The following is a 72,089-nucleotide window of genomic DNA, read 5'->3' on the forward strand; positions in this document are numbered from 1 at the left end:
TCATGTTGCATGGTTTATGAATCTTGTATTTATCCCTAAATTGTATTCATCCAAATGTATGTCAACTAGTTATGTATTTTATTTATAAGAAGACCAACTTTCTATTAGTTTATTTGTATTCGAATACAAATATAAATAATAGACATATTGGAATGAATACGACTTAGAAGAGGAAACAAGATTTTGAAAAGAAAAATAAATACACAGTGAAAAATATATACGATTACAAATGTATTTCTTAAATAGCTACATTTTATTTGACATACATATTGGAATGAATACAAACTAATAAAGGTATGTCAACTGAATTTGACATTTTTTTCTAATTTGTATTTATTCTGAAGGTATGTCAACTAGTTATGTATTTTATTTAAGAATGAGTACACCAAATATTCAATTATTCTTTTCAATTTTATATTTCATTCACTTTTTCATCATACTAATTTTTTGTATTTTATATATTATTATACAAAAATCTAAATAAAAACTAGAATAAATAGAAATACAAATAAAATACATATTGAAATAAATACTTACAGGATTTTTGAAGAAAAAAATAACTATATAGGGAAAAATATATGAAAATACAAATATATCTCTTAAATGACTATATAGATAAATTCCACATACCAATTGGAATGAATACAAACTAATAAAAACTATAATAAATATAAATAGAATATATTGTGGAATGAATATAATTTTAAAAAGGTAAAAATTCTGGAGAAAAAAAACAAAATTTAAATTTTATTTGAAAATGTAAATGATGAGAAAATTAAGGATGTTTGCTTTTTTTTGAAATATCCCCCCCCCCTTAATTTTCTCCTTTTTGTTATTAAATAATTATATTCTTTAAATAAAAATAAATAATAAAACATAAATAAGATACATAACAAACAAAAATGACATTTTTACTAAATATTGAAATTGTTGCTAATGAGTACTCTTAAATGCTAAATTATTGACATTTTGAAAAATTTTCCTTTAAATAACCTAGGCCTTTTCTTCACTCAGCCCGCTTCAACCCCTTTCCCAGAGATCCTGGCCCAATTTTGATTCCTCTGACCCATCCCTTTCCTCTTTTCTCCCCAAATCGGTTAAAAGCAGGAAAATGATAGCAACAAATTGCACTATGTCTTCTCCTTCACGCGCATATGAGCAAAAAGTACAGAAACCGCGTGGGGAGAACGTTATTCCCAATGCTTCATTTCATCCATTAAAGGAAATCAATGATTACCAGAAGACGCGCGTGAGCGACATCACCTTCTACACTTTTCTGCCTCACAGCAGCCTTTCGCCTACCCTCGTTGCCCGCAAATCGTCCTTGCAACTGCGTCTATTCATCCTTGTGGCCATAAGATGGTAACATGTGGAACTCAAGGACGATCGTTTTGATGGATTCCGCTCACGTCTTTTTGGTGCTACTCATTCAAACCCAGTTTTCCCGTCCTTTGGAAAGAGAGTTTCAAATTTTGGGATTTGTTCTCGGAATCATGATCTTGCCCTTTTACCCCAAAATATAGAACCCTTTTTTTACAATTATATTCTCTTTGGTTTTTGTTTTCAGAGGAAGAGGGGAATGAAAAAAAACTGGGAAAACTGTTAGAGATTTGGGTAGTCTTTTATCATGACATCTTTGGATGGGACTTTACGACTTAGTAAAAGAGTGTACAAAAAGGTTCGAGCATAAGCACTTAGCTAGCGTTTTGCCATAGATTTCCAAATATTCTTGGAAAATATTATTTGAGTCAAAATTTGGGTGAAATTTCACAATGTGTTTGGCCATAAAATTTGGGAAATATATTTCACCTTTTTAGAAAAATATGATTTATACACACAAGTTTTAAAAACTATCAAAACTAACTAAAAGTTTGCATTACAAGTCAATTGAATGTTAGTTACAACAATAACAAATAATGTCCATGACACTGAAGCAATGTGGTAATTTGGAGTGAGTGCAATAAGAATTATTGCGTACATCGTGAAGTAGATATACATGACTTTGTTACCTAAAGCCAATTTTTAATAATTTTCATCAACAATCATATCATTATTTAATATTCACTAAATATTTCATCAATATTTTGGTGTTCACGTAAAAAATGATGTAATACAACTCAAGCAAATACTAGAGAGGGTGTTTTTGTAAAAGATAAAAGATTGGGGTAAAATTTTAATTTTTAAAATATTCCAAATAATGATATTTGGCCCAAATACTAGAAAAAACTAGTATTTGGAAATTTGGGATATTTGCCAAAAATATTTGCCAAATAATGACAAATTGTATGGACAAACATTATTTGCCAAATTTTTTCCAAATATTATTTGGAAAATTTATGGCCAAACGGGCCCTTAAAATACGCACTAGATACACTTTCAAAAGGACGGATACAACAGTCTGGCGTTCAAGTTCAACTTGTCGTCCAGAAATTCACGACCTTCGTTTTGGGTGAGAATTTCTCTTGGTGAAGTGGTCGTCTCCACTCTTTCTCATTTCCAGTTCACTTCCCCCAAAGAGGTAATAATCTCTCTTTTTGTCTTTGGTTGTATAACATCGATTTACGCTGATTATTTTCTCTGTATGTTTGTTTGAGTTTGAATTTTGCCTGATGTTTGCTCGCTAAAGTATGGATATGTATATTTAGAATTTGCTTGTTATTTGCTAATTGGTTCTGCATTTTTTTTATGTGTTTTAAGCTGGTTTACTGATCAACTAAATAAGTCTCTATCCATCTTTCGTTGTCTTTTTCCATCATATATTTTATTGATTCTGTCTGGAGCGTTGAGATCTTATTCTTGAAGCATTCAGATTTGGTTTCGTTTGGCTCTTGATATTTTCTTAATCTTATTTCAAATGCTGCATTACACCTATTTTTTTTGTTTTCTCCGTTCCACCCATTTCATTACTTGGAGTTGTAAATATTGTTAAATCCCTTCTTATTAATGTCTGGAAATCATGTAAACTTCTTGCAACCTTCATTGGGATTTTTGTTATTTTTTTGTTTAGTCGGTATTTCTCCTGAGATTTAGAGCTCTTCGCTGATCTTCTTCCCTTTCCTCTGAGTGTCTTTTCCTTCATTTTGCCTATTGATGATGCCTAAGGAGTGAGCTTTTGGTTCCAGTCTATATGTGTTTTTTTAGTTGCTTAAAGTATAAGAAGTTTTTCTTTAGTGATAGAATATGTGCCTTCACTTAACAAGTAATGGACCAGGTCCCTTTCTACACTCCAGAAAAATACCAGAAAGTTAAATGTAGTAAAATCAACACAATGATTTTACGTGGAAACCTCCTTGCTTAAGGGAGTAAAACCACGACCTGTCTCATGGGATTTTCAATCGTTTTCACTAATCTTCAAAAGCAAAAGTAAAACACGGTTACACCAAACGTAAGAAAGAGTTATCAATCTTACCGTTAAGCAATAGTCCTCTATTGCTTAACAAGCCTAAGTAGAAAACAATCTACCCACTAAGCTATCCCACCTGAACAACCTAGACTTTTAATACAACACACCAAATCCTTTATAGATTCAGGAATGGTTTACAGTTTAAGAACAAGAGAATGTATTCCTAAACAACTAGACGAAAAGCTCCATATATTGCTGTTGTTCTTGGAATAATTCTGCCTTTATTTTGTAGAGCCTTTGCAAGAGTTCTTGAAAAGTTTTTATCAAGTTGCAAAAACTGACTCACAAATGTTTAGGAAAGTGCCTTTTATATGGGCAAGTCACTTTTCCTAAACTTCTTTGCCATTGGCTGGAAAGGTCACACTTTTCTGACGCCATCGGGAAGTGTGCACCTACTTTCTGTACCGTCTCCAGCTGGCAGTCGACTTCCTCGTCATCATGAGAGCCCGGTACCTCTACTAGGTCCCTGAGTTTTTTTCAACTACAATACTCAAGCAAGAACCCTACAACGGACAATTAAGAAACTTGTACCTTTACAAGGTCCCCAGGTTTGTCAAATCATCAAAACTACAAATAACATTTTCCCCCTTTTTGATGATGAAAAATGCTGAAACCATTATTTAATATCCTTTCAACTGTGTTCCCCCTTTTTATATTCCCCCTCACTACATTCCCCCTCACTGTTTGTTCCCCCTCACTAAAATATCATTTAGCTACACACAGTTTTACTTCCCCCTTTTGGCATCATAAAAAAGAAACGCAGTAAACCAGTGATGTGAGCATAAACACTGAACAAGAGCAAAGCTTAAAAAGCAATCAAACAGTAGAGGAAGAGCATTCACAAAAGAACATAGGAAGAACAGCAAAGGAATAATGTAACCAACATGACCTTATAATATAGCTACATTAAAAACAAACTAAAAATCCATTAACACGATGATTACTCACACAAAAATAAATGACACAGGGAAGGATTGATTGACAGTTTAGGAAGAGGGGGGAGTTTTGGATAGGGACTGGATAACAAGAGTGAGTCGTGCATTGGCAGCATCATTATCCTTGATGGCCTTCTCTTCCAGGGCAGTTATCTTCGCCTTCAACTCATTATTCTCTTTCTCCAAAGTTTGTACAACTGAAGAACCAGGTCCCTCACTCTGTGCAGTAAGCAGCTCTGCTTTGAGTATAGCAATTTCAGCTTCTTTACTACTCAACCGCACAATGAGTTCTTCAATTTCATGTTTAAGCTGATCCAGGTCCTCAAGAAGTTGAGCCATCTTGCTTTTTGGTAAGCCTCTACCTTCAATACATTCACATTCAAATAAGGTATGCTCAGAGATAATTTGTTTAACTGTCCCCACCTTTCCAACACCAAGAGGAATCTGAAAGTGCTTGAATACTTCAGTGAGAAAGTATCCATACCCCATTCCATGTACTCCTTTCCTCTCAATAACTGTTTTGTGAATGTGCTCAATCATTAGACTAGGAAGGCTCAGAGCCTCAAAGTTGCACAGCATCTCCATTACGTACAAGTCAGCAACAGTAGCAAGTGTCCTCTTTTCTGTGCGAGGAAGGAACACTTTGTTGACGAACTCGAAGACCAGCTGATACTCACTCTTCATAATTTTCTTATAGATCCCAGCAACCTTAGTTGCGGGAGTCTTAGAAATCATAGAGACAAATTCTGAAGAGCAAGTTTTGCTCAGCACGGACCGGGTCCCCTCTGTAGGCACTCTGAGGATTCTGCCCAACACCACCTCATCCAAAGAAATAGCAATATTGTTCACACGCGTGAGGAGACTCCCATCTTCCATGAATTGAACATTGTAATAGAATTCACAAACCTCTTCTTCATGGAGGATGGGGCATTTCTTGTTGAACAGGTGCAGCCAAGATTGGATCTCCACTATGTCATGCAGAGAATCCATGCCAGGAAGAGTGATAATCTCCATATCAAACACTCTTCCAGCGAGAACTGCTTGTTTCCTCAGACTGTCAACTACTTCCTGCAAGTTTACATTCTTGACTTTCCTGGCTTGAGGACCAGGTCCCTGTGTCCGCTTTCTCTTTTTCTCAAATCTCTTCCCTTTTGACTGTGACTTTTCAACCTTCCTTGTAACCCTTTACCTTTTCTTTTCTGACTTCTTCTTGTTATTTTTCTTTTCAACCTCTTCTCTTGACAAATCAACCAATTTCTCTTCAGGTATTCGAAAATTTGATACCTTGAAGGTTCGTGCACTTCTGACTGCAGCAACAGAGTGTGCACTTGCCTTCAAGGCATCTACCATCAATTTTTGTGTAGCAGACCTTGTATTAGGTCGTCTTGTAGGAGCCTCCTCCACGACCTTTTCCATCCCTTTTCGACTCTCAACCTTCCATTTTAATGGTTCTTCCTCACTTGCAGATTCAGATGAAGAGGAAGAAGAGTACCGCGCTAAGTCGGAGGTTTTATCAAAAATGGGTTGAGAAGGCCTTACCTCTTCTCTTTCCAGTGCATCAGTGTGTTCTACTCTGGCTTCTTCTCGCATCATTGCCAGACTTTCAATCACGAGTTCCTCACTCGCTGCCAGTATATTAGACTCGGAAGCCCTATGTTTTGGTAGATCTCCTTCAAACATGTTGTCAGGCAACATGTCTTCAAATGGACCAGGTCCAGTGGGCACTACAAAAGTGCTTAGATCTATGGAGAAGAAAGGGTTATCAGGAGTATTTTGTGGAGGACTGGGTGGGGGAGGAAGTCTAGCTTGAGCAGTTGTTGGAGAATAGAATGCAAGGGGCTCAATTTCACTAAGGGCATCCAACATTTGCTTAGAAGAAGATGAAGAGGAAGACATGTTTGTTATCAGGAGTGTTTGCTTACCAGGTACCATGATAGAGTTTAACTTCATTCCTTAATTGTTCTAGACTCTTCTTTTGCTGAGCAGGTCCCTACTGAGAGTATACCTATTTAAAGATACAAAAAGAGATCTTGTTCAGATATCTAAAAAATTCACACAAAGGATACCTGCATTGCAATTTTATCCATCAAGGGAGTTCCACTGTTGGAGGCTAAAAGCATCACTTGGAGATCAACATCCCCAACTTTAACTGATTCCTCTCAAATTGATCCTTGCTGAGAGCCTTGGTGAAAATGTCTGCAATCTGTTCCTCCGTTGGACAATATGCGAGCACAATATTTCCCTTCTCAACATTATCTCTCAAAAAATGATGTCTAACATCAATGTGCTTTGTTCTCTTATGAAGAACTGGGTTCTTTCCCATACTCACAGCACTAGTGTTGTCACACATGAGAGGAATTGCTTTGATGTGAATTCCAAAATCCCCCAGTGTTGCCTGATCCACAACAATTGAGAACAGCATGCTGCAACAGCTACATATTCAGCTTCAGCTGTTGAAAGAGCCACAGAGTTCTGCTTCTTGGTGCCCCAAGAGATAAGTGATGATCCAAGGAAATGAGCCATTCCAGAGGTGCTCTTCCTGTCAACTTGATAACCTGCAAAATCAGCATCTGCAAAATCAACTAGATCAAAAGTATCACCTGCAGGATAAAAGAGAACCAGGTCCCCTGTTTTCTTCAAGTATCTAAGAATACGTTTTGCAACCTTCAGGTGTGAATCACGAGGACATGCTTGAAACCAGGCACACATTCCAACCCTATACACAATATCAGGCCTGCTAGCAGTCAGATATAACAAAGAGTCAATGATTCCTCTGTACAATGTTTAATTTACAAGGGGATCAGATTCTTCTACTATCATCTTGGAATTTGTTCTCATAGGAGTATCAATAGGCTTAGAATCAAACATATTGAATTTCTTCAGCAGCTCTTTGATGTACTTCTCCTGGCATATTGAAATCCCATTTGATGATTGCTTGATTTGCAGACCCAGGAAGAATGTCAACTCACCCATCATGCTCATTTCAAACTCCCTTCCCATTAGTGATGAGAATTCTTCACAGAAGTGTTCTTCTTCATCAAGAATGTCATCATTTTTGGGGAGTTTGATGTACTCTAACTTAAATTCAGAGTAGTACCAGGTACCTCATTACACATTCCAACCTCATCAGCCTCTTCAGGTAGACTATGATTTTGATCATCAAAGTTATCTTTCAACTGTTATTCTGCATCAGCTTCACTTCCTTCAATTTATTTTTTCTTGAATTGAACAGCTTGAACACATCATCTTCATCATTTGATCCATTGGCTTTTAAGTTTCCATCTTTATCAAAAACTACATGAATGTTTTCTTCAATGCCCTGAGTTCTATTGTTGGATTTAACACTCCTTCATCACTTCTAGGATCAAATTTTCCCAGATCATCCTTTCCATTGTTCAACACAAAACATCTACACCCAAAATATACCCCTTCTTTCCATCACCAAAAGAGACACCCCCTTCCTGAAGTGTCTTGCCAGTCATATGTTTAGAGCATCCATTGTCCATATACCAACATTGACTGTTGCTCCTCTCACTCACTTGCAACAAGAATTACTTGTTAAGCTTGGGAACCCATTTCAATTTGAGTTCCCAGAAAGCAGATAAGGGAGTGATCAGATTGTATCTAGTCCAATAGGGCAGTTTTTGAATCTTTCTAACAAAGGACTTTGGAGTAGAAACTGATTTTTTATTTGAAAATCTATCAGTTGAAACATGTTTTGGAGGACCAGGTCTCTTATTTGATAATTTTTGCCTTACAGCATAGTTAGAGAGCCTTTCATGAGAATTTTTCCAGCTAGCACACTCTCCCTTTAAATGCCCATTTTTACCACAGTGAAGACAAAGCAGATTGTTAGACACAAATACATACTTACTGTGAGGATTAAATGGAGGAATGATATTCAAACTTCCTAGTCCTTTCTTATTGAAATTACTCTGGTTTGTTGCACTTGACAACAACTTAGAGGATTTTGTCCACTTAAGAGATTTTTCAAGTTCTTCCTTAAGTTTGACAATATCCTTTTCTAATATGTTGCTTTTCTCCAAAGACAGTCCCAGACATTTCTCAGAGTTTTTCAATTTTTCTTCAATTTCAACTCTTAAACCATTTGACATTCCATTCAGCTTTTCAGCTTCTTCAGTTATCTGATTCAACTGATTCTTAAGTTCAGAATTATCAGACTCTAGAGACACCATTCTTGACATTTTCTATTCAAGTTTAACTTTGTTTCCAGTTAAACTGTCAAGTTCAACATTCATGGTGTCTCTTTCAGATGTTAACTCTATCACAGAATCAAGCATGACTTTTGCCAAAGTTCTCAATTTTTTAAGAGAATATTTATCCAAGTCATTTTTCATATCTAGAAGAGTTACCTGATTGTCCTCTTCTTCAATTTCTGTGTGAGCCATGAGAGCAAACATTTCATTGAAGACAGTTTCCTCCTCATGCACAGCAACCATGGGCACATCTTTTGGCTCATCAGGGTCTTCTGAATCACTTGAAGAATCTCCCCATGCAACAAGAGCCTTTTTGACAACCATATCAGCAGCAACTTTTCGATCTCTGTTGCCAAGTACCAGGTCCCTTCTATTCTCGCTGTCGCTTCTTGGTTTTTGATAATCCTTGCTTTCATTCTTGAGCAAAGGACACTCTGTGATGAAGTGTCCAGCTTTTCCACACTTGTAGAAAGTGTCACCTTGAGCAGCATTTCGAGTATCATTTGTTCCTCTTTTATAAACTTTGTTTTTCCTCACAACTTTTTGAAATCTGCTGATGAGATATGTCATATCATCATCACTGGAATCTTCATCTGATTTATACTTCAGCATCAATGACTTGTCCTTCTTAGCTTCCTTCTTTGATAAATCGTAATTCTGATTCATCTCATGTGTCTTCAGATTACCAATCAAAGCATCCATAGTCAGCACCTTCAAATCCTTGTCTTCTGTAATGGCATCAACCTTGCTCTCTCATGTCTTTGGAAGAATTCGAAGCACTTTTCTGACTTGTTTGGTTATGCTTATAGGTTCACCCAGACTTCGCAGCTCATTTGTAATGGAAGAAAACTTGGTGAACATGTCATGTATTGTTTCTCCTTCCTTCATTTCAAAGTTCTCATATCGTGAGGTAAGCATGTCAATCTTAGATTCTTTGACTTGTTCAGTTCCTTCATGTGCAGTCTTCAAGCAGTCCCAAATTTCCTTAGCAGACTCACAGGCTGACACTCTGTTATACTCCTCAGGTCCTATCCCACAGACAAGAAGAGTTTTAGCTTTGAAACCGTTTTCAATCTTTTTCCTGTCAGCTTCGTCATATTTCTGGCTAGGCTTTGGAACTGTAATGGTCTTCTCTCCATCCTTTTCTTCCATCATCGGAACAAATGGTCCATCTAGTACAATATCCCATAACTCGCTATCTTCAGCCATGAGGTAGTCATGCATTCGAACTTCCCACCAACTGTAAAAATGTCCATTGAAACGAGGAGGTCTGTGTGATGACTGACCTTCTTCGAGGGTAAGTGGAGCTGCCATTCTAAAGCAAATATCACTTTCTTGGTGTTAACCAAATAGAAAGTGCCTGCTCTTATACCACTTGATAGAATATGTGCCTTCACTTAACAAGTAATGGAACAGGTCCCTTTCTACACTCCAGAAAAATACCAAAAAGTTAAATGCAGTAAAATCAACACAATGATTTTACGTGGAAACCTCCTTGCTTAAGGGAGTAAAACCACGACCTGTCTCATACGATTTTCAATCGTTTTCACTAATCTTCAAAAGCAAAAGTAAAACACGATTACACCAAACGTAAGAAAGAGTTATCAATCTTACCGTTAAGCAATAGTCCTCTATTGCTTAACAAGCCTAAGTAGAAAACAATCTACCCACTAAGCTATCCCACCTGGACAACCTAGACTTTTAACACAACACACCAAATCCTTTATAGATTCAGGAATGGTTTACAGTTTAAGAACAAGAGAATGTATTCCTAAACAACTAGACGAAAAGCTCCAGATATTGCTGTTGTTCTTGGAATAATTCTGCCTTTACTTTGTAGAGCCTTGCAAGAGTTCTTGAAAAAATTTTATCAAGTTGCAAAAACTGACTCACAAATGTTTAGGAAAGTGCCTTTTATATGGGCAAGTCACTTTCCTAAACTTCTTTGCCATTGGCTGGAAAGGTCACACTTTTCTGACACCATCGGGAAGTGTGCACCTACTTTCTGTACCGTCTCCAGCTGGCAGTCGACTTGCTCATCATCATGAGAGCCTGGTACCTCTACTAGGTCCCTGAGTTTGTTTCATATACAATACTCAAGCAAGAACCCTGCAACTGACAATTAAGAAACTCGTACCTTTACAAGGTCCCCAGGTTTGTCAAATCATCAAAACTATAAATAACATTTAGGCTGGTGGTTGTTTCATATTTTTGAATGTTAAAGAAATTTTTTTGTAAACTTTGGCCTTTCGTCATGTGAATATTGGGTGGGTTGCTCGTGACTGCCATTTTTTTTCTCGTCTTGGTGTCTTCCTAGCTATCATAAATCTGTGACAATGTTTAGTGTTGGATGTCGCATCTTTCATTCTTTCACCTCAAGTTGAAGGAATGCGACAAGACATCAATATTTCGACATCAGTTAGTAGTTCATATTTCTTGCCTTAAATCTGTTGTTGATTGTTTTGTTTATAGTTTTTGCTAATTTTGCACTTCCCTTAGGTCTGAGTTTCAACTGTCATTAGTAGGCTTTGGTTTGATTTTTCTTGCATACACTCGCTTATGTTTTGAAGTGGGTTGACAAATGGGTAACCACCTCCCCCCTTAAACAACAAGTTGTGCTCGCGTTACTAGATTCAGAATTGATTTAATACGTTGTTTTACTTGCGAAGCACCTTCATTGATGTATATATTGTTTGTTCTTGAGACAATCTCTGCCCTTTTCTGTATTTTTTTTCTCTTATTAATTTGTTTTTAAAGGAGTTGGTCCATCCTCACAGCATGATTGTGTGGCAGTTTTAGATTTCCATGGTGTTGTTTATCACATGAGACGTCCAATGTGGCTATTGCTCTACTTTGAAGTCTTGTTATTTAATAATCATTCGCACGTAACATGAGCTTGTTTCTCCAATCCCTGTGCTTATTCTCCTTTTCAGGTTCACTTTCATTATATGCGCATATACCCAAAAATTTCATGTGTCAAGATTGCCACTAGTCTAATGTAAGAGATTGTCATCTTTTTATCTCGTGTTAGTTTCTTTTAGATATGTGTATATGAGTGTCTCATCCTGCATACTTATTTAGAATTGTATGCATTTCAAAATGATAAATTTGATTAGTTAAGCATGAAATCTTTATCTTGACACGGTTTGACTTTTCTTATATTCCCTATTCAGCAGTTTTGGAATGTATCGGTGGTTCCTTTGTTAGCATCACGATTTTTAGATATGGCCTCTACTGATTTGTTTTGTTGTGTCTTTCAATTTTAGTCTGTTCTCCTCGTAATTTGCTTATAAAAATTTGTCCTGTTAGGCTTTGTTTATTAATATAAAGTTCAAAATTTCATTAGAATAAGTATATTAGCCGACTCTACTTCGTCCCTTGAATTTGACCTATTTTATTTTAACACTCTTAAGAATGGATGGGTTATGTGCTAATTATGTTTTGTTTTGGCTGAAAGTCATTGCGATTAGTCCAATCACTGTGTAGCATGACATTGACTTTCATTGATGAAGTCTTGTTCTTTATAATTAAAGGTTTTCTGTGATCTACTTCCCTTTTGACTATTATTAAAAAAAAAATGTGTCATATTGTTTCTCTATTTTCTTATGAACTTTTACGGGTAGTACTTATGTTCTTCTCTCTATCTTGCATGTAAATAGACCCGAGTTTATCATGAACTCTACTCCTTCGCATTCCAAGGGATTCATAAAGACTCACACTTTATCCTACCTACTAGTTAGTCGGTCACTAAATATCAATAGACAGACCAATAAGTCGGAGAGATTGGGCAGAAGAGTTCAATTTTATTTTAAAAATATTGTATATTTTTAATTTTGGGGCCTAAGCCCCTTTATCATGTTGTTTTATTATTTTCTTGATTAGTTTAGGAAAGGTACAATCAAACGGACCAAATGTCCAAAAATGGATCCCAATACCGGTCCAAGCAAACAAAAATCGGTATGGATCCAACTCTCTCGTTCTCTCCCTCTTTTACTTTATTACTTATGTGTTTTGTGATTACTTGTTGTTAGTCCCGGGTTTAAAAAAATCAAATTCCCGCAAAACATCGTAATTTAAAATTGTATTAAATCTAAATGGATTTTAAAAGGATATTAGATTATGCAACTTAAATCTCACTAAGAAGTAAGTTTATAACTTCACTTTTCGAATAACTCCAAAAAATTCTTTATCTCAAAATAAGTTAGTTTATAACTTCACTTTTCGAATAACTCTAAAAATTTCTTTATCTCAAAATAAGTTAAGTCATTTTATCCAAACAAGTTAGTTGTTGGATAATCACGTGTTAGTAAATATTTTAAGTGCCGTAATATCCCTCCTAAAATATAAAGAACTCGAACCCCTCTTTTTAATGTTTTCAAATCAATTTTTTGTTTAGGTCATTTGAAAGCTAAGTTTTCTTGATTTTTCTTTTAAAATTAAGTGGCGACTCTAAAAAATGTCAAAAAATAATATAAAATAATACTTTGCAGAAAACCTTAAGACTGAAATGGCAACTCCGTTGGGGAATTAGAGGGTTCTAACGCTGAAACAAACTTACTTGGCTATGTGTGAATAACTTGTTTACTTGCTTTCTTTGTTTTATTGTTAATAATTGTTGCATTTTCATTACATTTTTCCGCAAAATGGCAAATCGTTGCATTAGGAAAAAGGAAGTTATGTGGCTTACCACGACTTTCTTCGGAAACACACAAGTTTTCATTTCATAGTAACAAAACAATAGTTGGCTTGCGGTTATCCAAAGTTGATTGTTAGCTTCAACCCGTAGTCTGTCGGACTCAAGTAACCTTCACTTTCGAAACAATTCTAATCAATCTAAGATAGAGCGAAACCAAATTCGTATCGGAGCATTAGGATAAGAAGGCTTAGTTTAGTACCCAAGGCGAATTAAGTTCATTACCTGTAATCCTTCCAGTAGTATTGGTCATTTACTCTACTTCCCTCCAGATTTCAACTGCCAAAATCATGTACAAGGTCTTTGACCTCATGATATATAATTTTGCTTGACATTTGAATGATGTACATGTGGAACCAAATACGGGATCGGTAAGCTTAACTGAGCTTTGTTTTGTAGATATGAATCACTTTCCAAGATTCGATATGGTCGTAGAAGCACCACCTCTACTCAAAATCTGGTTTAACGACCTTGACGGAGATCATAGAAGATCACTCAATAAGTATGTGGGCACCCTAACCGAGTTAATCAACATAAAGGGTTGGCCTTAGCAGATCGAAGTCCTCACAGGTTATTTGGACAACGACAAAAATGGTTCCAATTCAGAACTGTAGAAATCAACCCGACAATCGAGGAACTACAGGACTACATTGACACAGTTGGTAGAGGACAAGAAGGAAAAGTGAATCTAGAGTAGCATTCAGAGATCTCTACGTCAGGATTGGATACATGAGCTTTTATGAAAATTTACCTACAGAGACTGGAATGAGATCAAACCTTTAGTATTTGCCGTTGCATTTTTGGGAACAGTGATCTTTCCACACGGCCCAAGCTTGAGTATCAACACTTGAGTGATAAGCTTGCACATACATTGTTCAAAGGGTTTAAGAATCAAGGACAAGTGAAATATTATCACATCCCTTCGTTCATACTGTCTGACATGTATCAAGCCCTAAGAAAGTCCAAAGAAGGACATCGCTATTTCCAAGGGTGCAATCTGCTCCTTCAATAGTGGATGTTGAGTCACATAGCAAAATGGCATGGGACTCAGGAATCGCATACCCTGGATAATAAGAACACTCTTAGAGATTTGAATGATATGTTGATTTGGGAAAATCTTGAGAATTGAAGGACTAGAGAAAGATGGGCTCAGATTTTTTCCAAAATAAGAGAAGAAGATCTCCAATGGATGATCAATCGCATCATTTCTATCATGTAGGCCGCAGACAACTCATACTTCCATTACTAGGTATTCAGGGAATCTGTCCTTACGCACCATTTTGAGTCTTACGACATTTTAGGAGGAGGAAAACCTCTCCTTGAGAGGCGTACTGCGGCGCCTATGTGTATGATATTGGAGATGACAAACTGGATGACACTATGGAAATGCTAAGGGAATTGGAAGGAGACAAATGAATAAATAAAGACACTACTAACCCATATTGCTATTATGCTGGGTATGACGAAACTTATAAAGCTTGGCTGTAAAAGAACATACGAAGTATCTCATCTCCTGTCCTGAACATTTATCGCAGCGTGGGAAACAAAGAGTCGAAAGTTGTGATTGAGTTAAGAGAAGTAAAAGGGGAAGCCCAAGAAATGTACGCCATTTTTGTGGAATATTAAGATGCTCTTGAGAAGACAACTCAGGAATTGGAAAGACTTAGACGCTGTTTCGATGATTTTGACTCACGGGTCAAAGAGAAGATAGAAGGGATGCAATACAAGGATTAGGAGGAAAAAGGACACCTGAGTGAGGGTTGATACTATGATGCATGTTTCAGCAGTACAAGATTCAGGAGAACAGCAGAGGAGCATGGCCATCAGGGACGGCATAGCGGATTTTGCCCATGTGTGGTTTTTTCTATATGTATTTCTGTTATTTTCAGCCCCTGCATGGACTTCCCTTCATTGCATTTCCATAAATTTAAATGGCCCTTATTTGGGGCTGTCCTTTTTCATTTTGTTCCTTTATCACCCCCTTTGAAGATTAATTATTCATTTGTGAAATTTGTTTGGGGGTTGATTAACTGGTTTAATTCCATACGTACATCGTTCAAATTAGCTAGGCCTACCCTTGTCACAAAAGGGTCTCTTGTATGTTTAGGACGCGATATATGTGATTTTTACTATTCATATAATATGTTACTTTGAATGAGGACATTGCAAAGTCACTCTCTGTCAGAAATTTCCAGAAATATACAATAGTCACTATTAAAATATGTCCGATCAAATTTTTTTTAGTCTTGAGTTTCTCAACCAAAAGAGAAATGCTATCACCAAATCCTAAAACACTACTCTACCATCTCAGGACAGCTATAGACAAAGAAAAGAGTATCCAGATTAAACCAGCTGAAGAAGACATGATCGACATACGGAAGTAGCGTAGAAAGCGCCTATGTGACTTACTATTTCCTCCGGAGACCCTCGAGATGGAGAACATTGGAGAAAGTTATGAGAAAGCTCTTGTCTGCAAACCTTCTCTCGAAGGGCGGGACAAGAAAATTACTCTCAAAGCATATCCACAAGAACGCCGAACAAGGATGGAAGCCATCTCGTGTGACCTCATTTTTGTGAATTATCGGGCCAGGTGTATGTTGAATCCCATTGAAAGAGCACCTTCCCAAGTGGGATCAGGGGATCTCCACAATACTTGTGAGTTTCATCCAAACCAGAAAGGGCACACGATAGAGGAGTGCATATAGTTTAAGAATGATGTCCGTCCTGTGCTCGATATGGACATTACTCCGAATAGTTGTGGTGACGGCGTCATCATTCCATGTGATGAACCATAGCTCGACATACCAGTTACTGAGAGGAATATATTCTATCGTAGCTCATAAGGCCTTTCAAGAATACAATGTTGGATGTCTATTCAGAAATTGTTCGAAACGGACTCTTCACCCCTTTCTACAAGGACGTGCATGTGTTGTATTCCCTTTGGTTTGATGTTCGAAAATGTTGCCCCTATCACAATATCGCAGACCACAACATTGAAATGTGTCTTTCATTCTTCCACGACGTGCAACATTTCATCAGCATAGGCAAGATTCAAGTCGAGTTTGTTCCCCGTGGTTAAATCTATAACAACAAGGAGAACAACTGAATGGGGCCACCATTGATCTTTTGAAAGCTTTGTTATTTTCAATTTCCTTGTAATCGTAATGAATGAACGAATGAAAAACAAGTACTTTCTCTACCCAAACTACGTAGGGCCTGAATTCTTCTTGTGAGATACGTAGGCAGCCTTTCAAGGCCCGACCCCTATCCTTTAAAATTTTCATTTTCCCCCTTTTATGCTACAAGGAAATGTGAGGCTCAAATTAACAGACGACGGAGAGATGCAACAAGAAGACCTTAGCTCAATGTGATTTTATTTTTATGAGATATAGTCAAACTAAAACAAGCAAATTCCTACTTGTTTAAAAGATAATTTTCCTTTACTCGTGGGTTAGATGTCCTCAAACAAAGTAATTTTGTGTATTTATCTGCTCTCAATGAGATATCCTGCATTTTGTATTCTGAACTTAGACTCTCCAATTTGCCTTTAAGTTATTTTTCTCCTCAGATACTTTGAAACTGGTCTGTGTTGATTAAACTGGCTGATCATCAATACTTTACTAGATTCAAAGTTCCTGCAGATTCCTTCCCCGATCGAAATTCAGACAAGGGAAAAGTGGTAATGGGAGACAACAACGAAGAAATCAGTCTTACTAATGTTGTGGTGGTTCAAACCACCATAGCGGATCAAAATGAACTGATTATGCAGTTGATGCAACAAATCGCTAAGATGAGAGTGGATATATAACATGATCTGCCTCCACCAGGCTTTACTGCCAACGCTGCTGCTGATGGGAGACCTCTTCTCTACCTACCCTCGTCAAACATGGATCTCGCTCAAAATCTACCGTCTACTCCTGCTCAAAATCCCTCCGTCATTGATTTGATTACACAAAATCCTCAGTATGCCTCCGCATCCTACAAAACTCCACCACCTTCTTAAACTCCCATTTTCAAATACCACCTCCTCCTAAAAATACCCACCACCAAATTGCTCCACTACCGCAAAAACAGAATCTAAGCCAAAACAAAAAAACATTCCACCCCCAAACTCTTCAGGACCACCAAAACCAAAATAATAATCCCCAAACCTATCCGCAAAACAACCAAACTACCCAAAATTCCCAAAGCCCTTTCGTAGCTCCACCCCTACAAAAATGAATAACATTCCAGATCCCCGTCCCAACTGAGCATGATATGCACGATTTTGAGTTAGACCATTACATGGAGCAGGAAAGAGTGTGGAGGGAAAAGGAAGAGGCGAAGGTGGATATAAAGGAAGCGAACCAAAAATCAATGAAGGAGTTCCAATGCATCCCCGACGTTTCTGGTCTGAACTTTGAGGATTTGTGCATTCATCCGAATCTGTATCTCTCGGAAGGGTTCAAGATTCCAAAATTTGATACTTTCAAAGGATTAGGGAATCCTATGGCCCATTTGAGAGTCTACTGCGACCAGCTTGTCAGGGTTGGTAGAGATGAAACTTTATTGATGCAGCTCTTTAGTCGAAGTCTACGTAGGGGGGTCTAGAATGGTTCACTTCGCATCAGACCAGACAATGGCCCAGTTGGAAGGCCCTTGCCATAGAGTTTATCGATCGATTTTCTTAAACGTGGAAATCGTTCCCGATCGCTACTCCCTGGAAAAGATGAAAGAAAAGTCCATTGAAAGATACTGAGAGTTTGCATACAGGTGGAGAAAAGAATCGGCTAGAGTAAAGCCTTCTATGTCTGAGAAAGAGATAGTCGAAGTATTCTTGCGGGTTTAAGACCTCAAATACTATGACACAATCATACTGCTCGTTTGAGCAAAATTTGCTGAGATAGTCAAAGTTGACGAGACTATCCAGGATGGGCAGAAAACCAAGAAGATTGCACGTGTTGCTGCGTCACCCGGATTATCGGGTTTGTTGAAGAAGAAAAGAGAAGAAGTTTCTGCTGTCTCTTACGTGGGGAGGAACACCCCCAGAAGATCATCATCCTACCAAGGTTGTCGTCGACTTTCCCAGAATTCTTGCTAGGCTTGCTACACGCAATCTTGTTATTCGAATACTCCTCTCGTTACCACCTCCCGTAACTAAAATGCTACCTTCACATACAAAAATTCCCCCTAAAAATTGCCAAATTTCATCTCCCATTTATCAAAATTCTCCGCAACTTTACCAAATTCCATTCCCCACTTACCTAAGCGTTGCTCCTAACTGTGCCAATGTGCAGTTAAATTAGAGAGAACCCTCACCTATATATCAATTCCAAGCTCCAGTATACCAAAATGACCTCACGAACTACCAAGCTCCATAACCAAATTACCAAACTAATCCTTATCCAATAAACCAAACTCCCCGTCTAAATACCTAAAATTATCAACTGATCCCTCCTTCCCAACAAGGTAGCTATGATCCCCCTCAACCCATATTCGACAAGAATCCCCCATAAAGTTTACCGCGCTCGCTGAAAGCCGAACAAAGTTGTACGAGTGACAGGTTGCAGCTGGATACATTCACCCAGTGGGCCCCAAGCCGGTGGATAGTAGTTCCAAATTCTACAGACCCGATCAAAGGTTTGAGTATCACTTCAACAGCGTTGGACATGATACTGAGGACTATATCAACCTCAAACACAAGATTCAAGATTTGATAGACTAGAAAGTGGTTTGTCTCAAACGGTTGCACCCAATGTCAATATAATCGTTTGCTGAATCATGGATACATTAATATCAACATGATAGATACGGATTATGACTGGTGTGTGACTAAGGTCCTAACTCCGATTTTCCATGATGATTTAGAAAGGGATGTCGCCTCATTGAGCGTTAAAGAGAAAAAAGAGACCGTGATCCTGACATCCACGAAGGTAGTTGCCTTGGTGCCATTCGAAGCTCCTGCTAGGCCGAAGTTAGTGATTGAAACCACTGCCAATCAGGGTATGACCCAATCTAGGAGGAATTACACTCCCGAAGATTTGGCTTTTGGAGGACAGAAGAAGGATCAAGGGAAAAGGCCGATAAGTGAGGGAGAAGCGGAGGAATTCTGGAAAAAGATGCAGCCAAAGGCTACTCGATTGTTAAGTATTTGGAGAAAACCTCGGCCGAGAATTTTGTGTGGGCCCTGCAAATGAGCTCCCAATTGCATATGCATGCCTTGATGAAGGCCCTGGATGACACGTATTTTACCGTGGACACAAGCAGCGATAATGTAGCGTCTATGATCAACCAAATTATCTGTGAGCATCAGATTAGTTTTTGTTAAGAGTTGCCCTTTGAATGAAGGTCGCAAAATAATGAGTTACATAGCACTGTCATATGCCGCGAAAGGGTCATAAACTGTGTCTTGGTATATGATGGGTCTAGTCTCAACATTTGCCCACTATCGACTCTAAGGCAGTTAAAGTTTGATTTGGGGATGTTGGTACAAAACCAATTCAATGTAAGAGCCTTTGACGGAGAACAAAAACACACGTTGGGAGCGGTGAATCTGGTCATCCAAATGAGTCAGGTAGAATTCAATGCACAGTTGCAGGTCTTGGACATTAACAATAGCTATAACCTTCTTCTGGGAAGACCTTTCATCCATATGGATGGATCTATGCCTTCTACACTTCACCAGATCATGAAACTCATTTGGAAGGACGAAGAACACGTTATTTAAGGTGAAGGGAGTCACTCCACAGGCAGAAACCCATTATTGATGAACTCTCGCTAGGTACTGATTTCTGTATAGTAGAGCTAGTAAATTCCACAGGTGATGATTTGGCCCCACAACCTCCTATGCCTGCCGTGTACAAGATGATCGCCACTGTGATTTTGTAGAATGGGTACCAATCGGTTTTCATAGTGGGAAGGAATTCCCAAGGGATTATTGAGCTTATTTCAGTCCTCGTCAAAGGAGCGAGATATGATTTTGGGTACATCCCTATAGATGATGAGATAAAGATGAAGAAGAGCAGTGGTCAAACAATGGCTAAGCTGATCCCACATTTGTATGAATCATGTCCAGTCTGAGAGTACGCCGATCGTGATGGACTCGGGAAAGGAATATGTGTCCTTTATGAGGAGATCGATGCTGTCATAGAAGAAGATATCGAGCTAGTTGGTACCCGTGATGCTGATACTGGAGAATAGCTGCGTAATTGGACTGCCACGCCAATTTTGATTCCACGATCATCTTGGTATAATATTTTTGTCTATTCAAATTTTGGAAATTAGTGGCGGTCCGGAAGAGGCCCGAGACCCACTATTTTGTATTTTCTTGATATCTTAAGTTTTAAAATTCCCCCGTGATATTTAAAAGGGCTACATGTCCCATTTTCATGTCCAAAGTTTGCATTGTTTTTCAATTGAATTAAAGTCTCTTTAATTGATAATTTGTTTATTTACTAATTTGCTATATTTTACTTTCCTAACTTTGTATGTTTATGGTTTCGGTAATATTAATATTAAGCCTGTCAATGTCATGTCACGAGCTAAATGAATAAATTAGGACAGGTGATGATGAGGCTGAAGAATACTAAGAAGAAAATGAGGTACCGGAATATGTTTATGAGGAATATCGGTAGTTCGAAAATTAGCATAAGCCAAGTTTGGAAGAAACTAAAACTATGAATCTAGGAGATCAAGAGTGTGTCCAAGAGGTCAAAACCAATGTACATTTGAATGAAGCTCAAATAAAGGATCTGATTCATTTGCTGACTGAATACGTTGCTGTGTTCGACTGGGAGGTTAGCGATATGCTAGGGCTGAGTACTAATGTGGTGTCTCAAAAGTTGCTGATCAATCCGAGATTCAGTCCAGAGAAGTAGAAGGCTCGAAAATTCAAGCCTAAGTTAAGTTTAGAGATTAAAGAAGAGAATAACCAAACATATCGAGTCTCGATTAGTGGAAGTGACACAATACCTGACTTGGTTGGCCAATGTTGTTGTGATTGCCAAAAAAGATGAAAAGATCAGAATTTGTATCGATTATAGATAATTCTACAGCCATCCCAAAGGATAATATTCAGTTGCCAAACATTCACATTTTGATCGATAACCGTGCTAAACACGAAATGCAGTCCTTCATGGATTGTTACGCATGTTATCACAAGATTCTGATAGATGAGAAAGATGCAGAAAAAACAACATTCATCACGCCTTGGAGCATATATCACAAGGTGATGTCATTTGGTCTAAAAATGTTGGCTCTACTTATATGAGGGTCATGATGACCATATTTCATTATATGGTTCATCAGGAGATAGATGTGTAAGTAGATGATGTCATAATCAAGTCCAGTGAGATTCAAGACCACTTGATGCATTTAAAGAAGTTCTTCGACTATCTTCATTGTTACAACTTGAAGTTGAATCCCGCTAAATGTGTGTTTGGGGTGTCAGCCGGCAAGTTGTTGGGATCTATAGTTAGCAGAAGAGGTATTGAGCTCGACCTTTCCAAGATTAAGACAATTCTAGAGTAACCTCCTCCGAAGACTAAGAACGAGGTGATGAGTTTCTTAGGAAGGTTGAACTACATCAGTCTATTCATAGCTCAATCAACTGTGGTGTGTGAGTCTATCTTCAAGCTTGTTAAAAAGGACGCTTTGACAAAGTGGATTAAAGAGTATTAGACCACTTTTGATGATATCAAGAACTATTTGTCCAATCTAACGATATTGGTTCCTCCGTGAGAAGGGAGTCCATTGTTGCTCTATTTGTCTGTCTCAGATAACACATTTGGATGTGTGCTTGGGCAGCTTGACGAAAGAAAGATTGAGCGAGCAATTTATTATATAAGCAAGAAGTGTCACGTCATATGAGTCTCGTTATACTCTTTTTGAAAGAATGTGTTGTGCTCTGACTTAGACAACATACCTTATTTCCAGAATAGACCCATTGAAGTACATTTTCAAGAAAGAGATGTTGGCGGAAAGTTAGGTAAGTGGCAAATACTTTTGAGTGAATTTTATTTTTTGTACGTGACCTAGAAAGTGATAAAAGTGCAAAGCTTAGCTGATCATCTTGCAGAAAATTAAGTGTATGAACTGCTAAAGACTTATTTTCACGATGAAGAAGTATCGTTTGTGGGTGAAGATATTTCAGAAATATATCCTAACTGGAGATTATTCTGTGATGGAGAGGCGAATCACTAAGGAAAGGGTATTTGAGCGGTCTTAGTGTCAGAGTTCGGTCCGCACTATCTTATGGCAACTAAGCTCCAGTTTAATTGCACGAACAACAAGGCTGAATATGAAGCTTGTATCCTCGGTCTGAAAATTGTCATTGACATCAATGTCCACGAGCTGTTGGTTATTGGAGATTCAGACTTATCAATTCATCAGGTTCAAAGAGAATGGACATGAAGAACCCGAACATTACGCCATATGTGTAGTACATACAAATGTTGTGCAAAATTTTTTGCAAGATTGAGTTTAGACATACTCCTAGAACACAGAATGAGTTGGTTGATGCTTTTTCCACCATCGCCTCAATGATTAAACATCTAGACACTTATTATATTGATCCTCTAGATATAAAGCTAAAAGAACATCTGGTCAATTGTTCACATGTTGAAGCAGAACCAGACAATTTGCCATGGTATTTTGATGTAAAGAAGTATTTCGAGTTCGAGATTTATATGAAAGATGCCACATCCAACCAAAAGAATTCGATACGCCATATGTCCCTCAACTATTTTCTAAGTGGAGAAATCCTTTATAGGAGAACTCCAGATTTAGGTCTTCTCAGATATATCGATGTTGTTGAAGCTGCGAAGGTTATTGAATAGATACTTGTTGGAGTTTGCGGTACGTACATTAATGGACTCACTTTATCAAGGAATAACCTTCGAGCTGGTTATTTTTGGATGACTATGGAGCATGATTGTTGCAAGTTTGTGTAGAGATGTAATAAATGTCAAGTGCACGGTGAGTGGATCGGAGTGCCTCCTCATAAACTCAATGTCATGAGTTCACCTTGGCCCTTGGTAGCTTGGGCATGGATGTCACCGGTTCAATAGACCATTCGCCTCCAATGGAAACAAATTTATTTTGGTTGCTATTGATTATTTCACCAAGTAAGTGGAAATACCTTCTTACAAGTCGGTGTCCAAGAAAGTTGTAGCTGATTTGGTTCACAATAATCTGATATGCAGGTTTGGAGTACCAGAATCCATCATTACGGATAATGGTGCAAATCTCAACAGTCACTTGATGAGAGATATATGTGAGCAATTTAAGATAACTCACTGAAACTCAACCGCTTATATTCCTCAAATGAATGGAGTTGTGGAGGCTGCCAATAAGAATATCAAGAAGATCCTGCGGAAAATGATTGACAATCACTGAGGGTGGCATAATATTTTTCCATATGCTTGTTGGGTTATCGAACGACTGTCAGAATGTCGATTGTGGCCACTCCATACTTGCTAGTGTATGGAACATAAGCAATCATACCTGTTGAAGTTGAGATACCGTCCTTAAGAATCATCCAAGAATCTGAATTAAGTAACGTTGAATGGGTCAGCAAGCGGATTTATCAATTAGCATTGATTGATGAGAAGAAAATGCTTGTTGTTTGTCATGGTCAACTATATCAACAGAGAATGATTCGCGCTTTTAACAAGAGAGTAAGAGCAGCATCTTTGAAATCGGTCAGTTGGTCCTTAAGCACATTTTTCCTCATCAGGATGAATATAAAGGAAAATTTTCACCGAATTGGAAAGGACCTTATATGGTTAGCAAAGATTTACCAGGAGGTTCTCTGGTATTCTCGAAGATGGATGGCACCACTTGGTCGATACCTATCAACTCAGACACTTTCAAGAGATATTAGACGTGAAGCTTCAGTTTGTATTTCTGTTATTTCCTTGTAATTGTCTTATTTTCATGTAATTGCTTTGATTAAAATTTTATACCTCTTGTAATGAACTATATCTAACCTGAATTCTCAAGAATGAGATATGTAGGCGGCCTTTGTCGGCCTCGATCACCCCATTTATTCCTTTTTAATATTTCTTTGTATTTGAACTACGTTCGACCTAAATTCTCAAGAATGAGATACATAGGCGGCCTATTTCGACCTCGGTCGATTTCCTTGCAAAATTTCTTATTGAAGTTAATCTCTGAGGGTGAACTATGTTTAACCTCATTAGTGCCTCAACGGGATACATAGGTGCCACAAAGGTTCGATCATATTTCCCGTAAGATTTGTACACCTTTTCTCGAGAAGAATATTTCTCCTCAGCAAGCCAAGACTGAAGTCACTTTAAAGTTTGCAACTGGACAAAATTTTTTAAAGGATCTCAAAATCCCGTGATTTACTCACTTGCACTCAAAGATAAGCCGAGAATATTAACTGGGACAAAAATTTTGAGGATGACCTCAAAATTTCAACATGGTTTATCGACAGTCTATAGTGATTTTGAATACTCCCCAGCAAATAATCGGAAAGACCTCCAAGCATCAAACTCAAAGAAGTTCGTTAAGCCTGATGTGAGATGATACTTGACAGTAACTTTTTTTAAAAAAATACTACTTTTTGAAAATTTACTTTTGCTTAAAATTTTATCCTGTGGTGTTTCATTTGTTGTGGCATAAAATATTTTCCTTCTCTATCAAGGATCGGGGATCATAAAAATAAACCGGAGATAGCAGGACAAGGAGAAGACAACTAAAGAATTGACACAGATCAGTTCATTTTAAAACTAACGATTTTTTTGTGAACGCATGTTTATAGTTTTTCTCTGAAATCACCATATTTATTCGATCGGTTGAATGTGGAGAAGTTAAGGGGGCAAAAAGTTCTCCCCAAATTTATGATTTTTCTATGGATGCAGGAATTATTTTATGTTGCACATATCGAAGACTTGGGAATGTTACATTATTGTTATATTAAATTATCAACAACTTGAAGTCTATAATGAAGATATAATTGTGTTCAAAGATGAATCAAGTGAAAATCTCAAGAAAGATAGTCTACGGTTTTTCGTCAATGCCTTCATCTACATCATATTATAATATATGATATTATTACCGCCCGGAGGGGTCATTTTATTTCTATTTTCGATTGAGACGACACATTACCTAAAGGGTCATTTTACTGTTATTGTCAATTGAGACGATATGATTATCTAGAAGGCACCTGGAAGATGACTATGTTGCTCGATTAAAGCACTATCTTCATTTGATACCAAGGGTGGAATCAAGAGAACATATTCATGTATCGCGAAAGATCAGGCATCACGAGTTAATATTCATGTATTGCGGAAAATCATGCATCCCGAGATAATATTCACACATAGCGGGAAGATATTCATGCCCCGTAAAAAATCAGGTATCGCGGGAACATATTCATATTTTGTAGAAAATCATGCATTGCGAGTTAATATTCATGCATCATGGAAGATCATGCATCACGAGTTAATATTCACGCATCGTGATAAAATATTCATGCCCCGCAAAAAATTAAGCATCGGGGGAAGATATTCATGCCCCATAGAAAATCATGCATCGCAGAAAGTCATGCTGCGTGAGTTTATATTCATGCTTTACAAGAAGTCACCCATCAGGGGAAGATATTCATGCCTCGCGAAAAGTCATGCATCACGAGTTAACATTCATGCATCGTGAGTTTATATTCATGCCCCGCAAGAAATCACGCATAACGGAAGATATTCATGACCCGCAGAAAATCATGCATCGTCAAACGTCATGCATCACGATTTAATATTCATGCATCGCGCAAAGTCATACATCGTGAGAAAATATTCATGCATCGCGAGAAGAAATTCATGCATCTCGGAACATTCATGCATTGCGGGAAACAAATCATGCAATGTGGAGAAGAACTCATACATTGCATTAGAAAATAGGTGCATCATTGAAAAGTCATGCATTGCCAAAGAGAAATCATGCACTGCCAGAGAAGGAAATTATGCATCTCTAGAGAAATATTTATCATTCAACATCAACTGCAACTTTTATTTGGCAAGAGAGAATGCCAAGAAAATCACCGAAGACGACATCAAGAGAACTATCAACGATTCATCATCTTTTATTTATTTGACATCAAATGAAGATTATATTGAAGATTATATTCCAAACATAAGACATAAGTTTTATTTACTTTACATCAAACCGATGAAGTTTGACATCAAGTGCTGAAGGAGAGCAATTAAGTGTCAGCACGGTAAAAGACACTTTCTCCCATTTGAATTGCATTTATTATGACAAGTTTTATCTCAATCTTTGTTGAGAGCATCCAGAAGGATGAACTCTCCAAAAACATGCCACATGTGCGGACAACATCAAAAAAATACAGCACAACGTGGAACTTTTTCTTCGTAGCGAACTGGGATATAGTTCGTAGAGGAGTATAAAACTCTTGCAACGCGAGCAGAGGAGTGATTTCCATCACATCAAACCACACCCTTACCAGAAGGCATGTGGATTTTTCATTAGTTTCCCCGATTTAAGTTTTGCATCCAGAAATTTTGGTATTTGCCGGAAGTAAGTTTTCAATCCGAGTGACAATGCACCAAGAGCTTGGAATTATGTCAGTGTAAATTCTTAAATATGTATTTGAAGAGCTCCTTATTCATGGCTAAAGAGTTTTCAAGCTTCTTTTTCATACTCACTTTAATGTCTAAGAGGTTTCAAGCCTCCTCATCATACTCGATTTCATTTGTCATTTGTCCAGAACTAAAGTTTATCTAGCATAATAGATTTCCTTTTCAATTGATTGAGTCAAACTACAAATAGCTTGATTCTTGAGGATTAAGGATATGTAGGCGGTCTCAATATTGAAAATTCGGCTATATTCCAACATTTTCCCTTTAAATCCTATTCCAGAGCATTTTGGTCCCTTCATAATCCAGTAAAAATGGTATCGAGATTACTTGAATTCTTTCAATTTGTGTGTCAAATCAACCATATCGAACTACAGATGACCTGGATTCTCATATAGCCTGAGATATGAGGGAAACCCATTTTTCGGGGGTTCGACGATAATTCCTAAAGTCCGTAACAAATCATTTTCCTAAAGATGAATCTGTTGTCAGTCAAAATTTGCTTGGTCAATTTCAATTTCCTTGGATTTCTTGCATCGATCCAAATAAAACAAGGGACAGTTGTTAACACCCAATTTTGACCCTCCCCGATGATAATTAATTTTTGAGCTTCCTCGATCTCAAACAGTCTAAAATAATCATTTTTTATAAAATTTTGTGGACATAAAAGCTTGCAAATTTTTTTAAATAATTTTGGTCATTTTTGTATTTTATATATATATATATATATATATATATACACTTATTATTTTTATAAATGTTTCAAAAAGCATTTCAAAAGATTTAATTTTTAGCAAGTATTTTGGCTAAATTAGCTTGGTTTTATTTATGGTTATAATTTTTGAACTATCGTTTTACAAGTAAGTTTATTGTTTTATCTTGTTAAAAATCAAGAAGCTCGTTAATCGATTGTTTTAGTCCTTCTTATTTAATTTTAGACAAACCTGCAAGTTTGAGCTTCAATTTGGTTAATGATTTGGTATTTTATAATCCATTTGGGCCTTACCCAATAACTCAATCTAGACCTTTTTGAATCCATTTAAAAGGGACCAAAATTGGGCATGTTTCTATTACTTCAAATGACTCAGGCCTTTTCTTCACTCAGCCCGCTCCAACACCTTTCCAAGTGACCCCACCCAATTTTGATTTCTCCGACCCAGCCCTTCCCCCTTTTCTCCCAAAATTGGTTCAAAGCAGGAAAACGACAACAACAAATTGCACTATGTCTTCTCCTTAACGCCCAAACTGACAACAAAAAGTACGGAAACCGTGTGGGGAAAATTCTATTGCCAACGCTCCGTTTCATCTGTTGAAGGAAAACAATGACTCCTAGAAGACACGCGCGTGAGCGACATTGGCGCGATGGAGTATTTGTCCTCCGTCTCCTTCTCCCTTTCTCTGCCTCACAACAGCCTTTCGCCTACCCTCGCTGCCCGCAAATTGTCCTTGCAACTGCGTCTATTCGTCCTTGTGGCCATAAGTTGGTGACATGTGGAACTCAAAGACGATAGTTTTGATTGAGTCCGCTCACGTCTTCTTCATCTTTTGAGTTTTTGGCTGAAATTTTTTTATTATCGTATAAACCGAGCTGTCCCTTCCTTTGGGAAGAGAGATTCAAATTTTGGAATTTATTTTTGGAATCCTATTTTTTATATTTATATTCTCTTCGGTTTCCGTTTTCAGAGTGGGAGGGGAACAAAAAAAAGATGGGAAAGTTGTTTGGATTTTGGGTAGTCTTTTATAATGAGATCTTCAGCTGGGACTTTAAGACATAGTAAAAGAGTGTACAAAAAGTTTCGAGCATAAGCACTTAAAATACGAACTAGACACACTTTGAAAAGAACGGATGCAATAGTTTAGCGTTCAAGTTCAACTTGCCGTCCAGAATTTCTTGACCTTCGTTTTTGGTGAGAGTTTCTCTTGGTGAAGTGGTCGTCTCCACTCTTTCTCGTTTCCAGTTCACTGCCCCAAAGAGGTAATAATCTATTTTTTGCATTGTCTGTATAACTTTGATCTATGCTGGCTCTTTTCTGTATACGTTTGTTTGAGTTGGAATTTTTCCTAATGTTTGCTCGCTGAAGTATGGATATGTATATTTAGAAATTTTCTTGTTATTTGCTCGTCGGTTCTGCATATATTTTGTTTATATTTATGTGTTTTAAGCCTGTTTACGAATCAGCTAAATAATTTTCTTTCCAGCCTTCTTTGTCTTTTTTCATCATATCTTTTAGTCATTCTGTCTGGAGCATTGTTATCTCATTCTTGAACCATTCATATTTGGTTTTGTTTGGATCATGATATTTTCTTAATCTTATTTCAAATGCTGCATTACACCTATTTTTTTATCTTCTCCTTTCCCCCCATGTCATTACTTGGAGTTGTAATATTGTTAAAATCTCTTCTTATTCATGTCTGGAAATCATGTAAACTTCTTGCAACCTTCGTTGGGATTTTTACTCTTGGCGTAGTCCTCTGTTGAAATTGTAGAATTAACATCCAAAAAGCGTGCATACTTAGTAACTCTATCAACTATCATTCAAATTGAGTCATATTGTCTGTGAGTACGAGGTAAACTTGTAATGAAGTCCATGTTGATAATTTTCCACTTCAACATAGGAATGTTGATCTCTTGTGTTATACCTCCTGATTTCTGATGTTCTGCCTTTATTTGCTAAAATTAGGACACTTTGGTACAAAAGCGATAGAGGGAGTATACGAACGGACAGAGAGAGTATATTTTTTTCTCTTCCTTAGTTCTTGTCGAAACTTTATTTCATTCCAAATGAATTTCTAGATTTTATAATTCTCCTATAATTTTTGGACATTTATTAAAAAAATGCACTATCTATTGTCGTGATTAAATCAAATGTTGAGGCACATGCGTTCACTAAATTAGAGACAAGTGGAATTGGGACTATATATATCCTTTTCTCGCACTAATGATAAAGCATTCATTTTTTCTTCTATACAAGAGGTCATTGAGATAAGATTTGTTGTAATGCTGAAGTAAGATTTTGTTCAATCACATATTTCAAACTATGATGGTCAGCTTGAATCACAAAATGCTTGAATTGAAGGTACGACCTCAATTTGTCCACAACATTTAACAAGGACATGTATTCCTTTTCATAGATAGATTTTCACCTGTGCTTAGGTGCTAGTGCTTTACATAAATAAGCTATTGGTCTTCCTTCCTGCATAAGGACAACACAAATGACATTATAACGAGAATTAGTCTCTACAATAAAATCCTTGGTAAAATCTGGTAAAACCAATATTGGTGTTGAGAACATAGCACACTTGAAAGTTGCAAATGCTAAATCAGCTTCATCATTCCATTTGCAAGCATCCCATTTGAGTAGATCACTGAGAGGCCTGTAAATCGTACCACAACAAGCTACATACTTCCTGTAATACCATCTCAAATCCATGAACCCTCTAAGGTCCTTCAAGGACTTAGGAGTAGGCTAGTCCACCATTGCCTAGATTTTAGCGTATGTCACTCCTTTACCAGTAATAACATGACCTAGATACTAAACCTTAGGTTGTCCAAAAGAACATTTAGATCTTTTAACGTACAAAGAGTTGTCCCTTAAGGTATCAAAACCAGAAACTAAGTACTCAACATGCTCTTCTAACGATACACTGTAAATAGGTATATCATCAAAAATTATTGGGACAAATATTCTGAACAAGGGTTGAAAAGTCTTAATCAATAAAGCCTAAAATGATGCAGGACCATTGGTTAACCCAAACAACATTATCTTAAATTCATAGTGACCAATATGATTCCTAAAGACAGTTTTATGGATATCATCGACCTTCATCCTAATCTTATGATTTCAAGCTCTAAGGTCCACTTTAGAGAAGATCACACAACAATGAAATTCATCTTGTAGATCATCTACTATAGGTATAGGACATTTTTCCTTTATAGTGATTTCATTTGGTCTCCTATAGTCTACTAAGAATCTCTAGGAACCATCCTTCTTCTTGACTAAAAGTGTTGACATTAAAAGAGAGATTAACTAGGTTGGACAATTCCCTATTAAGCATTTCAGTAACTTTTTTCTCCAAGTCATTCATTTGGTAATAGTTGTATTAATAAGGTTTCAAGCACATTGGTACCACGTCTAGATTCAAAAAGATGCCATGATCAAATGCCCTGGTAGGAGGCAGTGATTTTGGCTCCTCAAACACTCCTAAATACCTGTCTAGAACGTCATTAATAGTCTTATAAACCACTTCGTGATTACTTTGGACCTTTGTTCTTAACGTAAACAAATAAGCAATAAGAGCATTACCCTCTTTAAAATTTTGTTCATGGAACCACTATGTGTCATGTTTAACCTACCCTCTTCAGTTATGCCTTTCAAGATCAGTTTATTGCCCTTCTTGCCAATAGCGACACATTTTTTCTCTATAATCAAACTTGGTTGCATTGTACTTTTCATCTAGAAATTTCCCAAAACAAGGTCACATTATTCTAGAGGGATGATGATCCTCTTGGAAGGACCCTTCTTGAATTTTCCACTTACACCCTTGGCAATGAGATGTGAACATTGCATAGTTACCAGTTAATATGACTCTTACTGGTGCACAATAACTAGATTTATCTGATGACTATGTCTTGATCAATGAAACTGTGAGTGCTTCATAAATCAATCAACAGGGTGAGGATCCTATTCTTCACACTACCAATCACCAGTATAGTATTAACCCCGTGAATGCTCCTTGATAATGCATTCAAATAGACTGCTTCTTGCACTTCATGTTTGTCACGACCCAAATCCGGGCCGCGACTGGCACCCACACTTACCCTCCTATGTGAGCGAACCAACCAATCTAACCTTAACATTTCAATGTAATAACAACAGAAAGTAATGCGGAAGACTTAACTCATTAATAAAGAAAACCAATTCAATAACTATCAATATTCAACATCTATTATTCCCAAAATCTGGAAGTCATCATCACAAGAACATCTACTTTAAACTACTAATTCTAAGAGTTTCTAAAAAGCTAAAAATACATAAGAAGCTAGTCCATGCCGGAAGCGTTAGCTCACCCTGAAGATCCGGTGTGACGAAGACTGGCTTGAGTTACTGTTGAGTCGAAGATGACGGCACGTTTGCTGCGCTCCACAAATAATCAAGAAGAAAAACATAAAAGTAGGGGTCAGTATAAAACACGGGTACTGAGTAGATATCATCGGCCAACTCAAAATAGGGAACAGTACATATCAATATTATCGTAAATCAACTATAAAACTCAACATGTAGCAACAACAAGTATTATAATCATCAATAAGTACCATCAAGTTCACACATGAGGACTCAAGCCTCAATACCATACTCATTTGGGAATCATGTTCATTAGATTGAGTATATTAACATCTTTCAAGATTCATTATCTTTATTCCTCTTGTGTCGGTACGTGACACTCCGCTCCCTCAATATTCATTAATCCTCTTGTGTCGGTACGTGACACTCCGATCCCCTAAATCTATGTGTCGGTTCGTGACACCCGATCCCTTATCTCTATGTGTCGGTTCGTGACACCCGATCCACTAAATCTACGTGTCGGTTCGTGACACCCGATCCCTTAAATCTATATGTCGGTTCGTGACACCCGATCCCCTAAATCTATGTGTCGGTTCGTGACACCCGATCCCTTAAATCTATGTGTCGGTTCGTGACACCCGATCCCCTAAATCTACGTGTCGGTTCGTGACACCCGATCCCTTAAATCTATGTGTCGGTTCGTGACACCCGATCCCCTAAATCTATGTGTCGGTTCGTGACACCCGATCCCTTAAATCTATGTGTCGGTTCGTGACACCCGATCCCCTAAATCTACGTGTCGGTTCGTGACACCCGATCCCTTAAATCTATGTGTCGGTTCGTGACACCCGATCCCTTAAATCTACATGTCGGTTCGTGACACCCGATCCACTAATATCATTCTGTAAATCATCAAGCCTTCTCTATTCCAAGGCATCATCAATCCCATTACTTTAATTCATCAAGCCTTCTTCTTTACCAAGGCATCATCATTATTATTGTATATTAAAGTTTCTTTTCAAGATTTGGGATTCAATATTTTCATCATGCTTATCTTATCACAATCACATAATCATATTCATGCAAACATACCATTAAGCATATAGTAGGGTTTACAATACTACCAATACATATCATTCACTATTAAGAATTTACTTATGAAAGCATGAAAACCATAACCTACCTCCACCGAAGAGTTGAATCAAGCAAGAATTTTCCCAAAGCTTTGTTTCTCCCTTCTCGTTCGATTCTCTCTCTCTCTTCTTGTTCTTTCTATTTTCTTATTCAAATCCTCTTTCTTTTACCCTAATTATCATATAATTAAGTGTAAAAGATGGCAATAATACCCCACTAATTAACCCAAAGTTACCTCTTTTATCCCTCAAGAATTTGAGTTATTAATATAAACCCACGAAATCCATAATTAAGGCAAGAATAGTCAAAAACGTCCCTTAAAACTTAACCAGAAATCCGTCTCCAACTGGGATTATGCAAACTTTGACGGGCCGTCGCGCCTTCGACGGTCCGTCCTGCAGGTCGTCGCAGAGCTCAGAGACCCAAATTTCCACCAAGGGTCTGTGACGGTCCGTCACACCTGTGACGGTCCGTCTTGCCATTCCGTCACAAAGTTCAGAGAGTCGATTTTCAGTACCCAGTTTAAGATTTTCTAAGTGTTTTGAAACGAGACCCTGCGACAGTCCGTCGTGCCCATGACGTTCCGTCGTGGGGTCCGTCGCTTCTGCCAGTTTTTCCAGAATTGAAGTCTGTTGCTCAAAACGACTAAACGGGTCGTTACATTAGATACCAATTTACCCATCGTTCATCCCCGAATGATCAAAAGAAGGAAAACAAGGGCGAAAAGGAGTACCTGAATCTGTAAACAGATTTTGGTATTTTTCTCGCATATCCGCCTCCTTCTCCCAAGTGGCTTCTTCAATGGGTCGATTCTTCCATTGCACCTTGATGGATGCAATCTCTCTTGACCTTAACTTGCGAACTTCTCTATCTAAGATAGCGATAGGCTCCTCCTCATAAGACAAGTCCTCATCAAGCAAGACTGAATCCCAACGGATAATGTAGTTTACATCCCCATGGTATCTTTTCAACATCGACACATGGAATACCGGATGTACTCCGGACAGCCCTGGAGGCAAGGCTTACTCATAAGCCACCTCTCCTACTCTCTTAAGTACTTCAAATGGTCCAATGTACCTTGGACTTAGTTTACCCCTTTTACCAAACCGCATCACCCCTTTCATTGGTGAAACTTTCAACAATACTTGTTCACCCTCCATGAACTCTAAGTCTCTAACCTTTCGATCTGCATATTCTTTTTGTCTACTTTGCGCTGCTAGAAGCTTTTCTTGAATAGGCCTCACTTTTTCCATCGAATCCCTCAAGAGATCAGTACCCCAAGGTCTGACCTCGAACGCATCAAACCAACCAATGGGAGACCTACATCTCCTACCATACAATGCTTCAAATGGGGCCATATCAATGCTTGAGTGATAGCTATTATTGTATGAAAACTCCTCTAAGGGTATGAAGCTATCCCAATGACCACCAAACTCTATCACACATGCACGAAGCATATCTTCCAACACTTGAATCGTTCGCTCAGACTGACCATCGGTCTGGGGATGGAACGCAGTACTAAGGTCCAACCTAGTACCCAATTCTGCATGCAATGTTTTCCAAAGCTTAGAAGTAAACTGCGTACCTCTATCTTATATGATGGGTAGTGGAACCCCATGCAATCGCACTACTTCCGAGATGTAAAGTTTGGCTAACTTTTCTGCATTGTAAGTCACCTTGACCGGAATGAAATGAGCAGATTTAGTTAACCTATCAACAATCACCCAAATGGAGTCATACTTACCCATTGTCTTCGGAAGACCAACCACAAAATCCATTGCAATTCTTTCCCACTTCCATTCCGGAATGGGTATTCTCTGAAGTGTTCATCCGGGCCTTTGGTGTTCATACTTTACTTGTTGACAGTTTGGACATTTGGCAATAAAATCCACAATGTCACGCTTCATTCTACTCCACCAAAAGTGTTGCTTTAGGTCACGGTACATCTTGATTGCACCCGGATGTATCGAATACTTTGAACTATGAGCCTCTGTCAGAATAGTGTTAATCAAATCATCAACTCGGGGTACACATACCCTTCCCTTGATTCTCAAAACACCTTCCTCATCGATTTGTGCTTCCTTAGCCTCTCCTTTCAACACTTTATCTCGGATCCGGATCAATTTTTCATCATTAAACTGTTCTCCCTTAATCTTGTCAAGAAAGGAAGATCTTGCCTCCACAGAAGCCAACAATCCTCCCCTCTCATTTACTTCTAATAGTCATTAGCTAGAGTTTGACCTCTCTAGCCAGTGGGCGTCTAGAAGCTTGCAAGTGAGCTAGACTTCCCATGCTTCCCGCCTTTCTACGTAAAGCATCCGCTACAACATTCGCCTTCCCCGGATGATACAAAATAGTGATATCGTAGTCCTTTAGTAACTCCATCCATCTCCTCTGTCTTAAGTTCAAATCTTTCTGAGTAAAGACATACTGAAGGCTACGATGATCCGTGTAGACCTCACACTTAACCCCATATAAATAGTGTCTCCATTGCTTTAATGCAAACACTACCGCAGCCAATTCCAAATCGTGAGTTGGATAGTTACGTTCATGCACTTTTAATTGCCTCGAAGCATAACCAATCACATTTTTCTCTTGCATTAGCACTGCACCCAAACCAGAATAGGATGCATCACAATAAACAATGAAGTTCTTACCCTCTATGGGCAAGGTGAGAATGGGTGTGGTAGTCAACAAAGTCTTGAGCTTCTGAAAGCTTTCCTCACATTCGTCCGACCATACAAATGGAACATTCTGCTTAGTCATGTTCGTCAATTGGGAAGCAATAGAAGAGAATCCCTTGACAAATCGGCGGTAGTAGCTAGCTAACCCAACAAAGCTCCTTATTTCTGACACATTAGTAGGTCTTACCCAATTCTTCACTGTCTCAATCTTAGAAGGATCCACCATCACTCCATCCTTAGAAACCACGTGCCCCAAGAAGGACACTGCATCTAGCCAAAACTCACACTTACAGAACTTGGCATAAAGCTTTTTCTCCCTTAACATTTCCAATACCATTCTTAAATGCTCTTCATGTTCCTTCTTGCTCTTTGAGTATACCAATATATCATCGATAAATACGATCACGAAGAGGTCCAAATATGGCTTAAAAATCCCGTTCATCAAGCTCATGAACGCAACAGGGGCATTCGTAAGACCAAAGGACATCACTACAAATTCGTAATGCCCATACCTCGTTCGAAAAGCAGTCTTTGGCACATCCGTTGCCCGTATTTTCAATTGATGATAACCGGATCTCAAGTCAATCTTAGAGAAGACACAAGCACCTTGTAACTGATCAAACAAGTCATCAATGCGGGGAAGAGGATACTTGTTCTTTATGGTTACCTTGTTTAGTTGTCTGTAGTCTATACACATCCGAAAACTCCCATCCTTCTTCTTTACAAACAAAACCGGAGCACCCCAAGGAGATGCACTTGGTCTAATAAAGCCTTTGTTCAATAACTCTTGACGTTGTGCCTTTAACTCTCTTAACTCCGCGGGAGCCATTCTATAAGGGGGTATAGAAATGGGGCGAGTGCCAGGTTCGAGATCAATACAGAAGTCAATATCCCTATACGGTGGTATACCGGGAAGATCTGCAGGGAACACATCAAGAAACTCACAAACTACTGAAACCGACTCAATCGAAGGTACTTGGGTAGTGTCATCCTTGAGATGTGCCAAGAAAGCTAAACACCCTTTACTAACCATTTTCTTAGCACGAAGAAAGGAGATGATACGTACCGGATTGGAAGTGTAGTCACCCTCCCACACTAACGGGTCTGTCCCAGGCTTGGCTAACGTCACCATTTTAGCATTACAATCCAAGATTGCAAATTGCGGAGAAAGCCAAGTCATACCCAGAATCACATCAAAATCATCCATTTCCAAGATAACCAAATCTACATAGGTGTTGCTCCCCACAAAGTTCACCAAACAAGACCTATACACCTTTTCAACTACCACAGACTCACCCACCGGAGTAGAAACACGAATAGGCATATCAAGTAATTCACAATGTAAATTTAGACCATTAGCAAATGAGGAAGATACGTAAGAAAATGTGGATCCAGGATCAAACAATACAGAAGCCATGCAATCACAAACCAGAAGATTACCTGTGATGACAGCATCAGATGCCTCCGCCTCAGACCGCCCAGGGAAAGCGTAACAATGGGCCCTATCATTCGTCTGTCCGTTGCCCTTACCATGTTGTGATGTAATGGCCCCAGTTTGCCCAGTACCTCTGCCGTTTTGGTGACCACCATTACCTAGACCACCACGTCCTCCAGAATAACGGCCTCTACCATGACCACCTCTACCTTTAGCTATTGGGGGTCTATAACTTGGTCTGGGACAATTTCTCCTAATATGTCCAATCTCCCCACATCCATAGCACTCTCTGGGTTCATGCATAGGTCTCTCAGAGAAGTGTTGACCGGTCGGAGGTGGACCCCCAACTACAGTTTGTAGTGAAGACTGAATGGGTCGAACTGCGTAACTTCCCGAACCCTGTCCTTTAGTGTAAGAACCATTAAACTCACCTCCCTTTCGAAACCTTTTTGATGTCGATGTTGTGGTGAAGTCGTCTGGCTTCACTCCTTCCACTTCTATCACAAAGTCTACCACTTCTTGGAAGGATTTTGCCGTTGCCGCTATCTGTAAGGCCGAAATCCGCAATTCTGACCTCAACCCCTTCACAAACCGGCGAATCCGCTCTTGAGGACTGAAACAGAGTTGAGTGGCATATCTGGATAGTGCACGAAACTTAGCCTCATAAGCATTAACTGACATCCTACCTTGCTCTAGGCTCAAGAACTCATCCCTTTTCCTATCCCTCAAAGTCCGGGGGATATACTTCTCCATAAACAAACTAGAGAATGAGGCCCAAGTCATAGGTGGTGCCTCTATTGGGTGACACTCGATATGTGACCGCCACCATATTTTGGCGTTCCCTTGAAACAGATAAGTCACAAACTCCACACCAAATCGTTCTACTATACCCATCTTGTGTAGTAGCTCGTGACAGTCAACCAGAAAACCATAAGCATCCTCCGATTCAGCACCCTTGAAGACCGGAGGTTTCAATTTCAAGAACTTACTGAAAAGTTCATGCTGATCATTTGTCATTATAGGCCCAGTAGTCAAACGTGGAAATGTGCCCATTTCCAATGGAACATCCATGCGGGGAGCCATAGTAGTCGCATGTTGTACTTCTGAAACCGGAGGTGTTGGCGTAGAAAACACTGGAGGTGCCTGACCTTGATCAGATAACCCGCTACGATAAGCCAGAACCTGATTGATCATCTCTGGGATAGGTTGGGGTGGCATTTCCTCATTTTGCACTTGTTCAGTTTCCCCATCCTCCCCTTCTCTTATTACTTCCTCAGTCGGTGGAGGAGTCACTGCCCTAGTATCAGATGGGCTAGGTGTTCGTCCTCTTCCTCTAGAGGACATCCTCCCACGACCTCTACCACGGCCCCTCGCCGCTGTTCTTCCTCGAGCCACAGCCCCATTGGCTGGCTCAGTTATTTTTTGTCTGGCCGGTGTTGGTGTTGACGTAGTCGTCGCTCTAGTTCTAACCATCTGCGAAGGAGAGTGAAGATGGTCAGATACCAATTCGTATCGCCTAGATACCAATTGGACTCAAGTAGTAGCACGAAAGAAAGAATGAAAGAGTGAAAGTTTCCTAAAGTCTTATAGCCTCTCAAGGAAAAGTAAAGGTGTCCCCCTACCGTTCCTTAAGACTCTACTAGACCTGTTCTTGTGTGATGAGACCAACGAACCTAATGCTCTGATACCAAGTTTGTCACGACCCAAATCTGGGCCACGACTGGCACCCACACTTACCCTCCTATGTGAGCGAACCAACCAATCTAACCTTAACATTTCAATGTAATAACAATAGAAAGTAATGCGGAAGACTTAACTCATTAATAAAGAAAACCAATTCAATAACTATCAATATTCAACATCTATTATTCCCAAAATCTGGAAGTAATCATCACAAGAACATCTACTTTAAACTACTAATTCTAAGAGTTTCTAAAAAGCTAAAAATACATAAGAAGCTAGTCCATGCCGGAAGTTCAAGGCATCAAGACGCGAAGGAGAAGATCCAGTCCAAGCTAGAAGCGTTAGCTCACCCTGAAGATCCAGTGTGACGAAGACTGGCTTGAGTTACTGTTGAGTCGAAGATGACGGCACGTTTGCTGCGCTCCACAAATAATCAAGAAGAAAAACATAAAAGTAGGGGTCAGTACAAAACACGGGTACTGAGTAGATATCATCGGCCAACTCAAAATAGGGAACAGTACATATCAATATTATCGTAAATCAACTATAAAACTCAACATGTAGCAACAACAAGTATTATAATCATCAATAAGTACCATCAAGTTCACACATGAGGACTCAAGCCTCAATACCATATTCATTTGGGAATCATGTTCATTAGATTGAGTATATTAACATCTTTCAAGATTCATTATCTTTATTCCTCTTGTGTCGGTACGTGACACTCCGCTCCCTCAATATTCATTAATCCTCTTGTGTCGGTACGTGACACTCCGATCCCCTAAATTTATGTGTCGGTTCGTGACACCCGATCCCTTAAATCTATGTGTCGGTTCGTGACACCCGATCCACTAAATCTACGTGTTGGTTCGTGACACCCGATCCCTTAAATCTATGTGTCGGTTCGTGACACCCGATCCCCTAAATCTATGTGTCGGTTCGTGACACCCGATCCCTTAAATCTATGTGTCGGTTCGTGACACCCGATCCCCTAAATCTACGTGTCGGTTTGTGACACCCAATCCCTTAAATCTATGTGTCAGTTCGTGACACCCGATCTCCTAAATCTATGTGTCGGTTCGTGACACCCGATCTCGTAAATCTATGTGTCGGTTCGTGACACCCTATCCCCTAAATCTACGTGTCGGTTCGTGACACCCGATCCCTTAAATCTATGTGTCGGTTCGTGACACCCGATCCCCTAAATCTACGTGTCGGTTCGTGACACCCGATCCACTAATATCATTCTGTAAATCATCAAGCCTTCTCTATTCCAAGGCATCATCAATCCCATTACTTTAATTCATCAAGCCTTCTTCTTTACCAAGGCATCATCATTAATAATGTATATTAAAGTTTCTTTTCAAGATTTGGGATTCAATATTTTCATCATGCTTATCTTATCACAATCACATAATCATATTCATGCAAACATACCATTAAGCATATAGTAGGGTTTACAATACTACCAATACATATCATTCACTATTAAGAGTTTACTTATGAAAGCATGAAAACCATAACCTACCTCCACCGAAGAGTTGAATCAAGCAAGAATTTTCCCAAAGCTTTGTTTCTCCCTTCTCGTTCGATTCTCTCTCTCTCTCTTCTTGTTCTTTCTATTTTCTTATTCAAATCCTCTTTCTTTTACCCTAATTATCATATAATTAAGTGTAAAAGATGGCAATAATACCCCACTAATTAACCCAAAGTTACCTATTTTATCCCTCAAGAATTTGAGTTATTAATATAAACCCACGAAATCCATAATTAAGGCAATAATAGTCAAAAACGTCCCTTAAAACTTAACCAGAAATCCGACTCCAACTGGGATTATGCAAACTGTGACGGGCCGTCGCGCCTGCGACGGTCCGTCCTGCAGGTCGTCGCAGAGTTCAGAGACCCAAATTTCCACCAAGGGTCTGTGACGGTCCGTCATGCCATTCCGTCACAATGTTCAGAGAGTCGATTTTCAGTACCCAATTTTTGATTTTCTAAGTGTTTTGAAACGAGACCCTGCGACGGTCTGTCGTGCCCATGACGTTCCGTCGTGGGGTCCGTCGCTTCTGCCAGTTTTTCCAGAATTGAAGTCTGTTGCTCAAAACGACTAAATGGGTCGTTACAATGTTGTCTCTCCGCTTCAATACGTAGGTCCATATAGGTTTGGTCCTCCACCTCCAAAGATACTCCTTCAGTAGTCTCCACTTCTCCCGTTAAGCAATTCAATTGCTTTAGTCGACACTAATGTCCTACAGTGTACTTGTCTCCACAACAAAAACATATATTATTGCTTTTCTTGAACTCATAAACTTCAGGAATATGTTTAAAAGCATTAGGTCTACATGCTGAGTTTCCTAAGGCCTTTTAAACAGAATTGTGGCTCATAGAATTAGCTGCTTAGTAGTAACCTTGTTTCTACGTTGAACTACTTCAATTGCCTTCTCTTGCATTCAAGCTTTCCCAATTACCCAGTTATGGATAGTTGGTTTGAAAATCTTTAGAGCGAACCTTATTTCCTTCTTTAAAGCTCCTAGGAAGCTTGAAAGGAAGCGTGCATAATTGAGGTGTGGATTCCTTAAGCATGCACCATTGAGATGTGGATTCCTTACAAAAAATTGTTTGAACCAGCCTGTTAAATTGTTAAATAGTAACATCCAGCAACTCATCTTCAAGCCTATGTATTAATCAACTCTTCCTCTAAATCCACTGAATTAACCAACCCTCTACTCAATACTAGAGAGTCATACCAAGTGTCTACTAACCCATTCAAATACAAGGAATCTGCTTCTTTTTCATGTCACAAATATTGACTCAAGCAAGTAAGAACAAATAAAAATCATTGAGTTTGAAAAGCTCTTCGCGAGGTAGCTTTTTCCTAACTAATATTTTATTCATATTTTTTACAATTTTGTGTGATAAAAACATTATTTAGAGTCATTACCTTGTCAAATGTCCTTTTCAGAAGGACCTTTTCATAATTTCAATTTGATTGTTGTAGTACTACCCATGAACAAAGTTTCATATGGTTCAATAAAGGCAATATAGTCTAAATGTGACTTTTACAAAAACATAATAAATGACTATTCACCAATATTTATGTCTATGCAAATACTTTTATTATAATAGACATATTTTTTCATGAAAAATCACAAGATTTTAAGTGATACTTTTTTAAACAAAAGAACACAATTTTTTTGAACAAGTATATATATAATTTTGATGTTTCATACTAGTCACACTATATACTACTAATAGTGAAACTCAACAACCACAATACCAAATATACTCCAAGAATTTTGTGGGTATAACATAATATAAAAGTACTACTGAATTTCATATTTTTTTGCTCCAAAGTTAAATTAAACACCAAGTCTAATCATAGGCAAAGAACCCCCACATTTTAAATGTGATCTCAAAAATATTTTTCAAGTATTTGTAAATAGTTTTTCGACATACTTTCCTAGACTTCCAAAATGTCATTGACAATATGAAACCTCTTTTGGAAATATTATTATACAAAAGAATTATACTCCTTCAATTCTTTTTGACAATATTTACACAATGTCAAAATTCATTCCATAGAGGCATAAAATCACAAACTCGAAGTCAGTAGTATTTTTTTCTCTATCACAAATAGACATAGCACTTAGTATTCTAAATACTAACAATAAGGACAAAAAAATTATACAAATTATTTCTATATAACATTGAAGTATCTAGAAAATCAAAAGTACAACACTGACTTATTGTGTGAACTTTTCATATTCTTCAAACCAATTGCATAGTCCAATTTATCCAGAGTAGAAAACCACAAAAAAATTTAGTCTACAAAAATCAGACACACTAACATTTCAAATGAAGTTCAAAACTACAAAAGTCTGTTTTTTCCTTCTCCAAACATAATAAAATATATTCTAAGACCATCACACAGAAATATTTTTCTTTTCAAATAGTCTTCCAACTATAACATTTTAACATACTATTTATCAAACAAAAATATGTATATCTCATTCTGCAAACTAGTAAATTTTAAAGGCAACATCAGCTGCCAAATAATCATTTAAAAAATATACAATTTGCAGAACTTTTTCAGAATACATACATGATAAATACCAAAAAAATTAACCATTAGAAACTATTTTCCTCCTTAGATAAACAATAAGAAGGTTACCAGGTGTAATCTTTAATCATAATACCACCAATTTTTTCTGATACATTCTCACTTCGGCCTTGCTAAACAAAGCAACAAATTATGGAGAGTAATGCATTTATCTTCTATTTTCATGATCAAATTTTCTTAATCACTTGAATACAAGAAATACTAACAGTGTGATAATTTCCTTAATTGTTATTCATCTTTTATTTCTAATAGACTTAAAACAAAACTTTGAAGAAATTGGTAAGACAAAAAAGTTTAAGAACATTTACAAAACTAGAAAATTAAAACTAGTAGAGAAATTAGAATCAGAAACGGATTAGAAAAAATATATGAAATATTTTTCTTAAAGAAGAATTGTTGTTAATCTGTGTTTAAAGAATCTTACTGATTCCAACAAACTTTGCAGAAACACGAAGTTATCAAAGTTTTGATGAACCAGTGAAGAACAGAAGAACATAATTTAATTCACAAATCTAAAATTTGTAGCACATACCAGAATTTTTAAAAATAGAAAAAAGATCAAGCCCACTGAATGCATAGTGTCTCCTTAAGGAAATTATTCCTCTCTATTATGCTAGGTTTGACTTGGAAAATGTCCTCCAGAATAGAATGATCTCAATTACCAGTGTATTGATACCCAAAACACTGGTATCAACGATCCTCTCAACGGCAGTAAAGTACACTTAGAATACAATATTTAGTAGTAGAATAAGAAGTACATAAATTATATTTTTAAAATAAGAGGAAATCCCTCAATTTATGGAAAACAAAGGGTAGTGCGAAAAGATTGTTTATTGTTCCTTACTGAAAAGGTCACAAACCTTTGGAAAAGTCATAATCTTTCGAAAAGGTCATCACCTTTTATAAAAGTCATAACTTTCCAGAAAAGTCACAACTTTTCATAAAAGTCACAAGTTTTCATAAAAGTCACAACTTCTCCTAAAAGTCGTAATCGTTCATAAAAGTCACAACTCTTCATTAAAGTCGCAACTCTTCATTTTCCATTCACACCTTTTAAAACTCAACAATTAATGGCTCGTGATTTTAGCCGTTAATTTCCAACTCAGTTATTATTGAATAATTTGACTTCAATTCCCACTACGGCATTTCCTTTGTTGGCCTAATTAATTCTACTAGGTCGAGTAGGAACATTAAAATACTTTTTCATAAATCATGCATAACTATTGATCATATTCATAACTTCATAAACTTTCTTTAAAAAGAATCATAGTAAAATCATGAATAATGCATAAGTTCATATGAACTTGATTGAGAAACTATGTAATTTAATCTAAACATGCATAGGATGATTGAAATTGAACAGTTAACTCAAAATAAAATGAGACCCAATGAATTTGAATGAACTCCAATCAAAATTAGGTGACTTTGAATTGGAATAACTTAGATCTTTGGGGATCCAATCGACAAATTAAAATTTATTGGTGAATTCCCATGTAACTTGATAAGCAAATCCTAAATGCAATGGAGAAAAAAAAGAGACTTGAAGCTTTAAACTCTTAACGTTCTTCCTTTTGCTTAAGAGAATTGGAGAGGATCAACTGAATAAGAATTGAAAATTTGAGAGGATGAAAGGGTTTTCGGTAGATGTAGAAGTTGAAAGGTAGTAGTAGGTCTTAAAATTAACGTCAAAATGATATAGTATAGGTATAAATCTATCGGAAAAGACACAAATACCTTACCAGATAGATTGTAGAACATTCTACTAGCCGTACCAGTCTACCAAAAGTCAATTTACTAGGATAAAAAATTGGCCAGCTTTCTGTAAAACCCTTCTACTAACCATCAAACGTTCTACGGTTCGTAGAACCCATTTGTAGTCCCCCGCTTGAATTCAAAGTTTCACTTAGTCTGTTTCAACTCTACGAAACCATCCTAAGACCCATCCAAAACTCATCGCAACTTCTAAGACTCACCTTCTATGGCATGTAGACCCTTGTACAGTCTATAGTTGGAACTCATCGATAATTGTACAGTAACGAAAAACTAAATTTTCCCTTCTTCATCCAACTTTCAAATTTCTAAGTTGTTCCACTTCATTGACGGAATTCTCATCTGATCTCGTTTACTCAATATATTGACTGAAGTCACGTTTTTTACTTATCTTGATATATAAAACTTGCATAAAAAGCCTTGGGAGTCAAGCCAACCATACTAATGGCCTAAAATGACTCTTCTAGAGCTGATGTAATTGGTAGAATTGTATTCTCAGTTCATCTTCTTGAATTTTAGATAACTAATGACCATTGAAGGTTCACAATCTCCAAAAAAAACTAAAATTCACATAAAACCAACGAACCACTTGGTGATGGAACTGTTAGTCCCAACGACGTTGTAGAAGCACTCCTGATGAAGAATTAGAGGCATATGGAGGTTCATTACAAAAGTTTTTCCCCATGATAGTCTTGCGCTTATTAATGGTTGTAATGTATCTAGTCGTTGCAATAACATTACCGTAAAAATTTATCCCCCGAACTTCTTCTCCTTTGGTTTGTAAAAATCTAATTTTATGACACTATGATTAAAGAACTCTACGTCTTTCCAAACTAATATCATTTCAAAACTATATGTATCCATAAAATATTGAATATAATTTATAAAAATGTTATCTTTAGTCAAACACAGATAATTTCTCAAACTTGCAAGCATCATATATCTCTTTTCTAACATAATATATGTTACCTAGTTTTAGGATAATTAGAATTGTAAGTATTTGCTAGGTTGTTTTGATTGGTCATTTAGCTTCTACTTTTTGAATTTTTTTAATCAAATAATCTGCATATTATTTTATCAAGTGTGCTATTTAAAGCCATATGCTTAATGAAAACACCGAGAGACATTTTAATCAATACTTTTTTGCTTTCCATTTTTTTCAAAAACTCCGACAATAGTATCAAGGGCTTTTTGATCATACGGAATCTTGAAATTCTTCCAAAGAACTATCATGTTACTTTTTAACCAGCATTGGCTATTTTTATATCCTTTTAACCTGTCAGGGCTACTTATTTTAACCTGTTAGGGATACTATTTTCATTATGTGCTTTTTTAAATGCACAAGCTTTTCTAAAAAAAAATAACCAAAAATAATACCAAGCATTGTCTCTTTTTGAACACCTCAAAAAATTTTATAAGTGAAAACTAGCATATATAGTCTATGAAAATGAAATGATATTGTAAAGCCTATGTTATTTGGGAAGGTGAAATGGAAGATGTAGCCTTAAACCCTCTCCCTGAAAATCCCACTATAACTCTAATTAAATCTAATTTTAATAAATAAAAAAAATAATTCAATGCCAATACTGTAATTCAAAATTTCGGTCATGGATATCATTGTTTGTGAGACAACAAAAGAAGCTAGGGAATTTTTTTAAAAAAATATCAAGGAAGTGATCGAGTAAGAAAAATGTAAATTCTATATTTGAAAAGGGATTTTGAATCTCTTAAGATGCAAGAGAATAAAAGTGTTGTTAAGTATTGTAACAAGATTCCTTTGATTGTTACTAAAATCAGATTGCTTGGCGAGGATTTTAAAGACGATATAATAGTATAAAAAATTCTTGTGACAATTTTAGAGTGATTCAAGTCTAAAATTTTGTCTTCAAAGAGTCTAAATATCTCTCTACTATATATGTCGATGATCTAATTAGTGTTCTTAGAGCACAAGATCAAAGAAGAGCCATTATGCAAGAAAATGTTGTTGAGGTGCTTCTTATGCACAACAAAAGGAAAAATGTAATTGTCCTCTTTGCAAATACTGCAAAAGGAAAACACACTTAGAATGTTTCTATTGGTGGAGCCCTGATGCAATATGTGAAAATTGCAGACAAGCGGACCATTTTACAAAAGTGTGCAAACTTAAGGACAATCTTCGAGGACAAGTTGTAGAAGCATTAATCAAGGAGAAACATTTTTTTAAAAATTGTTGTATCTAAAGTAGAGGACGAGCGCTAAGTTTGCTTTTAGTTACTTCGGTCATTTTTTATCGTAATAAGTAACCAACTTTTAGGATGAACTTAAAATTTAGATATTTGTTAAGTTCTTTTAATTGTTGAGATTATTTAGCCTTTGTTTAATTTTTGTTATGCCAACTTTTAGCCGATGGTGTTATCAATTCACTATTTGATATCTATTTTGCTTGATAAAAGTATTGAGAAATCTTTCAATAAATACTTTTTACTACCAAACATTTTAAACACACCAATATCAACAAACTGACTATAATTAGTATTACAGAACATAGAGAATTCCTCAGTTCAACTAGAGACAAACAATTTGATAGTGTTTCAGTACCATGTGGAGTTGGAAGGGTCTTCACCTCGTCTTCACCATTGATGTTAGACTTAATAAATGATTCACATAGAGGTTCTAAAACCATTCCCACATTTCTCCACTTCCTATAACCTACAGGAGTATAAAAATCCAATTCTTATACTTTTGGATGTCCCTAGAACTTTCTTAATTCTGATCTCAATAATTTAAATAGTCCATAGGCTTCACTAGAAGATAATGAATAAGCAACAGACTGGATTATTTGCTCCCATTGGGTAATTAACCTTGACACGCCCAAATTCCACACGAGTACTACCGCAGTAATTCCAATAATGGTAACTATATGTTACGACTCGCAAGTATACCCTAGAAGTAAGGGCAACCCTTAGGTCAGAACAAGACGCACTTGACCTTTTGAAGGTCTAGTACAAGCCTCTTAGCTATCATTCAATACATAAGACATGAAAAGTAGACATTATATAGGAACATACAAGAATTAAGGACTCCACATAGGTGCCCTTCTCCAAGTGGACTTGCAAGTTACACTAAGTGCAATATGAAAAGTAGCATCCCATACTACCACTTTCACTTAGTGCTCCTTGAGGATTCCATTGGATTAGGTACACCACATTCATCATTCATAATTTCATCATACTAGACATAACCTTAACATTCTTTCTTAACGTTAGACATGAACTCACATTACTTCATTTTAATTACATAAAGACTCATTCATTCGTTGCATATAAAGACACACCATGACTTCCCTTTCAAGTGCCTACTAGTGCAATGGAATAAATAGCATCCCATACCGCCATCATCCCTAAGTAGTACACTCTTTAGAAGACTTAGTTCATTACATTCTTTTGTGGTGACATCTTTAACATACATAGACCATGAGTGCTGGACTTGGAATCTCGATATTAACCCCTATCGGATGAGGGATCTCCACTTGCCTAGGGTAGGGTCATTCTTTTAGCCTTTACATGGAATCTCCAATAGTTATTCCTATAGGGGCCATAATTAAGGGATAAGGAGATTGATTTTAAGTAACTCACGAGGAGTACTCATCTCAAGAGGTACATTGGGTACAACATCTCTACTTACAACGTATACCCACCCCTTCTTCAAATCCTCTCGGTGCTAAGCATAAATCCCCAACGGAGTCTTAAACATTCATTACTATAGGTCAAAGAATACTTGTTGGATACCACATCTCTACTCACAATGGGTATCCATCTTTCAACCTATCTTAGGAAACTCTTGGGAGGTAGTGAGGTTTCTACCAAACACTTCATCTCAACTCGCAATGAGTGATATTCATCACAAAAAAACAACATACACCTAAATCTATCAGCAATCATACCCAACCTACAAATTATTGGGAGCTAGTTACAGGGACATGCCGGGTAACAACCATAGTTTTCGGACTAAATAATTTGAAACCTTACGGGGTCTCTTGGGAAAGGGACCAAGAGAGATGAGACCCCATACCTTTTTGATGTTCAAACCTTGAACTTTCTGCCTAAACCTTCTCCAAAATTTCTTCAAAGTCCAAAAGTTTCAACACTAACTCGACGGAAAAACTCCTCTCTTTGCCTAACTTTTTTGGTTATGTTTTGAATAAGTTTTTAACGTAAAAGTTTTTCAAGTGTGAAGAATTTTTAGTTGGTGATCATATCTTGTGTTTTCGGCAGTGATAACGTGAAAGAGAAGAGAGATACTGACGTGAGAGATAGAGATAGAGTTAAACGTGAAAGAGAGTTAAAAGAGGTGAAGTAGTTTAGACTTAGTCAACTAGGACTCTTTCAAATAATATTTAAAAAAATCTGATTTCAATTTTATTTTAAATCATCAAATAAATATTAATTAATTCAATTAATTACGAATTTACATAAAAACAATTTTGATCATTACTTTCACCTAGGTTCGAACCCGAGTGGAACAAGACTTCACTCAAAAAGCCTTTTGTTGGACCTCTCACCCAAAATTGCCCCTCAAACTTATTATTTAATTATTAATTACAAATTTAGGGTAATTATGATACTACCCTTAGCTAGGAAAAAGACCATTTTACCCCTAGACCCTTCAAACTTAAGATTTCCTTTTTTTGAATCCGGTAAAGACTCATTTAGGTAAATCATCATATTCGGAGCTCTACTTGGATGGAACAAAACTTTCCTAGATCAAATAAATCCCCAAGTTAGTTGGCTTGGCTGTCGCAAGGGTTCAGAAGTCTTTATCAACGCGCATCAATCCGTGTGAACACGGTCTAATCGTAGGCATTTTAGACACATTAAGCATATTTAGCATAGCCATTTTAGGGTTGTTATATTATATCCTCCTCAGGAACATTCTTCCCCGAATGACACTACTAACTTTCTAGCGTAATGCCAGTCAAATCATAATGCAAATACTATTCACAAATAAGCAATAGCAACAAAGAATGGAGAGATGAGGAAACTTAGACTTAACAGTAGGAAGTCTAACCTCAAGAGCTGAATAGATCAGTGTAGCGGGATATCATATCGGCCTCGGCCTCGGCCTCCCACATTGCACCCTCAACAAGGTGATTCCTCCACAATACCTTCACTGTGGCAATCTCCTTATTCCTCAGATTCTTGACCTGTCTGTCTAAAATCTCAACAGGTACCTTCACATAGGACAAATTTTCATCAAACCCCAAACTTTAAACAAGTAAAATCAATGATGGACCACCTAGGCACTTCTTTAACATAGAGACATGAAAGATTGGATGAACAGAAGCTAGCTCCGCAGGCAGCCCAAACTCATAGGCCACCTCACCCACACGTTGTAGGATCTCGTATGGCCCAACATACCTTGGACTTAACTTCCCATCCTGCCAAACCTCATCACCCCCTTCATAGGTGATATATTCAAATAGACCTGGACACCAACACCAAACTTTAAGGGTCATTTTTTGTTGTCTGCATATGACTACTGCCGACTGTAAGCAGTAGCCAACTTGTCCCTAATCACTATAACCTTCTCTAAGGCCCCATGAATGATATCTAGACCCAAAATGAATGACTCTCCAATCTCTAACTACCTAACTAGAGACCTACACCTTCTACCACACAACGCCTCAAATGGTACCATCCCAATGCTTGAGTGATAGTTTTTATTATACAAGAACTCTATCAAAGGCAGATAGTTATCCCAACTACCCCTGAAGTCAATCAGACACACCCTCAACATGTCCTCCAATGTGTGAATGGTGCGCTCTGCCTGCCCATCAGTCAGAGGATGAAAGGCAGTACTAAGCTTCACCTGCGTGCCTAAGCTCTTCTTTAAGGATCTCTAAAAATGTGAAGTGAATTGAGCTCCTTTATGTGAAATGATAGACAAAGGAATCGCATTCCATCTCACAATCTTATCAATGTAGAGTCTCACATAATACTCGACTCTGTAAGTAGACTTCAGGGATAAAGTTGGCAGACATAGTCATCTTTTCCACAATAACCCATCTGGAGTCATGTTGTCTCCTAGTCTTCGAAAGACCAACCACGAATACCATATTAATGGACTCCCACTTCCACTTCAGAACCTCGATCATCTGAGTAAAACCTCTAGGATTAAGATATTCTGCCTTAACATGTTTACAATTAGGATATTTTGCCACATATTCTACAATGTTCTTCTACATGCCATCCCACCAAAAGATTTTCTTAAGATCATGATACATATAAATTGAACCTGGATGTATGGAATATCTGGAACCATGGGCCTGTGCAATGATCCTGGTCCGCAAATCATCCACATATGGTAAACACAGCCTGTCGTGGTACCTAAGTATGTTGTCATCTCCCAAAGCAAAAGACTCATTCATCTTAACCAACGCTGAGTCCTTCAGCTGAATCAACATAGGATCAAGATGTTGACCCTCCTTGACTTTAACTACTAAGGATGTTTAAGAACTAAGATGAACTGAAACACCCCCACAAGTAGAGTAAACTAACCGCACACCCAGTCTATGTATATCTTTCACCAACTCCTTGCTTTCATCCTCAATGTGGGTTGTACTTCCCATGCTCATCCTACTCAAAGCATCAACTACAATATTAGCCTTACCTGGATGGTAGTGGAGATTGATGTTATAGTCCTACAATATCTCCAACCATCTCCACTGACATAGATTCAAGTCCCTCTGTGTGAACACGTACTGGAGACTTTTGTGTTCTGTGAACACATCCATATGCACTCCATACAAGTAGTGCATCTACAATTTTTGTGCAAATACCATAAGTGCCAACTCCAGGTAAATGAGTGGGATAATTATTTTCATGGACCTTGAGCTGTTTGGACACATAATCAATCACCCTACCACCCTGCATAAGAACACAACCAAACTAACCCTAGATGCATCATATTACACAGTGTAATTCTCACCATACTTAGGGAAAGTAAGCACCAGGGCTGAAGTGAGTCTATCCTTGAGCTCCTGAAAACTTTTATCACAAGCCTTCTTCCTTTCCAACTTGGCTTTCTTCTTAGTCAAAGCTGTCAGTGAGGCGGCAATGGAAGAAAAACCCTCCATGAATCTGCGATAATAACCAACCAATCCCAAGAATCTACGAATATCTGTGGGAGTAAGAGGTTTTATCCAGTTCTTAACATCTTCTGTCTCTCTAGGATTTACCTCTACACCATTGTCGGACATAACATGACCTAGTAAGGTCGCTAATCTAATCCAGATTCACACTAGCTGAATTTGGCGTAAAACTGATGTTGTCTAAGTACCTGCAAGGTAAGTCTCAAATGTTTTTCATGTTCTTCCTTGGTCTTAGAGTATATGAGAATGTCATCAATGAATACTATGACGAAAGAGTCAAGGTATTCACGGAAGACCTTGTTCATAAGATCCATAAATGTAGCAGGTGCATTCATGAGACCAAATGATATAACTAAGAACTCATAGTGACCATAATGGATACGAAAGGTTGTCTTTGGAATATCTTTGTCCCTAACCCTAAAATGATGGTACCCTGAACGAATATCAATCTTTGAGAAGAATCTAGACCTTTGAATGAACTTAACTCCCCTTGGTGGGAGAGTCCCTTATTAAACATAGGATTATCCTTGATTTCAGTACTACCTTTCCTTGAAAAAATTTTCTCAGCATGCCTTGAACTATTCACCGCATAGATGATGAGTCATTGAAGGAATACTTTTACCGGGGACCAAATGATAATAATAAAGCAGTATTGGATACTATAGCAGGTGGTTCTTATGGGGAGTGTCCTTATGTCGAGATTGCCGAAAAGTTAGAGAAAATCTTCTGGAATAATAAAGCTTAGAGTACTAGGAAGTCAAATACTGGAAGAAATACCTTCACAGTGCAATCCACACACAACCCAGCCACACATGAGATTCGTGAAGAGATGGCTCAGATGAAAACTGAGCTTGGGTTGGTATTAAAACATGTCACTGGGGTGCAGAAAAGATAAATGCAGTTAACTACTTGTCTAAATCACCACCGCCAAATGATGAATTTTATTATGAAGAGGATTCCTAAGCGGTAAATGAGCAAACACGGGGTTTTAGACCGAGTGCCCAAGGCTCAAATCAGGAGAATTGGCGGCAAGGTCAAGGAAACCAGGGTCGGATCTATGGTAAATATAACCGTGAGGGTCATTATGTCTGAGATGGAAATTACAACCTCGACAACAACTTCAACAGGGGTAACTATGATAACAGAAATGATAGTAATGGGCCCTATATTCCTCCTCAAAATTGTGAAGTTACTCCTAGTGATGGTAGAGTTAGTATGGCGCGAGTTGAGGATATGTTGCACAAAATGGTGAGGAGGTTCGATGCTAGATATGAGCACATTAAAGAGTTATGGAGTAATTTAGCGGCTATTGGTCAGAAAGTCGATACACATGCAATATCGATTGAGCATCTTGAGTTTCAAATGGCCCAATTATCTGCGTCTGTGAACACACGACAACCGAGCACTCTTCCTAGCAACACTGTCCAAAATCAGAAAAATGATGGACATTGTATGGCAATAACTACTCGGGTTAGTAAGCAAACCATTGAGCCACCTATGCCATTTAATGAGGAGAAGGTGATAAAAGATAATGATAAAGTGGTAGAGGTTAGTGATGAAGTAAAAGATAACACTGGAAAAGATGTTAAAGTGCTACAATATCTCTAGTACAAAATAGAGATGATCTGGGTGTGTTCACTACTCCTTGTACAGTCGAGTTATTATATTTTACGAAAGCATTATGTGATCTGGGGGCACGCATAAATCTCATGCCCCTCTCGATTTATAAGAATTTGGGTTTGGGTGATCCAAAGCCCATTGCGATGCGGCTACTGATGGCCGATCAAATAGTAAAAAAGCCCATAAGGATAATCCACGATGTGCTAGTAAAAGTGGAGTCGTTCATATTTCTGAAAGATTTTGTTATTCATGGTTGTGAAGTCGATTTTGGAGTTCCTATTATTCTTGGGAGGCAATTCCTTGCTATGGGTATAGCCTTAGTTGATATGGAAAATGGGCAGATGAAATTTCGGTTGAACAATGAAGAAGTGACCTTAAACATTTGTAGATCCATGAGGCAGAGTTGTGAGCTCCAATTGGTATCTTCTATATCGTACAAAGAAAATATCAAGAAGTACCATGGCCTAAAAATTGAAAAAGCAGTGTTTGTGGTTGGGGATTTGGTGCGTTTACACAATTCTAGGTTGCGATTCTTTCTGGGCAAGTTAAAGTGTAACTGGACTATCCCTTACTTGATTACCCAACTATTCTCTCATCGAGCAGTTGAGTTGGAAACCAAGGAGGGTGTGAGGTTCAAGGTGAATGGACAAAGAATAAAAATCTTCGGGCATGCTGAATCGGCAAATGAAGTGATTGAGGCATACCATCTTGATGAAGTCTGAGTAATCAAGTGTCTTCAGTCGTGTCGCGATGTTAAATAAGGTGCTGGTTTGGTGGAAACCCAATACGTATAGTTTTCTTTCTAGTAATGGTATCATTTTCTACTAATGGGTTTAAAATTTGTGGGTAGCACATAACCAGGAAATTCTGTAGAAAATCACTCCGCAATATTCACTGACTGATACATCAATGGACCGTTACGCTTGCGACGGACTGTCGCATGAATTCGTTATGCCAGGTACGTTTTTCATTTATTTTTAAAATTAAGGAACCCACGACAGAACCCATGAGGGACAGTCGCATACACGATGGACCGTCGTCGGGGACTCGTTGCGTCATTAACTAGTAACCCGAACCGACCCGGAGGGAAAATTTTAAAAATTGTCAACATTTACAAACCCCACCCTTTCATTTCAACCATTTTTTCCCATCTTTCTCTCATTCCTCCCTTTATAACTTACTACCTTTCTCACCATTTTCTCTATTAAGTAATCCATATCAATTCCCCAAATCCAAAAATACGAAACTCTTTCTACTGGTTGGAGTCTGTTGCTGGGTTATGCTCCTGATAACCAAGTACCTCACTTGCTTGTTTTTTTCTCCTCTTCTTAGTTATGTGTCCCTGATCTCTACCCATTTACATTTCATTTTTTTTTTCAATTTCTATTAGCCTATTGCTTCTTGGTGGGTTTTTGTTCTTTGATCAAATTTTGTCTGACCTAGGTTTAGAGTCCTCGAATGTCCTTGTTATAACTCGAGAAATTGGTGCTTTAGCATTGCTAGTTTGCTAGGTATTTTGGTTAGAAACATGTAGGTTGACATTCTGTATTCCGTTTGGGTAACAGGGGTTGATTGTGGAATCCCCAGTTCTGTCACTAAATGATAGAACGAGACCTCGATGACGGACCGTCGTACCCACGACTGACCGTCATAGGGTCCGTTCCAACACCCCACTATTCGGTTTCTCTAGGTGTCCACCAACGGACATATAAGACGGACTGTCATAATCACGACGATCTGTCCTGCACAACTGTCATGGTTCTCAGAGACCCTTGTCCTAAGGGTCTCCAACTTTTCTAAGTGTCCACTGACGGACATCTAAGACGAACCGTCATTACCACGACGGTCCATCCTGCACAACTATCATGGTTGTCAGAGACCCTTGTCCTAAGGGTCTCTATTTTTTTTCCAAGTGTATACAAACAGACATCTAAGACGGAGTGTCGTACACTCGACGGTCCGTCCAGCACAACCGTCATGACGGTTACAGACCTCTCTCCTAAGGGTCTCCATACTTTTTCTAAGTGCCCCACGATGTACATCGACGACGGATTGTCATAATCACGATGGTTCATCCTACTTATCCGTCATAACTATCAGAGACTTTCATTCTGGGGTCTTTAAATAAACATCGTTGAATTAAGACATGACGGACGTCATGAAGGTCCATCATACTCACGGCGAGTTGTCACCTGGTCCGTCATCTTTCACTGCTAGTATAGAGATGTCATTATAGTTTTGCTCTTATGTGTATTTTGTCTCATTTTTGCTTATTTTGTTTGCTCCTTCTAGTATTAATAATGATTCTTTACAGGTACTATATCTAATGGCACTTAAACAAGATCGATTTTACGCACGTGGGAATTCAAAGTCTGTCGACCCATCTGCCCGACTTGTTATAGGCTCTAATGATGAGCATGATCCTGAGTACGTGGCCCCAGGCACTGCCACTCTAGAACGAGCTGCACGTGCAACCAGATCTACGCTCAAAAAGGTGGCGTTCGGCGTAGTCACTACCGCCCAGTCTGATGAGGAGCGCACAGTGACCGGCATACCTTCTGGGTCAGCTACACAAGTAGAAGGGGTGTCTGGTTCCTTAGGAGTTTTCTTGTCGGAGGAAGCATCTAGGTCAACAGAACTCCCTGCACCAGCCACGGCTGCAATGTTTGCCTCGTTTGATGAGGCTGACAGTCCTGTTTCCAATCTAGGTTCACCAATTGGTGCTCTCACCCCGGTTTCCGACCAGCCCAACCGGTGGTGTGTCGGCAGGAATTACCAAGTAAATTCAACTGCCAAGTTTCCAAATGATAAAGGCATCGTGACACGGACCCTCACACTAGAGAGGTGGGTCTTTACGGAAAGTCTCCCCACCATGCCAAATATCCACAATCTCTTCACCAGACACCGGCTAGAGTGGACAACTCGTTCTTTGGGCCACTACAGTGAGGAGTTGGTCCGAGAGTTTTATACCTCTTATGTGGCTACTCTCCGATCAAAGATCGATAGGCGGGCTGCCCCCGCCAAACAGGCCCCAGTTTAGCACATCAGAGTACGCGACATAAAGGTCGACATCTCCCTGCCATCCATCCGCCGGTATCTTTACAGCGAGGATGTTGATGCCACCAGGACCCCTCTCACCACTTAGTTCGACTACCGGTGGCAAATTGTTAAAGATGGACAATTCTTGCGTGAGCCATCGCTGAGAGACCACCAAGAGGTGGATGGCCCAGCACTTATTTATTGATGGAGAGGGTGCCGACTTGTTCATGGAGCTGAAGGGATCCATCAGGAAGGCTAACTTGACCTTCACGGCTAAGTTTTTATGGTTGATTGTCTGCCACTGCCTCTCCCCCACGGCTGGTAATAATATAGTAACATGGTATCGCGCGGTTCTGATGGAAGCGATGATAGTCGAATTTGAGGTTGACTTCGCTTGGCTTCTACAGGCGGTCATCCACGAGAGGGATTTCAAGGTCACCACTACTTACTCATTTTTGTGCATGATATTTTCCTTATGCAGGTTCGTAGGTGTGCAAATCTGGCACATTGATCAGCTCAAGACTCGGCTGGGCACTGTTGATATTGGCCTCATCAAGGATGAGGCCAATGAGTTGGCTCCATGCAGAGGGCCCCGTCCAGAGTTGCCTCCACTTGGTGAAAATCTTGATAATACTGTAGCACATGCTCAAATGGCTACGCAGGATACTTCAGCAACTACTGGCACTATCCTAGTCGAGTCTATCCCGGGTAGTAGCACTGCCCCTAGCTCCTCTCGCTCATCCCCTTTCCCTGCTCTGGTCTCGCTTGTTAGGCTACGGAAACTAGAGGCTTAGATGGCCACACTTCTGCATCACATCCAGCCTTGGATGTAGAGGTCTATTGCTGAGGTGGAGGAATGCTTAGAGCGTAAAATGGCACAGCACAAAGAACGGAAGATCGATGAGGTTCATCAGTGCTTAGATGCTTTTAAGTTGCGGGTGCTAGCCCCGCCAGCCCCTCCTGTGGACGTGTCGACCCTTTAGGTTGCGATTGAGAGTCTGCGAGCAGATATTGATATGATCCTAGAGGCTAGGGTGCCTGAGTTTGTAGCCCCTTCTGTAGATCCTGTTGAGGACACAGTCTTGGCAGCTTTATTCGCCACTTCTGAGATTCCACCACCTCTCTCTCGAGAGCATGCCAAGAGGCATAGGGGTCAAGAGGAGGATGAGACAAGAGCAAGGAAAAAGGAGTGCCGTGAGATAGAGGCTGCGAGAAGAGCCTCGATTGCTGAGAAGGAGGCGCGTCAGATCAAGGCTATATAGTCAGCTGCTGGGGCATCTAGCTTTAGAGATATGGAGACATCGGGAGGCACTACTGATAATGTTGTTGCTGATGAAGACACTACTGAGTGTGTCCAGACTACATAGGTAGTGGGTTCCGGGGAACCGAACCCACAAGCTTGATGATCACCGGCGCTTTGCGCCCCAGGTTTGCTTCACCTACCACTCTCGTATTTCAGGTTTTTTAATCATTGGGGAAAATTGCATATCTTTTTTTGGGGGGTGGGGTAAATGGAATGTGAGTGCTAGGGTGAAGTCAGAGTATCCCAATTCACGATCTTTTTTGGGGGTTTTCTTGCCTGTGTTCTTTTTCCCCAAGAGACTAATTATTTTTATTGTTGAACCGGCATGTCTATATCTTGTGAACATAGTATAACTCTGAAGCATGATGGATAAAATAAAAATGATATCCTGATGTAATGAAAATGACTCATAGCTAGGTAGAGTAATTGATAAATGTGTGTCTCTAAGCATGACAATGAGATACACCACTACATGACCCTAAGTCTAAGAATCTAACTAGGTGTCTGATAATATGGTAGAGTAATGAGATGTCTAGTGAGTGAGGAACATTTGAAAAGTCAACTATTTTTACTTAGCTAGAACTTGCCTGGTTAGTCCTTCAAAAATTAAGTTGTAATAGAAAATTATGAAAGGATCATAGGCCCTTGTTCAATATAGCCAATTTTAGCCTAAATAAAAAAATGAATGAAATTAATTCCTCTTTAATCAAAATGATTTAAGCTTAAAATAGACCTTTCTTTTTCACCCCAATTGATATTTTCTGGGAATAATGTGTTGGCCCTGGTCCCTCGTTGGACATGTGCACCTTAGCTTATGCCAAAAGCATAAGTTGAGGGTGGCTAATGCAGTAAACAACCTTTTCATGGTCCTGACCCAACTTTGGGTATTGTGTACTTTGAGTCATGGCAAAGCCATGAGTTAACTGTGGCTATTATGAGGAATACTCTGGAAAGTGGGCTTGAAAGAACAAAGAGAGAGAAAGATTAAAAGTAAAGTGAATCACGATCAAGTTGAAAGAAAAGTGGAAAAAATATAATAAATACAAGTAAGAAAAGAAAAGAGTCACTTACACAAATAAAGAAAGAAGGGAAAATAGTAAGGTTAAAGAATATGAGAAATTGGGCGAAATAAAACGACAAAAAGTGGTACGTTTAGCTGATATATCAAAGAGGGCAAAAAGTCACTAAAGTATACCTAAATATACCCTACCTGACCCTGAGCCTATGTTACAAGCTTCGAAAGTCCTATCGTGATCCTAAGAGTTGTATGGCGAACTTAAAGTAGTGAAAATAAGGGCAAGCTTATGGCAATATGCATAAATGAGTTGTGAATTTGTTCTGAGTGTGAGTGTTAAAAAGTAATCCTTATTCTCAAACTGAAATCATTTTTTGAAAAATGAGGATGTTGTTGTGAAGTGAGGACATTAGTTGCAATACCGGAAATTTAGCACCTCGGTGAGAAATTGAGGAGGATAGTTGTCAGTGCGTGGTGAGCCTGTGTCATGGTCTTGTTTCACATAATTCAAGCCTAATAGAGATAACATGGATAAACATGATGAGACTGATCAGGATTTATAGCCAAATAATTGCGAAAGCTAAAATATGGATACTATTGTACAAAGATTTTGTAGTGAGTCATAGTGCGTTGCTTGAGGACAAACAACGAATTGAAGTTGAGGGTGTTGATGCTCCGTGGTTTCACGGTATTTTTAATGTTTTTCCTTATGTTTAGTGTGTGTCCAAAAGCCTTTTTGTATTGATTTTTATGTAAGTTTCTTCTTATTTGCAGGAAATTTGTCCAAAGATGAACGCGGAAGTTTTGAGAAAGAAATGCATAAGAGACCACCTACGGAGCTTGTGACAGTCCGTTGAGCTTGTGACATTCCGTAGGTGGCATCGTAGTAAAGCTGCTAAAGGAAGATGGGGAAGTCAGACCTAGTGTGGGATTATGGAAGTTCAATATGGACCGTCATAGCCACGATGGTACGTCCTGCTGGTTAGTCGCAATGATCAGAGAGAAGTCCAGTACCCAAATTCAAAGAAGTTTAAGTATTGTGGAACGGAGACCCTCGACGGACTGTTGTGCTTGGAGCGGTCCTTCATACCTGTCCATTGAGGGTAATGAAGAAAGCGGAAGAAGAATTTGTGAAGTATGGGGCGACAGAGGCCATGACGGCCCATCGTGTCCACAACGGTCCGTCACAAGGTCCGTCGACCCAGACGCGTTTTGACAGATTTTCGGTAATTAGAATTCTTCTTTAATTAGATTTTTGTTTTTATATATAGTTCGAAAAACCTCATTTTTGGGGTTAAACTTTTTGATAGTAGACTTTTTGATAGTTAGAATTTTTGTTAATCTGTAGTTCTCTTGTTCGAGTATTGCAGGATTAATTTTAGTAATTGATACACTTTTTCTAGAATTGATTGTTGGTGTTTTTGTTCATTAATCAAGTGAATTTATAGATTTTATTCTTTCTCATTAAAGTAAGTGCATGAATTTTTATATTAGATATATGAATAGTGTTATTATGAATATGAGTAACTAAACTTCATAACTAGGGTTGTGGGATCCATAGGTGAATAATAAGGTAAAATCTAACTAAAATAGCAATTCTAGAATATTGTCTTGCATGTATTGATAATTCTTTCATTTAGATGTATTTTTAATGGATGGCTAACGTTAGAACTCGCCTTAATGCTACTTTCCGGACCAAGGAGGTAGATAATAGGAAAAAAATTATCAACATAGATTTAGTGTACACTATCTAATAGGCTAGTGTTGATTGGTACGAGTTATAACTAAGTCAAATATCGAATACAATGCTTAATATGAGGTAAAGGTAAGGGTTAGTATAGTAACACACGTAGCCGGACCAAGGTGCAGAGTGAAATTTTCTAGATGCCGGACCAAGGATTTAGAGATACATAACTTATCACATTACATGCAAGATATTAGGAAAGAATTGTTATAGTTAGAATTATCAAGTTAGGAACCTGTGGGAATACTTAAGCCCTACTTACTTATATTATTTAATTAAGCTCCAAGAGTTGAATTTGTAGTTGTTTACTATAATTTAGTTAATTACTTTCATTAATTTAGAGATAACCCCCCCCCCCCTTTATTGTCTTTTGTTTTCTAGGGAAATAATTGACTAAATAATAGTAATAATAGAATGAAGTTAAGTTTGAATTATTTTCGTCGTGGGAACGATCCTAACCTCATTAGTTGGGTTCTTTACTTGATACGACCTCTTTAGTTCTTATTTGAGAAGTAAGTTTGAGCGTATCATGGATCTTTGACTTGATACATAGGAGGGGGTGCTCGGTAGCTCGACTGCACGTTAGGACATTTGGGAGCAACACTCTAGTAGGGAGATGAAATTTGGTCGGGTAGAGGATAATTTGGGTAAATGGGAGATGAATTTTTGTAATTTGGGGGTGGACTTTGATATAGTTGAGCTGGGGCATTTGGATAAGTGCACGTAGCATTTTGATAAATTGGAGGATTATTGAGATGACTAGCTTGCGTGTAGCAAGCTTGGTATGAATTTTGGGAAAGCCAAAAACGATTTCTTGTCTTTTATTTTTCAACAACCTTGAAGATACAGGTGATCCGGCAACAGGGGCTATATTCCCTGATTTTAAACCATCCTCGATATTCTCAGCAATCTTGACTATCTCGGCAATATTTGCTCCATGAGCAACATAATTCTATCATAATATTCAGGATCTTGCATGTGCACGAATACTTTGACGATTTCTTTCTTAAAAATGGGCGGTCTCACCCTCGCTGCGTCTTTTCTCACCCTATAGGAAAACTCCCTATAGCTCTAAGTGGATTTTTGCTTCATCTTCTCAAAAGAGTATCGATCTGGAATACTTAAAACATTGTAAGCGAATCGATCGATAAAATATTTTGCCAACGCATTCTAGCTGGGCAATTGCCTGATTTCATGCGAGTGAACCATTTAACAGCTTCTCTGCACAGGCTTCTGTTGAAGAGCCGCAGCAATAGAGCTTCATCCCTACCAACTCCAATGATCTGGTCGCAGTAGGCTCTCAAATGAGGCATAGGGTTCAACTCTTCCAAAAGTATCAAATTTCGGGATTTTTAACCCTTCTAGAAGGTCCAAATTTGGATGATTATATAAGTCTTCATAACTAAGCATGGTGATATCAGGTATGCACTGGAGCTCTTTCATGGCTTTCTTGATCTCTTCTTTTATGTCAACCTTTGCCACTTTCTTTGCCCTCCACTCCTTTTCCTGTTCTTCATAATGGTCCAGCTCAATATCGTGCAGCTCGTGCTCAACATGGACGGGAATTTGGAAAGTGGTTCTTTTAGGTAACGGTGGAGTTACAGAGGGACTCTGGGCATTTTGAGCGGTTTGATAATTCTGTGGGTAAGTCTGAGGATTGGTATTATGATTTAAGTGGTGGTGAGGTGTTTGAGGATTGAAAGTATTTTGGTTTTGATTTTGCGGTGGTGGAGCAGTTTGATGGTGAGTATTTTGAGGATCGCGTGGCATTTGGGGGTGGTTGTTTTGGGGAGGAGGTGGAGTTTGGTAGGATGCGGAGCATATTGGGGATTTTAGGTAGTCGGATCTATAACCCATGGATTCTGAGAAGGTATAGATGGCTGGTTTTGGGTTAGATACATATTTGAAGAAGGAGTAGATAGGAAGTCTCCGATCAGCAGTGTTAGCAGCAAATCATGGTGGAGGCAATCATGTCTTATTTGCAATTTACACTCATTTTTGCATTTAATTGCATCAGCTGTAGAATCAACTCATTATGGTATGCTATGGTGGGTTGAGAAACCACAACATCAGTAAGACTTACTTCTTCATTACTATCCTCCATAACCATCTTTCCTTTGTCTGAGCTTTGTCTACGGAAGGAATCTGCGGGGCCTTTTGATCTGGTGAAATAGGGATGATCTGCCAGCTTTTGATAAAAACATATCAATTTCAAAGTACCTGAGAAGGAAAAAGACTCAAACTCATATTTGTCAATACAGATTCAGAATACAAAATGCATAATATCACACAGAGAGCATATAAACACACAAGTTGCTTTTTTTAAGGATATCTTCAACTCATGAGTAAGGACGAAAACACATTTTTTAACAAGCAGGAGTTTGCTTCTTTTAGTTTTGACACTGTCTCAAAAAGGCTAAATCATGTTGAGCTACGGTCTTTTTCCAGCTGCCCTTTGACGTCTGTTGAATTGGCCTTCGTATCTTCTCATAACATGAAGGGGGAGAATGAAAATTTTTAAAGATAGGGCCCGGGCCTGGGAAGGCTGCCTACGTATCTCACAAGGAGAATTCAGGTCCAACGTAGTTCGAGTACAAAGAGAATATTTTCATTCTTTAATTCATTGGGATTACAAGGAAACGGAAAAACAACAAAGCTGTAAAGATAAACCAATGACTCCATCTAAGTCATTTTCTTCTCTTTGTCATCTTCATCTTAGCCACGGGGAACGGTCTCAACTTGAATCTTTCCCATGCTAATGAGGGATTTGAGGTTGTGATTGAAGTCGAGACACTTTTAAATGTTGTGGTCTGTGGAGTGATGATGATAGGGACAATGATTTCGGATTTCGTGCTGAAGAGAATATTGCATGTCCACATTCTAGTAGTAATGGGTAAAGACGCCTTTCTGAACCAAATTCGAGTAGATTTCCCATATTGTTTTCTTGAAAGGTGTAAATAAGCAATGATAGAATTTGGTTCCCTCTGTGACCGGTATGTCAAGTCGTGGTTCATCACATGCAAGGATGACGTTGTCACCCCAAGTGTTAGGAGTACTATCAATAGTGAATAAATAGCGGACTGCATTTTAAAACCAATACACTCCTCAATTGTATGTCCTTTCTCCCTAAGATGACATTCACATGTCTTGCGGAGATCTCCTAATCCCACTTGGGAGGACGCTTCCTTAACGGGTCCTAGCAGGCCCCTAGACCGATAGTGTTCAAAAATGAGAGCGCACGAAATGACCTCCATCATCTTTTGTTCTTCGTGCAAATATGCCTCGGGAGAAATTTTGTTGTCTGTGTTTGTCAGATGCCCCTCGAAAGAAGGAGGGAGGGCAAGTAACTCCTCATAACTTTCCTCTTCAAAACATTCTTCATTCATCTCCTGTTCAGGGCTCTCAGGAGGAATTAGTAATTTGTACAGACGCTTTCGCTGCTTTTGCATCTGGACCCACTCTTCTTCACTTGGTTCAGTTTGAATACCCTTTCCTTTGTCCATTGAGGTGATTTTGCCTTTCCTAAGACAGTAGAATAATGTTTACGATTTGGAGATGAGGTTTGTCTTTTGAGTGAGAAACTTAAGATTCAAAAAAATTTGGTCAGACATTTGTGATAGTGACTTATGTATATATTTTGGAAATTTCTAGAAAAGAGTGGGTTTCCAATATCCTCATTCTTATCAACAAAACACATAAACAGTTAAACACCGATATCACTATCCTAAAACATACAGGGGGACCCTTTTGTGCCAAGGTAAGGCCTAGCGCATCTGAATGATGTACGTGTGAATTTAAACCATATAAACAATTCCCCCCCAAATGAATTTCACAATTCAATAATAATGTTCACAAAGGGGATAACAAAGGATAAAAATTAAAGACAGACCCACGCAGGGGCCATTTGAAAGTGCAATAAAGGCAGGCCCACGCAGGGGCTAAAACAACTTAAATAAATATAAAAACCCAGAAAAGGGCAAAATCCAATATGTTGTGCCTAATGGTCCTGCTCCGTCGTCGTGCCCCTTAGTCTTGTATTGCTGAAACATATATCTTAGCATCAGCAAGAATCCTTCATCCAGGCGTCCTTTGTCTTCCAAGCTTTCGTGTCGTATCCTCTCGATTTTCTCCTTGACCCAGGTATCAAAATCATCATAGCTATGCCTCAATCTTTTCACCTCTTAAATCTTCCTCTCAAGAGTGTCTTGGTTCTCGACAAATTTAGCGTACATTTATTGGGACTCTTTCTTTACCTCTTATAGCTCGCCCACTACCTTTGCTTCTTTGCCTGTCACACTGCAAAAGTTGTGCGGGGTTGGGGAGGAGATACTTTGTATGTTTTTTTTCAACCATTTTTTGTAACCCTCGTCGTATCGAGCATTAAATCGGTCAGGGGCGATGGTGTCTTTATCCATATGCTTAGTAATTTTCCATTATTTGAACATTTAAGATACGTCGTGCAATCTATCGTCTCCAATATCGTATACATAAGCACCATATAAGCCTCTTTGGGTACAGTTTTTCTCCTCCTGAACTGTTGCAAGACTCGGAAGGGTGCATAAGGGTGAATTCCCCAAATGTCTGGTTGAGGAAGCACAATTTGTCTGCATCTCTCCACGATAACTTCTTTGGAGATGAAACGGTCAAGCACCCATTGGAGATCTTCTTCTCTCAATTCGGAGAGAATCTGAGCCCATCTCCCTCTTGTTCTCCGATTGTCCATATTCGCCTAGTACAACATATCATTCAAATCTTTAAGGGAGTTCTTGTTGTCAAGAGTATGCATCTCCCGAGTCCCAGCACCCTTCGCTAAATGGCTGAGGATCCACAGCTGAAGGAGCAAGTTGCATCCTTGGAAGTATCGATGTCCCTCTTTGCATTTTCCCAAGGCTCGATACATATCAAACAGGATGACCGGAGCGATAGGGTAGTACTTTGTTATCCCTTTTGTTCTCATACCCTTTGAACAAAGTATGCACGAGTGTTATAACTCGAGTATTGATACTGAGACTTGGACTATGTGGAAATACCATCGTTCCCAATAACGCTACAGCAAATGCTAATGGACAAATTTCATACCATTCTCGGTAGGAGATCTTGAACTCTTGGTTGTAAGTGGCGTAAACGCTTGCATGTCCAAATTACATGTACAGATCTCAGAATGCTACATGGGATTCTTGGAACCAGTAGGCAAAGTCTTTCCCCAACTCAAACCAGTTTGCAATATCTTCTACAAAAGGCTTATTAGGGATAAAGATGTCTTCTTGTTTTCTTGCTATCCTTTCTATCCCAGTGCCTACCGTGTCTATGCATTCTCTGATTTCCTCCAAAGTCGAGGTTATTTTGGTGGTTCTGAATCGGACCACCATTCATTGGCTATCCCAGTAGCCTGTGAGGACCTCAACCAATTCCGGTCAACCGTTCATGTCGATCAATTATGTCAGAGCACCCACATATTTGTTGAGAGTTCTTCTACGATCCCCGTCGAGATTGCCATACCACATTGTGAGTTGAGGTGGTGCGGCTATGACCATGTCAAACTTTGGGAAACGATCCATATCGACAAAACAGAAACTAGTTAGGTTTACCCACCCCAAATCGGTTTTCACATGTACATCATTCAAATGTAAAATAATATGACGTTTCGTGAGGTCGAAGACCTTAGAAACAGTTTTGGCCGTTTTCTACACCTTGGGTATTAAGTCATGTTAGGCTAATGTTTAATTTTTTGTTTTGGTTTCGCTCTAACCTAGGCTTACTAGAATAGGTTTCAAATTGACGGTTACCCGAGTTGGATAAACATCTGGGTGAAGCTACCAACAACATCGGATGATCGATTCCAATTAATTGTTTGATACTTATAGATGAACTTTTTGTGTATTTCAGAAAGCCCTTTTTTGAGAGTCTCCACTTATAGATGAACAACAACGGATGATCGATTCCACCTTTTTTGAGAGTCTCCACTTAATTTTTGAGAAAAAACAAGAAAACTGCATTTTCAAATGACTTAACAGAAAAATCATTTGAAAACTTTAAAGGGGTTAGTGGATTTATATTATATTTTATGAAGGTGTTTACGACACTTAAAATATTTATTAATACGATTTTCTGACAACTAACACATTTCGGCTAAAACTTGACTTATAAAATTTATTGGAATTTTTTTGAAATGTATTCTTAGCATTTTATTTAAATGAAATATCTAATTGAAAATTTTATTGTCTTAAACTCATTTAAACTTGACACAATTTTAAGTTGCTAAAACATTACGGCGTTCTAAGGGATTGGATTCTTGTAGAGAGAGGGAGAAAGAGATTGGGTCCAAGTCTGGTTTATCTTCCGCCTTAGCTGTAATTTGGACCTACCTGTTTGTGGATTTTTGGCCCACTTTCTTTGTACCTGTCCCAAACTAAACAAATAATAATAAATAATAAACCAATCAACACACTACTACAACTAGGACCTATGAGGAGGGCTCAAATCAAAAGAGAACAAAGGGATACTTTCTAAGTAACTACATTAACGAGTGAGATTTTCAGGTTTTTAGACAACTTAACAATGTTAAACAGATTTAGACATGCTTAGGAAATAACAGAAAACTAATGTATTCTGAACTAACTCTAAAGTCGAAAACATCGAGTAACAAATAGACCAAAAAAATGGGTTAAAGACTTTCTCCCAAAGCTAGACATAGACGGATTCATAAACATTAAAAAAAAAAAGAAAAAAAAACACTAACTCCAAAACCAGCTCATATTTATGAGAAACCAAAAACACGACCACCTAATGCATTTGACGACCTCTAACATATAACAAACACACACTAGGCACTAAAAACACAAAGATGATCAAGAAACAAACTAAAAAAAAAACTATATGCTTAAGAATACTACTATACTGTAAATATTTTGCCATATTAACTGATTCTGGAAAACTTAGACCTATAAATAATGGCATCAATACTACCGAACTAAAATGAAGAGACAGTTATTTCTTGATAGTTGTTTAGAAGAGATATTCGAAATTCGAAAATGAATTAGGAAAAAACATAACAAACTCCAAAAGATCAAACACAGAATCAACAGAAAAAAGTCAAAACAATAAACTTAAGCTCAAACTTGAAACTAGATCATGAAGTAGCATAAGAATATTATATTCACATATTCAAGCAATCCAAAATCACAAGGATATACATAAAAAAAAAAGATCAACCAGAGAATAACAATTTTCAAATATTAACCGCACGAGATGAGAGAAGAGATGAAAACAAAGCTATCGAGAGAAAAGTGTTACCTTCTTCCGGGCAGCAACTGAGACAACAATAAGTTAGGATGACGACTTCCTACAAACCAAGACTCGGACACGAGCAACAATCAAGGTATTGAGGAAAAAAACCAGACTCAACACCAAAATTAAACCAATTTTCTGTTTTTAAACGTATCTGATATAAAAATTTATGTATTCTTGCTTATGTTGCTGTAAAAGTTCTTGCTTCTTTTTGCTAAAACATATCAAAAGAAAAAAATCACCCTCTGCTTTCTCTCAAAGCGATTATATATAGATGAACCACTACAGTTACGGATTTTGGAAGGAAACGGAAGAAAAATTGGATGGAAAACCAAGCCTAATCCCAAATTCGAAATTCAAAAGCCTTTCACCCAAAAAGGGCAGACACCCTTTTCTGCATTTTTCAATTCATCCCCAAAGAAGAAAGGAGAACGAACGAAGTGGATGGATTTCGTGTCCTTGCAAAGGCAACGTGTCTCAATCCAAATGCTACAAAGACAGATGATACGACTGCTTAATCTGCTTTAGAGATAGTAGACGTACGGGAGAATATGGGGAAGACGACACAGGGAAAGTGGATGGGGTCACAAATTTGCAATGGAGGAAGGGAATTGGGCTGAGTTTTTCTAACGCTGGAATACTGCAAAGGAAAATGGGTTAAGCGAACAATAGAGTTGGGCTGAAGAATACTTAAAGGGGTGGGATTTGGGTTAAAATAAATAGATAAAAGATGGGTTTGCGGGAAAATGGCCCAACCAATGTTTTATCCCAAAATTAGGAACAATTATATTCATATAGAATTCAAACCATCGCCGAGTGAGATCTATTTCGCGGAGTCGGCTAAAATCGAAAACGAATTCGAATAACATTAACTAAGGAGTTTCTTAAACCCAAAGAAAATAATTGACTTAATTGGATTAAAAAGAATGCCTATCTATATAAATATATATGTATATAATTAAACAAATTCATTTGTTCTATACAATTTTAGAATTTTCAAAAAATATACTAAATATATTCATAATTATATGAAACGTATATATTATGAAATTAGTTTAACATAATTTTAAACATATTGAACTTCATAAAATCATTTGGAATTAGGAAGCTCACTATTTAATTTATCGGGGAGGGTAATAATTGGGTGTCAACAACCTTCTTAGAATCATTCAAGGCCTCATACCATTCATACATACAATATTAAGAGGCTTTAGCATACTAAGTCGATACATCTCATATTCGCATTCATACATGTATCAAGCAAGGGACAAAAGTCAACCACACAAGACACCAATACTTCACTTTAGCACATATTGAATATCATTCTTGAAGCATATAGGAATAACCCTCATCATTTTTAAGTCATCCTATAAACTACAATAACATCATCAATATAACCATTATAGACTCATATAGTCAAATAAGAATAATCATGCATCAACTCTAAGACTACACATATAGACATAGTCATAGTCTAACATGATCACCTAATATCAATAGAAGAAACACATACTTTCACATTAATCACAAGTAGGTAGATATGATCATACTTCACAAAATTAACTACACAAATCATCATAATATTTCAAGTAGTGCCAACAAGGCCATGATCATCATAATACATAAAGTAACACCGACACGACCACATCATTCACATAGCACCGTCACAATAATAATTTAACCATACCAATCACAACATAATTCAAGAGCTACATTACATAAAATAAAGAGAATTAGGACAGAGTACCACCAATCTATTCTCACCACTTCAATCCAAAGCTAAATGATCCAATTCAATGCCATAAGGCCCTTACCCATGGCCGTGAATATCGATTCAATACAAAAATCATCATACTTAATGAATATATGTCAATTAAATATATATTGCTCAATATAAGACAACATCAATTACATGGGTTCATAGGTTAATAAAATTAAAATAATCTAATTAAAAATAATTCAACCAATGTACAATGCTTTATAACCTTTAGTGCAAGAACCCATGGATAGATCATAAAATTTGACAAGTTCATCTTTAGAAAACTCTTTGAATTTTGGCATACTTGATTAATAGAGTTTCAAGGATCAAAAGTCATACCTAAATGATGTTAATCCACCAATTTTATGAAGAATCACCACTCAATTCTCCAATCTAAGTTCTTTCTTGTGTTTTGGCTTCAACATAGTTCTAGAGAATTTCTTAGAGATTTTGGGGTTTTGATTTGGAAGAATGAATTCATCTACGTATTTATGACATATATATTCACTTAAAATACTTAAATACTTCTAATTAAACACCCTTTATCTTATTTGTATGTTGATTCACCCTTCAACTTAACAGTGAACTTCACATAATGCAGTCACCATAGACAACTGGCCATCGATGGGGCATCGCTCCGTTGACGGGCCGTTCTGTCCGCCGTCAATTGGATCATAGCCTGGAAAATGGGAGCTTATATCCATGGTATAATTAATTATCGACTCCCTCACTTATGGGGCATTGACAAGGCCACTGGCTGTCGTTTGCAATCCCTAGGTGGGACTGTCTTTTGGCAGTTTTGGCCACCTTGTTGGGTCCTTCCAAAAGGACCCTTTGTTGAACCTTGGGGATGTTTGCGCAAAATTTTCAAACTCGAATATGTTCGTCTACGAGTTTAGGACTTCCCATATCAATTTCATCCAAAATGAACTCGTGAAACTCAACGAAACATGCCAAGACACACAAGGTCGTTTCAAGGCAAACCTTTCAAGCGTTATAGACTTTCTTGGACGTTTGACCTCTAAACTTCACGAAACTTGACACACAGCAAATAAAACACTATAATAACTCATATAAGGACATCATTAACTCATTAAACACACATATAGGCACATAACAACACATGAGACACATAGGTGACTTAGTCATCGAACGTTTGGTCGTCCCTTGACGTTTGACTTCCAATTCACCTAAAATCTTAGACACTGCCTCAATACAACATTATAAACCATTTTAGGACCTTATACCCTCATGACAGACATGTTAGGGTTTAGCTACACCTATGTCATTTTCGACGTATTACAATCTCCCCTACTGGGACAACATTCGCCCTCGCTTGCCATTCTCCGCACACTTCCAAGAATAGAGATTCAACTATCAGATCATAACCATACCATATAACACATTATAATATACAAAAATCTAGCAAAACATCAATTTCACAAAATCAAGAGACTAACAACACAACAAGAAACTAGAAGAAATTCTATAATTCATCATGCCATAAGACACATCCTTTATTCCAAATAGTAAAAATTCATTTCATATTAGTTATTATGCTAATATCCATCAGTTCTAACCACATTACATCAATTTTCAACCAAAGAATTAATTTGTTGAATTTCCAAAAAATTTACAATAAACAAATTTTGCCCTGGCAGCTTTACAATGAACATACTTCCAAATTGATAAAAATGCAACATTTAGGAATTTCATGATGGAAGCATGCTAATATGCAATATAAAATCATATTTAACACCTTTTATAACATATTAATAGCTTCCTGAAACACACAATGCAAGAAATTAATAAAATTCAATTTCAACAAAACTTTTAAACAACATGCACATAAAACAAGCTTCTATGACTTTCTAGCGCATCTACTAACCATACTCCCCCACTTAGAAGGGACTCATAACACTAGAGAAATACAAGAACTTACCATCTCATCATCATCATCATCCAGCTTTGAACCCCTTGCCTCTGCATAGAAACGAGCATTCGCCTTTGGAACATCATCTTTTGGAAGATTAGGAGCAACTTGCTTACCATCTCTAGTAAGACAATCCCTCACTTTGTGTCCATCTTTACCACATACAAAACTACTCCCAGTACCCAATAGACATTTCCCACAGTGCCTCTTTCCACAAGTAGCACATATAGGGTCTTCTTGAGTTGCAACCTTATTCATAACCCTAGGTTGACCTTAATCACTTGAATCACTTCTTTTCAAGTTTCTAGAAATCCTACCAAGCTTAGACTCCTCAATTGATTGAGCATACACAATGAGTCTAGCTTGGGTTATATCATTATATAGCATAGTCGTATGACATTCTTCTATCACTAGATTGGCGACCCAGTCAAAAACCTACTCATCTCATCCTTAGACACAAGGGATGGAGAAAACCTAGATAATTTCAAAGAATGTTCCTAAATACTCATATTGCCTTTTTTGAGATTG

At 38.0% G+C, this 72,089-nt stretch overlaps 4 protein-coding genes and 1 long non-coding RNA gene across 5 annotated transcripts; 1 reads left to right on the top strand and 4 right to left on the bottom strand.

The window, feature by feature from the left end:
• Window positions 1-9,308: 9,308 nt before the first annotated feature.
• Window positions 9,309-9,869, bottom strand: LOC138342158 (uncharacterized). Its single transcript, XM_069294359.1, has one exon. It carries the CDS (start codon window positions 9,867-9,869, stop codon window positions 9,309-9,311), a length of 561 nt encoding a protein of 186 aa, XP_069150460.1.
• Window positions 9,870-22,479: 12,610 nt separating this feature from the next.
• On the top strand, window positions 22,480-23,063 carry LOC138342160 (uncharacterized). Its single transcript, XM_069294363.1, has 2 exons — window positions 22,480-22,617; window positions 22,701-23,063. Exons 1-2 carry the CDS (start codon window positions 22,480-22,482, stop codon window positions 23,061-23,063), a joined length of 501 nt encoding a protein of 166 aa, XP_069150464.1.
• Window positions 23,064-29,983: 6,920 nt separating this feature from the next.
• LOC138342164 (uncharacterized mitochondrial protein AtMg00860-like) lies at window positions 29,984-30,274 on the bottom strand. Its single transcript, XM_069294367.1, has one exon. The coding sequence runs from the start codon at window positions 30,272-30,274 to the stop codon at window positions 29,984-29,986; it is 291 nt and encodes a 96-aa protein (XP_069150468.1).
• Window positions 30,275-49,779: 19,505 nt separating this feature from the next.
• LOC138342165 (uncharacterized) lies at window positions 49,780-51,969 on the bottom strand. The gene is made up of 5 exons (XM_069294370.1): window positions 51,721-51,969; window positions 51,428-51,637; window positions 50,710-50,949; window positions 50,499-50,609; window positions 49,780-49,941 (listed from the first exon to the last, which is right to left on the bottom strand). The coding sequence occupies exons 1-5, from the start codon at window positions 51,967-51,969 to the stop codon at window positions 49,780-49,782; spliced, it is 972 nt and encodes a 323-aa protein (XP_069150471.1).
• A 13,049-nt stretch (window positions 51,970-65,018) lies between these two features.
• LOC101266858 (uncharacterized) lies at window positions 65,019-68,230 on the bottom strand. The gene is made up of 2 exons (XR_740614.4): window positions 67,876-68,230; window positions 65,019-66,991 (listed from the first exon to the last, which is right to left on the bottom strand). It is a non-coding gene; the product is annotated as an uncharacterized lncRNA (long non-coding RNA).
• Window positions 68,231-72,089: the final 3,859 nt, after the last annotated feature.

This window comes from Solanum lycopersicum, chromosome 1 (genome assembly GCF_036512215.1).
Source record: "Solanum lycopersicum chromosome 1, SLM_r2.1".
Taxonomy (NCBI): Eukaryota; Viridiplantae; Streptophyta; class Magnoliopsida; order Solanales; family Solanaceae; genus Solanum; species Solanum lycopersicum.

Excerpts from the sequence above, each read along its gene's own strand:
- LOC138342158 (XM_069294359.1), bottom strand. The coding sequence starts at position 9,869 with ATGGCAGCTCCACTTACCCTCGAAGAAGGTCAGTCATCACACAGACCT.
- LOC138342160 (XM_069294363.1), top strand. The coding sequence starts at position 22,480 with ATGGCAACTAAGCTCCAGTTTAATTGCACGAACAACAAGGCTGAATAT. Across the intron at positions 22,618-22,700 it reads CAGACTTATCAATTCATCAG|ATTGAGTTTAGACATACTCC; the intron begins GTTCAAAGAGAA and ends ATTTTTTGCAAG.
- LOC138342165 (XM_069294370.1), bottom strand. The coding sequence starts at position 51,969 with ATGTCCGACAATGGTGTAGAGGTAAATCCTAGAGAGACAGAAGATGTT. Across the intron at positions 51,638-51,720 it reads ATAGACTCACTTCAGCCCTG|GGTGGTAGGGTGATTGATTA; the intron begins GTGCTTACTTTC and ends GTTCTTATGCAG. Across the intron at positions 49,942-50,498 it reads CATTGGAGGACATGTTGAGG|GTACCTGTTGAGATTTTAGA; the intron begins GTGTGTCTGATT and ends TCCTATGTGAAG.
- LOC138342164 (XM_069294367.1), bottom strand. The coding sequence starts at position 30,274 with ATGGATTTGAGATGGTATTACAGGAAGTATGTAGCTTGTTGTGGTACG.